This window comes from Oncorhynchus nerka, linkage group LG21 (assembly GCF_034236695.1).
Source record: "Oncorhynchus nerka isolate Pitt River linkage group LG21, Oner_Uvic_2.0, whole genome shotgun sequence".
In the NCBI taxonomy this organism is placed as follows: domain Eukaryota; kingdom Metazoa; phylum Chordata; class Actinopteri; order Salmoniformes; family Salmonidae; genus Oncorhynchus; species Oncorhynchus nerka.
In genome coordinates, this window is record NC_088416.1 from 32,993,715 (window position 1) to 33,065,355 (window position 71,641).

At 43.3% G+C, this 71,641-nt stretch overlaps 4 protein-coding genes across 8 annotated transcripts in view; 3 read left to right on the forward strand and 1 right to left on the reverse strand.

Annotated features, from left to right (window-relative positions):
- Nucleotides 1-2,665: 2,665 nt before the first annotated feature.
- On the reverse strand, nt 2,666-13,338 carry LOC115110668 (uncharacterized). The gene is made up of 5 exons (XM_029636496.2): nt 12,823-13,338; nt 11,263-11,354; nt 8,185-8,283; nt 6,591-6,761; nt 2,666-5,366 (listed from the first exon to the last, which is right to left on the reverse strand). Exons 1-5 carry the CDS (start codon nt 12,893-12,895, stop codon nt 5,172-5,174), a joined length of 630 nt encoding a protein of 209 aa, XP_029492356.1. The 5' UTR covers nt 12,896-13,338; the 3' UTR covers nt 2,666-5,171.
- A 3,443-nt stretch (nt 13,339-16,781) lies between these two features.
- On the forward strand, nt 16,782-33,066 carry LOC115110669 (xylosyltransferase 2-like). Its single transcript, XM_029636498.2, has 11 exons — nt 16,782-16,946; nt 21,304-21,835; nt 22,078-22,253; nt 23,577-23,779; nt 24,413-24,493; nt 25,227-25,443; nt 25,756-25,932; nt 26,066-26,322; nt 29,595-29,790; nt 30,063-30,396; nt 30,653-33,066. The coding sequence occupies exons 1-11, from the start codon at nt 16,794-16,796 to the stop codon at nt 30,979-30,981; spliced, it is 2,655 nt and encodes an 884-aa protein (XP_029492358.2). The 5' UTR covers nt 16,782-16,793; the 3' UTR covers nt 30,982-33,066.
- Nucleotides 33,067-35,350: 2,284 nt separating this feature from the next.
- Nucleotides 35,351-55,627, forward strand: LOC115110690 (ras-related protein Rab-37-like). 4 transcript variants are annotated; one of them, XM_065006633.1, is made up of 10 exons: nt 35,351-35,530; nt 42,453-42,563; nt 47,972-48,082; nt 51,627-51,668; nt 52,561-52,627; nt 52,724-52,776; nt 53,128-53,193; nt 53,806-53,862; nt 54,119-54,195; nt 54,446-55,627. In XM_065006633.1, exons 1-10 carry the CDS (start codon nt 35,366-35,368, stop codon nt 54,552-54,554), a joined length of 858 nt encoding a protein of 285 aa, XP_064862705.1. In that variant the 5' UTR covers nt 35,351-35,365; the 3' UTR covers nt 54,555-55,627. The 4 variants fall into 4 exon arrangements, with proteins under 4 accessions (XP_064862705.1, XP_064862703.1, XP_064862702.1 ...); XM_065006631.1 differs by lacking the exon at nt 47,972-48,082; XM_065006632.1 differs by lacking the exons at nt 35,351-35,530; nt 42,453-42,563 and adding an exon at nt 43,866-44,465.
- Nucleotides 55,628-61,311: 5,684 nt separating this feature from the next.
- Nucleotides 61,312-71,641, forward strand: part of LOC115110680 (Na(+)/H(+) exchange regulatory cofactor NHE-RF1-like) — a 32,274-nt gene continuing 21,944 nt past the window's right edge. For both annotated transcript variants that reach the window (XM_029636523.2, XM_065006641.1), the window contains exon 1: nt 61,312-62,185. In XM_029636523.2, the coding sequence (XP_029492383.1) occupies nt 61,679-62,185 (507 nt within the window). In that variant the 5' untranslated portion in view covers nt 61,312-61,678. The remainder of the gene's footprint in view (nt 62,186-71,641) is intronic.

Consider the following 71,641-nt stretch of genomic DNA (forward strand, 5'->3'; position numbering starts at 1 on the left):
TTTATTGGCATGGGAAACATGTGTTAACATTGCCAAAGCAAGTGAGGTAGACAACATACAAAGTGAATATATAAAGTGAAAAACAACAAAAATTAACAGTAAACATTACACATACAGAAGTTTCAAAACAGTAAAGACATTACAAATGTCATATTATATATATATATACAATGTACAAATAGTTAAAGGACACAAGATAAAATGAATAAGCATAAATATGGGTTGTATTTACAATGGTGTTTGTTCTTCACTGGTTGCCCTTTTCTCGTGGCAACAGGTCACAAATATTGCTGCTGTGATGGCACACTGTGGAATTTCACCCAAAAGATATGGGAGTTTTTCAAAATTGGATTTGTTTTCGAATTCTTTGTGGATCTGTGTAATCTGGGGGAAATATGTCTCTCTAATATGGTCATACATTGGGCAGGAGGTTAGGAAGTGCAGCTCAGTTTCCACCTCATTTTGTGGGCAGTGAGCACATAGCCTGTCTTCTCTTGAGAGCCATGTCTGCCTACGGCGGCCTTTCTCAATAGCAAGGCTATGCTCACTGAGTCTGTACATAGTCAAAGCTTTCCTTAATTTTGGGTCAGTCACAGTGGTCAGGTATTCTGCCGCTGTGTACTCTCTGTGTAGGGCCAAATAGCATTCTAGTTTGCTCTGTTTTTTTGTTAATTCTTTCCAATGTGTTAAGTAATTATCTTTTTGTTTTCTCATGATTTGGTTGGGTCTAATTGTGCTGTTGTCCTGGGGCTCTGTAGGGTGTGTTTGTGTTTGTGAACAGAGCCCCAGGACCAGCTTGCTTAGGGACTCTTCTCCAGGTTCATCTCTCTGTAGGTGATGGCTTTGTTATGGAAGGTTTGTGAATCGCTTCCTTTTAGGTGGTTGTAGAATTTAACGGCTCTTTTCTGGATTTTGATAATTAGTGGGTATCGGCCTAATTCTGCTCTGCATGCATTATTTGGTGTTTTACGTTGTACACGGAGGATATTTTTGCAGAATTCTGCGTGCAGAGTCTCAATTTGGTGTTTGTCCCATTTTGTGAAGTCTTGGTTGGTGAGCGGACCCCAGACCTCACAACCATAAAGGGCAATGGGCTCTATGACTGATTCAAGTATTTTTAGCCAAATCCTAATTGGTATGTTGAAATTTATGTTTCTTTTGATGGCATAGAATGCCCTTCTTGCCTTGTCTCTCAGATCGTTCACAGCTTTGTGGAAGTTACCTGTGGCGCTGATGTTTAGGCCAAGGTATGTATAGTTTTTTATGTGCTCTAGGGCAACAGTGTCTAGATGGAATTTGTATTTGTGGTCCTGGTGATTGGACCTTTTTTGGAACACCATTATTTTGGTCTTACTGAGATTTACTGTCAGGGCCCAGGTCTGACAGAATCTGTGCATAAGATCTAGGTGCTGCTGTAGGCCCTCCTTGGTTGGTGACAGAAGCACCAGATCATCAGCAAACAGCAGACATTTGACTTCGGATTCTAGCAGGGGGAGGCCGGGTGCTGCAGACTTTTCTAGTGCCCGTGCCAATTCGTTGATATATATGTTGAAGAGGGTGGGGCTTAAGCTGCATCCCTGTCTAACCCCACGACCCTGTGTGAAGAAATGTGTGTGTTTTTTGCCAATTTTAACCGCACACTTGTTGTTTGTGTACATGGATTTTATAATGTCGTATGTTTTACCCCCAACACCACTTTCCATCAGTTTGTATAGCAGACCCTCATGCCAGATTGAGTCGAAGGCTTTTTTGAAATCAACAAAGCATGAGAAGACTTTGCCTTTGTTTTGGTTTGTTTGGTTGTCAATTAGGGTGTGCAGGGTGAATACATGGTCTGTTGTACGGTAATTTGGTAAAAAGCCAATTTGACATTTGCTCAGTACATTGTTTTCATTGAGGAAATGTACGAGTCTGCTGTTAATAATAATGCAGAGGATTTTCCCAAGGTTACTGTTGACACATATTCCACGGTAGTTATTGGGTTCAAATTTGTCTCCACTTTTGTGGATTGGGGTGATCAGTCCTTGGTTCCAAATATTGGGGAAGATGCCAGAGCTAAGTATGATGTTAAAGAGTTTTAGTATAGCCAATTGGAATTTGTTGTCTGTCTCTCTCTCTCTCTCTCTCTCTCTCATTAGACACCCAACAGCAGGACAATGGAACCCTTGTGGACACTTCATCTAATGAGTTAAATATATTACTGACTGTGACATTTTGTTTATGTGAGAGTATTGTCTCAAAAGTATGGGGTGGGTTGGTTCAGTTTTCAGTTAAAATGGTGTAATCTTCAAGACTGCAATTCTATAGCTGGCCACCAGATGTCAGAGGTCAAGCTTTTGAGTGACAATGGATGGAGAAGTACTTTGACAAGGCACAGAGGTAACATATGTTCAGTAATACAGAAACAGATGCATCCATTTTCCTCCTTAGACTGTCATTATGACTTTTTTGCAAGTAACAATTTACATGATTAAGAAAATATAGATTACCCCCCTGTATATAGTCTCTCTATTGTTATTTTACTGTTGCTCTTGAATTACTTGTTACTTTTATTTCTTATCCGTAATCTTATCCATATATCCAACTGCATTGTTGGTTAGGGGCTCATAAGTAAGCATTTCACTGTAAGGTCTACTGTTGTATTCGGCGAATGTGGCTAATACAATTTGATTTAATAACAGTTTATTATTTACATACATATGTTCAATGTGTGTGTACAGGTCAGACATAACTTGGTGGTGGGCTCAAAGTAAACTTACAGGTCATTAATTCACTTGTATAAAAGTTAGGTTCCAGGGTCATTCAAAATGCACAAAAACACTGCTCCCGCCAATGTAAAGTGCAGTTTAGAGGGTTCGAAAAGTGAAAGTTAGACGTCCTCCAGTGATTTTACTTTTCCTGTTCAAATATCCCAAGTATAAATACATACACTAAAGGGTTCCAAAAAATATGTTTTGAGCAAAATAGTGTATTTGAGACAACCACAAACTTTAAGTTAACTTCAAGGATTTTGGAGTGGCAGGTTAAGGGCGGCAGGGAGCCTAGTAGTTAGAGCGTTGGGCCAGTAACCGAAAGGTTGCTAGAACGAATCCCCGAGCTGACAAGGTAAAAATCTGTCGTTCTGCCCCTGAACAAGGCAGTTAACCCACTGTTCCTAACTGCCTAGTTGAATAAAGGTTAAATAAATCAAATACAAGGAGATGGTCAGATGTGATGTCATCATCCTCCTCCTTGTTTGAGGAACAATAGAGAACAAAAGAGGAAAGTACCACCTGCCTCTCCCCCTGCTTGTTCCATGTCATGTCATACCTGGACCACCTATTGAGATGTGCCTTTTGTTAGTAAATCATGTGTTAAATGAGGTGAAAAGGAAACTAGTGGACATTAAGGCCAGACAGAGACAGCACACAGGCGCTATGTTAAACATGTCTTTATCTAGAAGCCACCACCATCTCAATTAGTTTACGTGACAGACAGGTCTATAAATGATCATCAACTCCAATTCTCACTCTTACACTTGTACAAGTATTTCCCAATTGCTGTCTTTTGAGTAGACTTTTCTCTACTTGCTAACGGCTGCTGACACCTCATACTTTTGTTTCAGACATGATGTGAGGGAAATATTACATACTTTTTCTTGTCATTCATACTGGTTTCTTCTCAAGCTTGTGCAGGGACTGTTAAGACAGGCAGCCCAGTTAACCAACAAAAAAAAGCTTTTTACACAGCTATTCTCATTCACTGTTCACAGAGCTCTTGAATAAACAAAGCTAGCTACTTAGTTAACGCTTCCCACAATCCCAATGCTGAATTGTATCTTAAAGGCCCTGTGCAGTCAAAATGAAGTTTTCTGTGTTTTGCATCATATTGTACAACAGCTGATGAAACTAACAAGATTTGATCAGTATTATTTCCTGGTTGAAAATACATTCTACATAGGACCTTCTAAACAGCAGGTTTTGCATGGTGAAGTTTCGGCATGCCTGGTGACATCACCAGGTGGTAAATTAGTTAATAGATTAATAACAAAGAGTTCCAAACCTCTCTAACAATAACAACTAGTTTTCCCTTTTCTCCTCCCCACTCGGACCACAAATCTTGCTTGTTAAAATGTTTAACGCTTAAAAAGCTTAAAAGCAACAAAAAACCATTTTGATCATTTGAATAGAAAACCATCACAGTAAGGTACATTATTGTTACCCATAAATGATTTGATATAAAAACAGCTGCATTGGGCATTTAAGACTCGTTACCAGAGCCAACACAGGTTTGGTGTTGTTGACTCACTCTTCACAGGTTCCAAGACTAACACACAGGTTGTAGCTGGCTCAGTTGTACAACCCAAGCTCAGCAGGGTAGGACATATGAGCATTTTACATCTCACGCTTATACGTTTTTGGCTCGTACATTGCACTAAAAGAGGAGAGTGATTTTACTCAGAAAAGGACTTGCTACAACACAGTTCCCCAAAAAACAATAATCCAGATTACTTTAATCCATAAAATGATCAAAAGGGGTTACCATGATCAAATGTAGAAAATATGAGAAACATTTTTTTTTTTTAATCTAAAGATCGTTCTTCCCTTTTTGGTGCTTTTTCTGTTCACAGCAAAATAGTCTTTGTTTTTCAGCAGCACATTTGTCATGGAGTGTCTTTCTACCTGGCCTGTCTCCTCTTACAGTTAACGTTGGCATTAGAACCTGCCACCTCAGACATATATAGTCATGGTATTGGTCATCTACAGGACGGTTTCCCTTTTCACTGAAGAATGGTAATCCAAGTCTTGCCAGTTCACCAATCTTATTTAGGCTCCAGTTTAAAATCACAACTGACAAGAGGTGTTTAGACATTCAAGTTTGTCAGTATGGAGTAACCCGCAATGTAGAATTTCACCATCTTTGGTCACTATCTTCCAGCATACTGTCACTGCAGGATGTTCCTACAGTACAGTCAACCCATTGGCTGCTGGATCAATTTCAACCTATTGAGAATGTGTGCATTTGTAAGTCGCTCTGGATAAGAGCGTCTGCTAAATGACTTAAATGTATGTAAATGTAAATGCATTTCCCCTGTCTGTTATCCTCTGGCCAGTTTGGCACATCAAGGTGGATAAAAAGCATCAATACTCCAGTTGTCCTTGTCATCATGTGTCAGTAGCGAGTCTGAGGATTCAGACTGGTAGGGTGGCACTGTTGGCATCCTGAGTGGATGGGCACTGAGTGGTTACCTCTGACTGAGTGGTAAGGTCTGTGCCAGGGTGCGGAGGGGAAATGTTCTGGGGATGAGAGGCGTCTATTACAGACCCCAGAATGTCAAAGGGCACTTCAATGGAGTGGTGGATGCTCTCCTCATACGTTGGAGGGGGCTGTGGGAGAGAAAGAGTAAGCTTTGGTTAACACTGCTTTAGAACCTAAGGTAGGTGGGTACGTGTCAAATGGGTGAGTGGATGGCTTGATTTGTGTGTGTCGCGGCTCATCATATCAAGCTATACTTTGTGGCAAAGTGAGCCACTTAGAATGAGTCACCCTCCTAAAATAAAGGTTAAATAAATAAATAAATGTTAACACTCATAATTGAGAGGCTATAAAACGTACTGAATATGTTAAACGCTATATATTCCACACACACAACAAAATAACCCATGACCTTCTAAAAATACATCCCATCTAAGGTTACATACTCCATTTCCCAGGTGTAGGTGTTTCCTAGCGTGTATTGGCTGATACATGATCTCTAACATCAAACCTAATGGCATCATGTTAGCGTTTACATGACAGATTAGGTTGGCAGCACTCCTCCAGTACAGAGCTTATCTCCGTCATCAGCCAGCTCCTCACTCCCTGACTAACCCCTTATCTTTTAATTGCTTGGGGCCCCCGCGGGCGGCAAGGACAGCCCTGCACGCCTATAAAAACACCACACACGTAAAACGCATCAAAGTTTCACTCCAGCCCCTACGGGCCACAGCACATACAGAGCAATTATGGGCCATCAGAACCCCTCTAAAGTCTGACAGGGGCCACTTTGAGCTACCGGTGACAGAATGGGGGACTGATGGGAGGGCACGTATTCACTGGGACGGTTACTAAAGAAAAAGAGGGGCAAAAAAGACGAGTAAAGGAGGAAAAAAAGCACAAAGCTGCATTCTCTGCCACTGTTTACACTGAGGACACAAGCTTTAATTATGTTTGATTTGCCTTTTTCTCATTACTTTGTTTGCTCGAGCATTACGCAAGTCAAAGCCCCGGCGAAAGATCAACACAGTAAAACCTGGGAATGCGCAGTCTGTGCATCACTACAGCAGAAGATGAGATGATAGGGCTCCTATTTACGGCGTTCTGAATAGTGTTTCATCTTAGAACAAGCTCCAGTTATCCTGTGACAGCACATTCATAATGAACAAAAATCTCTTTTATAGGTCACTGCACTTAGGAGTAAACAACAGATTATATATGTGAGGCTCTTTAATAATGGACTAAAGATTGACTTTGGTAACGTTCAATAACCTACACTTTCAGGCAGCGTTCAATACTTATGAGGAAACTTGCCACTTATCTCAGTGGTACCCGTCCACCCCCCGGTATCTTACCTCAGTCAGCATGGCGCCGTTGAGGCCGAAACGGTCAGCGATCATCATGTGTATCTGTCTCTGGCGGTCCTTCTTCCTGACACTCTCGTAGGAGGGCAGCCTGGGGAGGGGCGCCTCCAGGGAGGGCAGGCGGTAGCTGGAGGGCAGGCCGATAAGGAACAGCTGTCCTGACTGATGGAGAGAAGAAGCAGACAGCCAAGGAACACAATGGAACAGTTAGAGAGATGTCACAAACACTTTGATGGAAGATATTGCGGGTGTCTGTTTGGTCATGGAGAATCCTTGTCAGTGCATCACTGCTGACTATACACATCAGAGCAATAAACCTATCCACACACAGCAGAAGCGGGGACTCCTGTTCCTGGAGATGTTTTACAAGAAAAACATTGTACCAAAAAACAAATAAAATAAATATTATTTAACACTATAAAACATGACAAATGTATATATAATATGATATACTGTATAATATGATTTGATTCAATCTTGGAATTGGTCTGAGCTGGTATTGCTTATTTTATAAAGCAATGTACATGTGTGTCGCTATACCCACTTGAGGGGCCCCCTGGCCTGAGACTGGCGCTGCGCTGCTGGTTAACTGCTGGTGATTATGGATATATGAAATTGCATTGGCATAGCCTTGTTTGTTAAGTTAGTAGAAAATACACTTTTGTATTCCTGTGCCCTTATCACAGTTAAGACACCTCTATTTTATAAGTAAAATATTATGGAATATATAACAAAATAAATAGAAAATAATATTTTTGAAAAGCAAAGAATTGCAAGTGCGAAGTGAGATGCACATCTCATGACTGGAATGGTTACTATTTAAAAAGAGTGACAATTTGAGCAGGGTCTCATGAGCTCAATTTTAAGTTGAAAGAGAATTTATTCAGGGATATAAACCGTATCATTTCTTATTTTCGACAATATATATAGATGTTAGTTCAGATTAGGTTCTGCCTGTTCGTTGGACTTTTCAAAATGTATTTACAATTTGACATTGCATGATTACGCATGAATGATCTTTGATCCCATCACACGACACATCTGCTTGGTGAGTAGGTTTACTATAATGTTCTCCCCTGTAACTTGTTTTTAAATGGCATATGAAAGCAAAAGTAGTCTATTCTATATTACATCATTAGGTTGAACTATAGCACAGTAGTAGACACATGGGATTCAGTTCCTTGTGCTTGACTACAGAGAGCAATAGCCTATCAAATTGATGTGGATGTGTTTGCTGCTTATGTTGTAGACTGCAGTCTACCTGATCTTGCATGATTGATGTTATTTAGTTTACTGTCTGACTTATCTAAAGAGCAAGGTGTAGCCTAGGCCTAATTCTTTCTCCACGGTTCTGACTTGTCTGCTCGTTGCACATTGCCTTGGATCAATCTGTGCGCTTAATAATCCCGGTGCAGGTATAAGCTACTTAATGATGATTGACGACCATTCAAATATGAATTCATTTATGATTACAGCGACTTTGGATAGCCCCCCCCCACCACACACACACACACACAGGTATCACTGGGTCTGACAACGTATTGACTGAAAACGTATTGACCCACCCAGTGCTGGGCCTTCTTACCTGTGAGTGTGTGTTGTCGTGTATGATGTCATGAGTCTGTTCCAGACAGGGGTTTCCCACCAGTGTTTGTCTGCTGCTGTAGTACTGAGGAGGGGCATCCTGCAGGAGGACAGAGGGAACAGTGATTAATGTGAGTTAGACTATAGTATGATGAACCCTCCATTAGCACATTAACTACAGAGATGACTGAACAACTTCTAACAACCCTACATTTAAATTTGAGATTCAACGAGAATCTAATTAAAATAGAGACTGAATGTCGACAATCTGCCCAACGTTAACCTTGTACAACATCCCAAAAGTCTTGCGAGCTTACATTCTGTTTTGATAACGCAGTGGTAATCAGCCTGGTAATTACAAGGCTAGCCCAACGTCCCAATTAGGAAGGCATTCCCTAATTTCAGCCTCATTGACCAATTGTCATGCCTTGTTTCATTCATTTTGGTCCTGACTGTTTTAGCAATACCATAAATGATCTAGCCTATAAGATGACCACCCTATGATTTCCGTGCCTCCTCCCAGTCCCACCCATTTCAAACAAGATTAGGCAGGCTCACACTGTATGAGGTGCTGGAATCCTTCAAAAGCCCTGCCGGAAAACTAGGTGATTTGCCTGGGCTTAAATGAGTCTCTTTGTATTGGGGACAATACAGTGTCCTACTGTGTCACCAGGGTCCCTAGCAAGAAACCACACAGTGTGACCTTTTCAGCATCTCTCTTTTCCCTTGTAACTGTAGCAGGTTCCTCTCAACAAGCATGCTCAAATACACATTATGGCCCCCATAGTTACTTTGGACAACATTACACAGCATTACAACAAAGGATTTTTTTGCCTGACAGAGTTCAATCCAGCATCACAACCGGCCGTGCTTGGGAGTCCCAATTGGCCCAGCGTCGTCCGGGTTAGGGTTTGGTCGTCACTGTAAATAATAATTTGTTCTTAACTGACTTGCCTAGTTAAATTAAACAAATTAAAATGAGGATGCGTGATGAGTAGGAGAACGGTTGTAGCAATTTACATAGGAAAATTTCTCCACTGCGAATCACGCATAGGGAAGCAGCCTTGTTCATATTGACAAAATGGTCACCTTCAAAACATCAGGGCCAGTTTTGATGTCTGCCCGAACGGGGACATCACTCACGTTCCCAGTGATGCAGTTTGACCTTTGTCACCACCCCTCCAGCATGTGACAGAGAGAGACACCGCAGAAAAATTGATGTCAGAGGTCACTTTCCCTCGCTAGTTTTCACTTTCAAGGGGCGAAAAAAAGTCTTCAGGATAAAAAAGGGAGATGTCCTTTTGTTTACTGCCTCTGATTCACCCAGCGTGAAAAAGCACAACCGTGTAAAATCAGAGCTGAAGTGGGGGGAGGACCCCATCGGCAGTGTGCCTTTTTCAGTGCCGCGACCTGAAGGAGAGCCATTGTCCCCAACACCCACAGGAGGGTCTGGCCATTATTCATGGAGCAAACTGAAGCAGGGAAAGGTATGTGGCAACAACACATATAGAGGAACGTAAACATTCCATAGAAAACAATAATAGAGGCTTTTTTCCATGTGAGCCTCCCTCGAAATCTGGCTTGCCTTCAGGTTGGTGTCCTTGTAATGATCTTGTAACAAAACCACCCTCTTCTGCAACATGCCTCAGTTAACCAGTCACTATGACTATATGGGTGACTGGATAGGATTTCAGGGAATGTGTAAACGACATAACAGGGACACCAAAAACAACAAACTGATTTCAACAAATCTGTTTCTATATAAAAACAACTTAAATCGTCAGGAAACTTGATTTTTGACTTTGCTCACACCGCCAGCTAGCTGTGTATTCTTTCACCCAGTACAGATCCCAGAGGTCATATTTACACCCTGTCACACACTGTTTACTATATAGACTAGACTCCACTCCCCACACTGACAATATGGAAATAGTGACGAGCAATGTTGTCTGATGTGTCATGTGTGGGTTACTCTAGCTGACATGTACAAGAGGACAAGCCTGTCTATTCCTGACAAGAGACAGCAAAACTTTTCTCTAATCTGTTCAGGCCAGAGCCAAACATAGCAGAGACAAAGGAGATGTTGGTGTTTCCTGTCTGTCTGAGAAAGGGAACGAGTTGGAAGGTATGAGTAGTGTCCCTGTTCTACAGAGATAACATATTAACCCTACCCCAGGGACGCAGGTCAGGAAGAGGAAACATGGAGGATGGGCAGAAACTGAAAACTGACCTCCATGGAGAGTTTATACTTCCTGTTCCCTATTTCCTGTACCAGGTTAGGGACTTGAATATTGGTCATAGTTTGAAGTTGTTAAATAGTATTGATATGTATGAACCTCCATACTTTGGGCATCCATCATGGTACCGTTCATATAAGATACTGCCTTCATATAAGACACTGTCTACTAAGTTCTATTCTCTGGGAGGGAGAGGAAAGGAGGTCAACAATGATACTGAAGACTCCTCCTCTGTGCCAGTGTTTGTGTTCCTCACTCAGGGGAACACTGAATATTGTATCCAGTTTCTGGGTGAGATTTTCCAGTAGGCTGTGCAGGATATGCTTGTTTGCAGTCAAGATCAGATTTTCCTCCGCCCCGTGTTAGCCATTCATATGTTTTCATATGTTTTCATACAACATGTTTTGAGTCAAATTTTTAGCTAAACAATCTGTTGTAATATTCTCATTGTAGTGGTGTTGACACATCACAAGATTGGCGCAAGTATCAATAGCATTTGTCAATGCTGCCTCGCCACACACTATGACTCATGATTCCTTTGGCACTCAGGGATAGTTATGGAAGCCGAAGTTCATAGCCAGAGCACTTTTAATTCCATGAAATACAAATGCATGGTTTTACAGTGATCATATCAAGTTTATTCTGGGCCTGTTCCCATAGCCATGCAAATTAAACGTGCCAACTCTTAATGGCGCTACATTTACTTTGCATGGTACATTTGGCCTCAGTCACATCTAATCTGTATCTGTGCCTAACTTTAATTTATGGTTTGTTTACAAGTGACACTTTCTCACTAATTGTATCTTTCAATAAAATATAGTGAGTGAGCTCAAGGTCCTTACCATGTCTCCATGGGTGTCCTTGCAGCAGTGAGGTTCTTTCCGGTATATGGACAGGAGCACCACGATCACCACAAAGAACACCAGACCTGAAACTAGTAAAGGAGAGGAGAAGAGAAAACTCATCACCCGCTGTTAACAATGCATCAAAATGACAATGGACATGCACTTGTACAAAAGGTACATTACGTAATGCCCCAGTCTAATTAATGTAAAGTAATATTTACTATAGTGTTCAGAACACTGTAATATGCTGTTGCTAGGGGACAGAGCTTTTCCTGCTCAGGTCACAGGTAATTAAGTTGAAACGCTGTGTGGACATACTGTGTAGACTATTTAATGGAACGCTGTTCACAATATGTTTCTCAATCTGTGGACAGGGATAATTGGCAATCATAATGTTAGTCGCATTGGCAATCATAATGTTAGTCGCATTGGCAATCATAATGTTAGTCGCATTGGCAATCATAATGTTAGTCGCATTGGCAATCATAATGTTAGTCTCATTGGCAATCATAATGTTTCTCAATCTAATGTTACGCAGGGAATCATAATGTTAGTCTCATTGGCAATCATAATGTTAGTCTCATTGGCAATCATAATGTTAGTCGCATTGGCAATCATAATGTTAGTCGCATTGGCAATCATAATGTTAGTCTCATTGGCAATCATAATGTTAGTCGCATTGGCAATCATAATGTTAGTCTCATTGGCAATCATAATGTTAGTCTCATTGGCAATCATAATGTTAGTCGCATTGGCAATCATAATGTTAGTCGCATTGGCAATCATAATGTTAGTCTCATTGGCAATCATAATGTTAGTCTCATTGGCAATCATAATGTTAGTCTCATTGGCAATCATAATGTTAGTCGCATTGGCAATCATAATGTTAGTCGCATTGGCAATCATAATGTTAGTCGCAGTCGATTTTCCACACTTCAAATTAATGTACTATCAAATATAAATGTGAGGTCAACCATGTAATTCATCTTCGGATACAAAACAAGTCCAAGAGGAACACTAGTAGCTTCAAGATAATACAGATAGGTTCTAGAAATAGAAAGTAAGTCGCTCTGGATAAGAGCGTCTGCTAAATGACTTAAATGTAATGTAAATGAAAGCTTCATATCTAGTCGGCAAATAGGCTGCTATCTACAGTGATAGCAGCTGGCGAACAGTGTATTCAACATATTCCTTATCACACCACCACAGCAGTGATTTGATGAAGTTAAAGGATCCATCACTGGTGTGAACAACCTGCTGAGGCAACAGACTCCCCATCCAGATCTATAGCATAGGTCAGTGGTCCACATAGGCTACACTGTTGCAGTTTTCTACAACTTTACAATAGTTGTGTTTTGTCCAAAGAAAATGAATGAACACTTACAACTGTTATTAATGTAACAGGCAAAAGTGACATGCCAATACGCCTGTTTATCATAACAGATGGGTTAATTACAAAAATATGCCTAAGATTATATCTGATTCTGATCTATGCTCAAATGCCACCATCAGTTTCATGGAAAATTTGACATTTTGAGAGATTAAAATCTTACTTACATGCTGCCACAATGACCGTGATTTGATCCGATGTTAACTGAGAGGGGGTGGTTGGAGTTGCAGCGGTGGACATCTCTGGCGAATAGACTGTCTATACCCAATTGGATCATGAAGTCAGAGGGTAAAATGGGACTGTTTTCATCAAAGGGACCGAGATCATAGATTCTGATTATTTTACTTATCCCTTGTACTATTCCAATGCAAGAGAGACGAGCTCCAAACAAGAGTCGGATCAGGAAAACTCACGTCGGTAAACATGCCACAGTATTTGAGTCCTAGGGCGCACTGTCGCGCTCTCAAATTCCGTGACGTCGCCGGGCACCGGACAACAAACAGTCCTTGTACGATGTTGGTAGACACGCGCGCGCAGTCGCCAAGGAGGCAACTTGGCTGAAACTGGTTAATTAAGTAGCCACTGAACTCATAGCAGCACACCGAAGCCTTTTTTCATAATGTTGAGACAATGTAATAAAGGTTTTTCTGTTGCATTTTCTTGACAGATCATAGGCTAAATCCAACATTACTCGATCAATCATTCAGAAATGCACTAGTTTGTATTCTTCATGACAGACTAGATAGGTTTAACCATCAACCAGACTATAACACAATAAAGCAAATAGTTTATGTATTTGATTAAATGTAACTTATTGACTACGTTCACACAACATCACGCTTTACAATATCTTAAAGTTTACAAAGTAAGAAGCCTAAATAGTTCTCTTGGTTGGGAATCGCAATATTAGGGTCCAAATCAGCCAGGAGGACATCACATTCCAGCGTTGTAGTCACAGTTTACCTTGGAGATGCCTGTGATGGGATAGTGTGCAATGAGAGGGAACAGCCTGTTGGTGGAGTCCAAAACGCATCTCTGCTACATGTACAGTTCCTTCGGAAAGTATTCAGACCCCTTTGACTTTTTCCACAGCCTTATTCTAAAATATATTAAATAGTTTCCCCCCTCATCAATCTACACATAATACCCCAAAATGACAAAGCAAAAACAGGTTATTAGAAATGTTAGCTAATTTATAAAAAAAAAATTAAAAAAACGAAATATTACATTTACATACGTTGTCACGCCTGCTCACACTCCTCCTCTCTGGCTGCCTATCATTTTATTTCTAAAAATTGTAATATTAAAAAAAAATACTTTGACCCCTTTTTCGTGTTATCCAATTGGAAGTTACAGTCTTGTCTAATTGCGGCAACTCCCATACGGACTTGGGAGAGGCTCTTGACACAATACCCGCTTAACCCGGAAGCCAGCCATACCAATGTGTAGGAACAAACACTGTAGACTTGGCAACCGTGTATGCTCATGGCCCTCCACGCTAGAGCGCGATGGGACAGGGACATCCCTGCCGGCCAAGCCCTCCCCTAACCCGGACACTGCTACAGAGCCTGGACTCGAACCAGGATCTCTAGTGCCACAGCTAGCACATGTGATGCAGTGCCTTAGACCACTGTGCCACTCGGGAGGCCCAGGCTCCCCATCATTACCACACCTGTCACCATCATTATGCACATCAGCGCTCATTGGACTCCATTGCCTTGTTGATTGATCCTCCTATCTGTTTGTTCCTCGGTCAGATCCCCATGTCAGCATTGATGTCTTTATTTCTCCCTGTCCAGACGCTGTTCCTGTTCTGTTTCATGTCTGTTGTTTATTAAATGTTCACCCTCTGTACCTGCTGACACCAATATGTGAAGTATCAGGGAGTTCTTGTTTTTGTTGGCAACGTCGGGTCCGGGTGCCGTCGCCGATGAAACCGGGGGTGCCTCAGCTGGCTTGTCGGGCTCCCATGCCTCAGACGGCTCGTCGGGCTCCCACGCCTAAGCCGGCACCTCAGGCTCACCCAGATGGCACCCCTGGGGGGGTACTGTCACTCCTGCTCCTGCTCCTCCTCTCTGGAGCTAGAGGGCGCCAGGCTGTCCATCATTACGCACACCTGTCACCATCACGCGCATCAGCACTCATTGGACTCACCTGGACTCCATTAACTTGTTGATTGCCCCTCCCATATCGGTTTGTTCCTCGGTCAGATCCCCGTGTCAGCATTGATGTCGTTATATTTCCCCTGTCCAGACGCTGTTCCTGTTCTGTTTCATGTCTGTTGTTTATTCGTCTCCAGCGTCAATCCTCACATAAGTATTCAGACCCTTTACTTAGTACTTTGTTGAAGTACCTTTGGCAGCGATTACAGCCTCGAGTCGTCTTGGGTATGACGCTACAAGCTTTGCACACCTATATTTGGGGAATTTCTTCCATTCTTCTCTCAAGCTCTGTCAGGTTGGATGGGGAGTGTTGCTGCACAGCTATTTTCAGGTCTCTCCAGAGATGTTCAATCAGGTTCAAGTCCGGGCTCTGGCTGGGCCACTCAAGGACATTGAGAGACTTGTCCCGAAGCCACTCCTGTGTTGTCTTGGCTGTGTGCTTAGGGACGTTGTCCTGTTGGAAGGTGAACCCTTGCCCACAGTCTGAGGTCCTGAGCTGGAGTAGGTTTTCATTAAGGATATCTCTGTACTTTGCTCTGTTCATCTTTGCCTCGATCCTGTCTAGTCACCCTGCTGCTGAAAAACATGGTGCCAGGTTTCTTTCAGATGTGATGCTTGGCATTCAGGCCAAATAGTTCAATCTTTGATTGGGCTGTCATGTGCCTTTTTACTGTGAAGTGGCTTCCATCTGGCCACTCTACCATAAAGGCCTGATTGGTGGAGTGCTGCAGAGATGGTTGTACTTCTGGAAGGTTCTCCCATCTCCACAGAGGAACTCTGAACCTCTGTCAGAGTGACCATCGGGTTCTTGGTTACCTCCCTGACCAAGGCCCGTCTCCCCCGAATGTTCAGTTTGGCTGGGCGGCCAGCTCTAGGAAGAGTTTTAGTGGTTCCAAACTTCTTCCATTTAAGAATGATGGAGGCCACTGTGTTCTTGGGGACCTTCAATGCTGCAGAATGTTTTTGGTACCCTTCCCCAGATCTGTGCCTCGACACAATCCTGTCTCGGAGCTCTACGGACAATTCCTTCGACCTCATGGCTTGGTTTTTGCTCTGACATGCACTGTCAAATGTGGGACCTTGATATAGACAGGTGTGTGCCTTTCCAAATCACGTCCAATCAATTGAATTTACCACAAGTGGACTCCAATCGAGTTGTAGAAACATCTCAAGGATGATCAATATAAATAGGATGCACTGAGCTCAATTTCGAGTCTCATAGCAAAGGGTCTGAATACTTATGTAATAAGGCATTTCTGTTTTTTTATTTTTAATACATTTGCAAAAATGTCTAAACCTGTTTTCACTTCGTCATTATGGGGTATTGTGTGTAGTTTGCTGAGGAACATGTTTTATTTAATCAATTTTAGAATAAGGCTGTAATGTAACAAAATGTGGAAAAAGTCAAGGGTTCTGAATACTTTCCGAAGGCACTGTAGCTAAAGATATGGCACTGAGCTGCTACAAGCTATAACAAAATGATAGAATCTGATTATCATTATAATTTTAAAAGGATCCATAATGATCATGCTAGTTCATAATCTAATACACCATAAGAGGATTGACAAAGCGTTTGTAGAAAGGGCTGCACTTGTCACCCTTAAATGTAATTAGGAACACGCAAATAGCATTTTGTATTAACATTTAAATACATTCAATGCAATGTTATTACTAATTATGATATGCTTTAATTGCATTTGTTCTTTTTCACACAGGGTCTCTGATTATGTTCATCATATAAATGACACATTTTCTATAGATCTATCTAGCTGTAAACCTATAACATTATTGAAAACAAAAAAACAACAATGCTTTTAAACCATAATCAAACGTATTTTATAAGACTTCAACTCAGAATTAACCCCAAAATGTGCAATCAGTAGCCTGCCTACAACTTCTATACTGAGGAAATGTAAGTCTATGACGTTGCGTGCGCGTTGCTCAGATTTGCTTCTCTCCTCCCCTAGCAAACGCTCATGAACACTAGAATTGGAAAAATGGTGGCCAGCGTCAGAGTGCAGAAGCTCCTCCGACGATACAAACTAGCGATTGCCGCCGCGTTAACGATTCTTCTGATTCAAGGGCTAGTAGTATGGAGTCTGAGAAGTCTCGAAGAGGGCGAGGCGGAGGTAAGAAAGCTTAATTTGACTTTATTTAGCTGGTTAAAATACGATTTCGTCTCTGTAAAGCTGGTAGCGGTAGTTAGCAAGCTAGCGTACAGTACTATGCTAACGTAAACGTTAGCTAGCTGTTTCTAGTACTCTGTAGCTAACTACAGTACAGATACTGTAGTTAACCAAAGCTAGTTTATAGTAAGCTTGTTCCGCTTATTATAGTTAGAATTGCACATTTAAACCAACTTGCTAGATAAACCACACCAGACTAGTGAACCACTTCTTTGGCCAACCTGTCTCCAGAATTCAGGTTAGACGTTTCCTGAGTGTACTCATAAGAACTTGTGTATGAGGTCATTGTGTTGTAAACTGTAATCTGCCAACCAGCTAGCAAGCAAATATTTAAAAACAGGTCGCATTGTTTAGGCTCTCATTTCATTCTGTTGTGACTTCGCATGTCCTTGGATGAATGTTGATTGGTTCTGCGACTGTCGTGTAGTGATGAAGAGAACGGAAATACATGGCGAAGTTGATTATCGGGCTTGCCAACTGGGTTAATAGATTCGGTGATTATTCAAAGTAGGTGTCAAGACTAGCCAGTATAATGTAAATTTATGACATGAAACGAGTTGGAGCGAGCGTATGGAATGTGCGGTCGTGCTTCCATCTGGCTCGTCTTTTCCTTGGACCATGTTATTTGAGTTGGCTCATGGGTCCATTGCATACCATAGTCATCTTAGTAATTTACTCCATAGTTTGATTCACAATTTATTGGTCTTGATATAAGCATAGTAATTGACATTTAACCAATTTGGTCTATATTTTCTGAAGTACATTGAAGTAGAGCGTCTGAACCGACCTGTAACATACTTATCCATGGCAGTCTTTGCTCTCCAATCTTACATGCACACCTGGAACAGTACCCTAGAGGCCTGGAACCTCCCATTTATTCTTCAAATAAAGTCAATGTGAGATGTCAACAGATTTAGCCCCGGGAACTTGCATTTAGTTATCATTTGAGGCATTGATACAGATTCCGCTTCAGGAATGTGTGCTGAAAGAGTCGGAAGTCCCGCTCTGCCTTTCATGATGTTACTTGTGTGTGCGTAACCCTCCAGACTGATCAAATCAAATGTTATTGGTCACATAAACATATTTAGCAGATGTTATTGCGTGTGTAGTGAAATGCTTGTGTTCCTAGCTCCAACAGTGCAGTAGTATCTAACAATTCACAGCAATACACATCTAAAAGAATGGAATTAAGAAATATATAAATATTAGGATGAGCAATTTCTTAGTGGCATTGACTAAAATACAGTAGAATACAATATATACATATGAAATTAGTAAAACGGTATGTAAACATTATTAAAGTGACTAGTGTTCCATTATTAAAGTGACCAGTGATTCCATGTCTATGTATATAGGGCAGCAGCCTCTAAGGTGCAGGGTTGAATAACTAGGTGGTAACCGGCTAGTGATTGCTATTTAACAGTCTGATGGCCTTGAGATAGAAGCTGTTTTTCAGTCTCTCGGTCCCAGCTTTGATGCACCTGTACTGACATCGCGCTGGATGGTAGCGTGGTGAACAGCCCGTGGCTCGGGTGGTCACACAGAGCTGTCTCACTGAGCTGTGCATACCTGGAGGGAGAGGGAGCATCTAAGGAGGGCCCCAGAAGAGGTACTCTGCATAGGGTGGGTAGGTTTGATCTGGGACTGTCTGAACTCTGTGTTTCACTGGTGATGGTTTAAATCTATGTTATTTCATGGAGCAAACCCACTATTAGCTATTCTCTGCTTATTGTGTTTCTATGTTACGTCCTTTCTCGCAATCAAGAAGGTGTTATTACTTGGACCAGTAGGACATTACATAATCTGTCTGAATCAATAACAGCCAAGATGCAATGAATGCATTTCCCTTTGGATGGACACCGTGTAAACAGGAAATGTGACATGACATGAGATCCCTCTGAGAGCAGGATGTTCCCATTGTGACCTCTAGTAGATTGCTTTAAAACATGTTACTCTCCATGTTCACCCCATGAGGATGCATCCAGCTCTTGCTATCACTTCAGTCCTGAGTCAGCCAGCCTAAACAAAGGCACATGTATACGCCCCCACCGCCCAATGGTGAAACATCATTTTGAACCTTATACCTACTGCTGACATACTTTTTTGTTAGGTAAATCATGTGATAAATGAGGTAATTGGGAGGCTGGAGGAGGCATTTTTACAGTTCCCATGTGGCTGTTGGTAGAACATAGTGCTTGAAACGTCATGGTTGTGGGTTCGATTCCCATGGGGGAACAGTATGAAAAATGTATGCACTCACTACTGTAAGTCCCCCTGGATAAGAGTGTTTGCTAAATGACTGAAATGGGGAAAAAATTATTTAACACAATGGCAAAGGCCCTCCCTTTTTTGAGTTAGTGAGTATAGAGCTGGGGCCTATGTAGGGCTGAGTGATTGGACTGAATCGCTCTCTGCTCAGTGGCCTTGATGTAACTCACATCTGCTTTAATCAGAAGCTGGCTGCTTGCTGTGCATGTGTGAACACAACCACATGCATCCTATTATAGCCCCCACAGAAAAGGACTTGAGAAGAAGTGAAGAAAACCGCACACTCAGTTCAGTCGTCCCCAGTCAGTGACTTCATAAAGAGCTGCTGGGGCGTGCTGGTCCGCTCTCCTCACATGGTGGTGATGGCAGTGATATGGCTTCAACTAATTAGAACGAAAAAAAGAAAAGAAAAAAACCCGCCTTTGGGTTGAAGCATTTCTGTCGTGAGGGCGTTAATTAAAAAGTGTGAAAAATAGGGAAAAGTTGAATTGAAATCGCTGTGTTTTTCTTCAATATAACATAACGTTGCCCAGATAAGTCCACTTACAATTTGGTAGCAGTTTTGAACCAGTGAACCACCAGTAGAGTAACAGTCTTTTAAAATATGAACTTTTCTCTCCAAACGCAACTCTTTTTTTGGGGCCATGACGCAAAACACATTCAATGTGGCTGGGCTGTAATGTCATTGTCGACAAATGCTTTTTTAAACTGGAACACCATTTGTGGTGCACTGGGCGATCAGTAGCTGTGTTGTTTGGATTGGCTACCGGCTGGCTGACTGGCACTGGTCTGGCTGACTGGCACTGGTCTGGCTCCCTGTGCTGTCTGTCCCAGGCCATAGCCTCTGTTCCCACAGTCTGCTCTGGTCTGTGTCTGTGCCAGCGGCGTGTGGCGAGGGCCCACTCAGGGTCATGCCGTCTGACAGGGGCAGGAAACGCACGACCCACTCCCTGTTTTTCTATCCCCTCTTCGGGTGCATATTTTGGGGCCTTTCTGTACAATTCCAATAAGCTGTGATATTTTCCTGCCAGAAGTGAAAATAGCTGGGGGTTTGATGCTTTCGATGCATCCATTTGTGGAGGACCCATTTTTTTGCATTCCAATAAGAGTGTGGTGAGCAGTCCCCCCCCCCCCCTTTTTATCTCTACTAACCTCCAGAAACACCCTTAGAGAAGGAAGTCATAATGTTTTTTTGTGTTGTGATTTGCTGGAGTTGCTCCGAATGAATGTGTCCCTGCCCACCCCCCATAACACACACACATACATACATCCCCTCCTCCCCAGGGGGTCCTAGTGATGGTGGAGGGCCATTGCTGCGCACTGTACAGTTGAAGCGGCACGGGCTCAGGGCTCGGTGCCGAAGTGGGCAGCGCTGAGCGCTCCTGGGACTGCAGGGGTGGCTGCTGATAAGGCCACTTGGCCCCTGGCCGACAGTGATCTTATTGGGCAGCTCAGAGCGTGGTAACCCTCCAGCTCCCCCTGCCTGCCTGCTTGCCTGTCGTTGCCCATTTACAAGCCTCACTAATTACATGTCAGAGGACTTCTCTGTCTGTCACACACACACACATACACACACTCCCCTTAGTGGTCTAAGGACTCTCATTGTAGATGTCAGCATATGTCCAATTTCATGTGGTGTGACTGAATGTGTATGGTCCATGCATGCGCTGTGTGCTCTGTACTGTGCCCAGGGTCTGACTGAGGTTTATTGAGGTCACTGCGGTGAATCACTGCCTTCATTACCCATCTGTATGTTGTACCTTTTCTGAACTCTGTCTTTTCCTGATTACTTCAACAAAAGGCAGAGGCTAAAAATAACCCAGGGCAGAAACAACACTCACTGTAAACACATCTCGCCTCTGGTGCTCCTGCTCTGTTATCGACTTGTTGTTTTGTTCGTTCTTAGAGGGTGAATCATCTCCTCGTTTCAAACACTATTCCTAATAATTTGATTGGTCCCAGTATGTTGTGTAGTGTATTGACAGGAAAGAAGGATAATGAGAATCTTCTCTGTGCTAACCCCCCCCCCCAGAGGAAAACGCGGCGGTCTAAGCTACCTGACCACAACAGCCAGGACCCCAAAAGGGAGGCGGTGGCCTGGGAGAGACAGAACGTCTTGTCTGGGAGGAGCGGGGCCCGATGGAACAGCAGACTGGAGAGGACGGGGGCCACGGCTGCCAGCGCCCTCCGGAGGGGCACCAAGCGCCGGGGGAAGCACACCATCAGGGTGAAGGTGCCCCTGGGCCAAGGGGTAGCAGTTGATGGCGTTCCCCCCCATGACCCCTCCAGCAGCCGTAACTTCACTGATACCCGGGGTGGAGGGGAGGGGGTGGCCAGACTACCCCCTCCAGTCATGCCAGGGGAACCGGGCAGCGTGGAGGGGGCGCCCCAAGCCCCCAGCAGCGACTTTGTGCCCAAGTGTGACATCATGGGCAAGGACGCCCTGTCGGCCCTGCACCGCGCAGGCTCGCGGCAGTGCCGGCAGGAGATCGCCAACATTGTGTGCCAGCATCAGGCCGGGCAGCTCATGCCAAGGGCACTGCCTCAGTTCTGCCCGCTGCACGGTGAGACACACCCCTACCTAGCCACCATTCCTCTAGAGATCAGAGACTAACAGCACATCCAGACAGACCACACACTGCAGACTCTTAATGATCTATGGGATATTTTTCATTTGTGTCTTGAAGTGCCTCCCAAGACTAAATTTGTGCATGAGTATTACATTTGCAAAAAATAAGAATTTGTTCTTAACTGACTTGCCTAGGTAAATAAAGGTTACATTTAAAAAATGGTGTCGTCCTCCCAGGTTTTTCCAGCCCGGTCCAGACAGCTGATGAGCTGGACAATGACCTGGCCAAGGTGGAGAACCCGGTCAGGGTGGCCTTCGTCCTGGTGGTCCACGGCCGGGCCATCAGGCAGCTCAAACGCCTCATCAAAGCCATATACCACCGAGACCACTTCTACTACATCCACGTGGACAAGGTAACTACTGGCAGACGTACACACTACTGTGATGGCTTCAAGAAGGATTTCATCTTGAATAACAACATCCAATAAAAATAATTTCACAAAAAAGCATTACTTAGTTTGAACTTCTCTAGATGCACCATAAAGTCTCTTATGGCTGGAAATGGTATTTTGTCATTGGGATGATCTGGTTTGGCTGGCTCAGTTGAGGGTTGAATTCAAGCAACTTTCACACAAAGGAGATACAGAGGAGGTCAGATTAAGCTTATGCTTTATCGTACTCCGCACGTTCCTTGTTAGCTTATGAGGACGCCATGATATGTAGAATTGCTTCTCTGGTTCTCATATGCTGGCAGGGGCTCTAACCTGGAGGGTGTCGCTGACTCGTGCATGCTTGATAAGGTCACTGTTTTTCATGTGTAGTAGAGTCTAAAATAACCCTCAAGTAAGGAAGTGTTTGGAGGATTTGACAGGATAGAGGGGTTTGTCTGGTTATTGTGGGAGCTTTAAGAGGTGGCTGTCTACACAGCTGCAGAGCCATAGAGCTCAGAGCAACAGTTTAACACTGCAGAAGGGAAGGGAAAGCACTGATAAGTGAGGAGTCAATGGGCTCCCACTGTTGAGACTACGCTAAAGGCCCACCACCTTATCGCTCCTCTCACTGGGACGGGTAGGCAGGCGCCTTGAGGAATGGGACAGGATGGAAAGCAAGTCAGGCTGTTCTGGAGTCCTTCCACCAGGCAGCCCTCCTCTCGCTCTGTCTCTGTACCAGCACAGCAGGCCACTCTCTCCCTGTGTTAGCCTGGAGCTGTCACAATACTTTCTACCTGCTCCTCTTCTCAATGTAAGAATCTGATCTCTCAGGCCTGTTGTCACCAACCCTGCTGCAGTCCCCCCCCCATCCATCTTTCCCTCTGAGTGATTAATCCTCTTCTTTATGTTTTGGAAGTAGCCTCTAAGCTGAGTTCTTCTTATTCTTTCTTCATGTCCTTCTGCCAGAAGAACCTAAAGCTATTTCATACCAGGAGATTTCTATGCACGTGCATGTTTTTGATTGAATGAGTATGTTTACATGTACACTAATATTTCAATATGAAACTGATTATGGCAGTAGGCAGATTGTTACCTTAAGGTGTTTACATGTTCTAATAATTTGAAAGATTGATCAGAAAACCAGGTGTTTTAATTGGCGTACGCTTACTTTGATTTTGACCTTATGCCGATAAGTACGGTGTTTACGTGACTAATGCATAATCAGCCAACTTCCATAATCAGCTTAATATCAGATTATTACTGCGATTGTAAACGTTCTGTCTCCTAACCCCCCCCCCCCCCCAGCGTTCCAACTACCTGCATCGGGAGGTGCAGCAGATTGCCCAGCAGTACCCCAATGTGCGTGCCACGCCCTGGCGCATGGTGACCATCTGGGGCGGTGCCAGCCTGCTGAAGGCCTACCTGCACAGCATGCAGGACCTGCTCTCCATGCTGGACTGGAATTGGGACTTCTTCATCAACCTCAGTGCCACTGACTTCCCCACCAGGTCAGTGACCACAACACCACTGTCTTATGGCTTTGAAACTATTTTTAATGTTTATGATAGTTAATTGACATGTGTGTAATGAAGACTGTATTCCTCCTACCACACAACTGTCTGTTTTAGAAGAAACATGCTCTGGATTTGTAGTTTTTCATCTGTGCTGGAGCTTTTTGGTTTCACTCACTCTGCGATTTTTGATTCAATTATTCCGTTGACCTGCAGTGACTGACTCCTATAGCTACAAGATAAAGAAGAGCCACGGTTCCTTCTAGATGAAAGCCCATGCTGTCATGGACTGTTTTGGTCACTGATGCACAGAGACAGACTGCTAAATCGCCTCTTTCTTGTCAATCAGTTCTGGGGTGGATTTCTGAGGCCCTTCTGAGCTGCTTCCAGAGCAGTGACCAATCCTCCTGAACCATCCCAGGGTTTAAAGGGGGGAATAAATGCACACAGAGGAGCCGCCGCTGCCTCCCAAATCCTGCCGGCAGTGGCTAATTCCACCCATGGAAAGTCATCGTCCCCCCTTCTCTGCTCCTTGCGCCATGCTCCAGTCAGCGTTTTATTCCCAACCTAATCCTCTCTTCTTTCCTTCACTCCTTTCTGTCTTCTCCCCGGCCTATCGCCTTCCGGCAGGACCAACGATGAACTGGTGGCTTTTCTGTCACAGCACAGAGACCAGAACTTCCTCAAGTCACATGGGCGGGAGAACGCGAGGTAGGGAGCTTAGTTAGGAAACCTCTGACTCACAGCCTCGTCAGTCTGTCTGACACACTTGGCTCTCACTGTTAGTGTCTGACACGGCTCACATCGGATGAGATTTTCCTCCACTGCTCTTCTCATCGAGCTTAGTTTCACTCAGTATGATGTAATGGTTAAGCTTTCATATTGGAGGACAGGACTAAGATGTTGGAAGGGAAAATGAAAGGAATGATGATTATGATGTAAAGCTTCTGTTTGATGTTTATTTCCCATATAGTCAAGGACAGCTCTCTGACAAACTATTTAAGATCAGTTATTATTGCGGAAGTTGGGCAACAAGGCAACTGGTTGTCAATGAACTTGCCTTGTAAACTAGAGGTTAGATAAATAACTCTTAATCACTGTCCTTCCCTGTGCTATGTTAATTTTGGCAGCTATTTTAGATTGTCTTTTGACTAAAATAGCTTTAACTATTACTAAAATGACCAATTTGAGTAATTTCATCCTTCCTAGTTTTAGTTATGAAATAAAACTCTAGACTGACGTGGCCGCCTGGTAGCTGTGTGTGTGGGAGAGCCAAGCAGATCAGCTCAATCAGAATGCGCAACTGAAAGACCAATGAGAATATTGCACTATATTGTGCAAAGGCATGCATATTTATGATTGGACAAAACCGATAAGAATGAAAAATAGTATATCTGCTGTCATAGTTATTGTTGATGAAACAAACACTGCCTACGACCTCCAGGTTCATAAAGAAGCAGGGTCTGGACCGGCTGTTCCATGAGTGTGACAACCACATGTGGCGGCTGGGTGAGCGGACCATCCCAGAGGGCCTGGAGGTGTCTGGGGGCTCTGACTGGTTCTCCCTCACCAGGCGCTTCGTAGAGTATGTCATCAACTCCCAGGATGAGCTGGTGGCGGGCCTGAAACAGTTCTACACCTACGCCCTGCTCCCCGCTGAGGTAATGGACAGGGAAAATGACAATGGTGAAGATGACACTGTGACTGCTTAAGTCACAGCCTCTCTGGGCAGTAGAGGTGCTAGACTGAAGAGGGGGTCACAGAGAGTTTAGCTGCCAGTTAAAGTGGGTTGGTTGAGGTCATATCTTAATATTGAATGTTGTACACTAGAGTCAAAAGTATTGATTTTATGTTTTGAAACATGTCTTCATTGTTCAGGAATCCCTGTGGAGATGGTGAAATGTTGCAATTCTATTTCCAGTAATGTCACATCCCGGTGTTTGAAATATGAATATAATCCCTCTTTGTTCCAGTCCTTCTTCCACACAGTGCTGGGAAACAGTCCCATGTGTGACTCTCTGGTGGACAACAACCTGCGTGTTACCAACTGGAACAGGAAGCTGGGCTGTAAGTGCCAGTACAAACACATAGTGGACTGGTGCGGCTGCTCTCCCAACGACTTCAAACCACAGGACCTTGTCAGGATACAGGTCAGCCAGCCAGCAGAGGGCACTGTTGTACCTATCATGAGAGTTCAAATTGAGTGTCCTTAACTGCTGCACCCCTCCTTAGCCAACAAGTGTAGTATTTAACCTTGATTCTCATGTGTTCATTCCCCCACAGCAACTGACCCGGCCCACGTTCTTTGCCCGAAAGTTTGAGTCCACGGTGAACCAAGAGGCTATACACATCCTGGACACCCACCTGTATGGACACTACGCCCCAGGGACAGTGGCCATCAAGGCCTACTGGGAGAGCCTGTTTGAGCTGGTGGACGGGGTGGGCTCCCTCAGTGACGTGGCCCTCACGGCCTACTCTTCCTTCTTCCGCCTGGGCCTCAGGAGCCTGGAGAGCAGCCAGACCAGCCTGGAGACCTGCAGGTGAGGCCCTGCCCTGAATACTACAATTCTTCCAAATGGTAGATTCAGACTGGAAGATTTCACTATTACTTAGACTAGTTGAGACTCAATAGATTGATTTCTTCAAAAGAAGGACAACTTAAGTCTGGGTTTAATTACCGTAATTTCTGGACTATTAAGCGCACCTGAATATAAGCCGCACCCACTGCATTTTTTTTTTTTTATGTATTTTGTACATAACTAAACCACACATGTCTATAAGCCGCAGGTGCCTACCGGTACATTGAAACAAATTAACTTTACACAGCCTTTAAACGAAACACGGCTTGTAACAAAAATAAATAGGCTTTTAAACTAAACATGGCTTGTAACAAAAATAAATAGGCTTTTAAACGAAACATGGCTTGTAAACAAAAATAAATAGGCTTTTAAACGAAACACGGCTCGTTACAAAAATAAATAGGCTTTTAAACGAAACACGGCTCGTTACAAAAATAAATGGGCTTTTAAACGAAACACGGCTTGTTACAAAAATAAATAGGCTTTTAAACGAAACACGGCTTGTTACAAAAATAAATAGGCTTTTAAACTAAACACGGCTTGTTACAAAAATAAATAGGCTTTTAAACAACACGGCTTGTTACAAAAATAAATGGGCTTTTAAACGAAACACGGCTTGTTACAAAAATAAATAGGCTTTTAAACGAAACACGGCTTGTTACAAAAATAAATGGGCTTTTAAACGAAACACGGCTTGTTAAAAAAATAAATGGGCTTTTAAACGAAACACTGCTTGTTAAAAAAATAAATGGGCTTTTAAACGAAACACGGCTTGTTACAAAAATAAATGGGCTTTTAAACGAAACACGGCTTGTTACAAAAATAAATGGGCTTTTAAACAACACGGCTTGTTACAAAAATAAATAGGCTTTTAAAACCTCTTAGGGCCAGGCCTGAATACTGCCCCTTCTGGAGGAATTCGGCACCCATATAAACCATGATAAATTTTTGTCAAAAGTTGCTAATATATGCATATAAAAATTATTATCGAATAGGAAACACTCTAAAGCTTATAAAACCGTTTAAATTTTGTCTCTAGCTAAAGCAGAAGTCTCAGGGCATGCATTCTCCCAAAGTCTCTCTTGTAATGGGAAAAGTTGCCATCACTTTGACGTCATCGTATACACACTTCCCAAACAGCTATAACCATGGAAACAGTTTCTACGTCTTCAGCGTGAAGCCTGCTTTCGATGAGGCGTGTAACTGTGAGAATCGCGCGCTCACGAGACGTTCAGCGTGCCCAAACGTCCCGGTGACGCAAAAAAAAAGTTTCACCAATGGGAGCTGGGAAATTTCTCTCTCTTTCTCTCAGGACGGACTGAACAACGTGTGCTTATCTGTTCGCCCTCACGATTGCTGTAGACCTTTATAACATGCTAAGGCTTAATTATAAACATAGTTTGACAAGTTTACTCGAAATATAATGTATACTTTCGACGTTTTGGTGCGCATCCACTTGAAATTTGCATACATTTCGACCGAAAAGTGTCTAGTTTGAGAACGGAAAGACACAGACTTGAAAACTGAACGCTAACTTGGTGAGTATTAACCCTTCCACGTCTTCTGAAGCAAGAACAGCCATGGTAAGGGAATATTTACGTCTTCATTTTGGGTTTCTGTCGACTCCATGATAGAGGAGTCAGTATGCTAAATGAGAGCGCCGACTCTCTATTATAGCCTAGTAAACGCCAAATGTAACGTTAAAAATAATTGTAACATAGCAATTGCATTTAGAAGAAGTTTATCTTGCCATACATATGTAAAACATGCATATTTAGTCAAAGTTTATGATGTGTATTCCTTGTTAGCTGACGTTATCTGCCGGAGCTATTTATTTCTCCTGACATTGCAGTAGCATTTTTTGAACGATGCATAATTGTAAACAGAGATTTATGGATATATATTGCATATTATTGAAAAAAAAAATGAATGTACTGTGTAACATGTTATATTACTGTCATCTGATGAAGATTTCAAAAGGTTAGTGAAATTATTTTTCTTTTAATCCTGCGTTTGTTGATTGCATATTTTTTCCTACTTGGCTAAGCTAATGAGGTATGTATGCAGTGGTGGTTGGACATAAATATGTGCTATGTTTTCGCCGTAAAACATTTTAGAAATCTGACTTGCTGGGTAGATAAATAACTTCTTTATCTTTCATTTGAGCCATTTTTCAAGCGATTCTGTGGAGGTTAAATATTTTTAGGATTATTTCTTGCGTTCCCTGCGCCACATTACAGCTCAGGGGGGGTGGGGTGAGTTCCCAAAGGGGAACTAGTAGCTCTAAACACGGCTTGTAACAAAAAAAAAAAAAAAAAAAAAAATAGCAGTAAACAGTAGCCTACCAAGAAAGTCATTGGTCACTATCTTCCTCCTCCTGTGCACTGAAACCACTGAAGTCATCTCCTTCGGTGTCGGAGTTGAATAGCCTCAGAATGTCAGAGGAACCTCATCCATATTTATGATGTCGTGCGGGCCGATGGAATGCTCCGCTATCTTGCTCAGCTATTTTTCCTCGTAGTCGGGATTGAGCTGCTGACACAGACTCGTCCGTACCCTGATGGACAGGCCTTTACGTCTCATAAATCTTAGACACCACGATGGTCCACCTCTAAAATCCTCTAACTTCATTGCGGTGGCGATTGTTTTGGCTTTCAGTCGGATCTGCACAGTTGAAACACCTCGGCCGTCTGCTCTCTGTGTGTTGACCCAGTCTTCAAGCTCATTTTCTAGTTCGGGCCATCTGCGCTTCTTCCCTCTGAAAGATTTAGTTGTCTTTTTGCACTGAGTCAGTTCCTCACGCTGCTGTTTCCAACGTCTTATCATCGACTCATTAAGGCCAAGCTCCCGTGCAGCAGCTCTATTTCCTTTTCCAACAGCCAGATCGATCGCCTCCAACTTGAAAGCTGCATCATATGCATTTCTCTGTGTCTTTGCCATGATGAGGGTGACAAAATGACTACCGTAATCAGAATGATGGGAGGTTTGAGCACGCTCAATTTACATCACATAATGTGACGGTGCTCAGTTTTTTGGCGGCATGAATCTTGTGAAAGCGGGAAAAATCCATAAATTAGCCCCGTCATAGTATAAACCGGGAGGTTCAAACCTTGGGAAAAAAGTAGTGGCTTATAGTCTAGAAATTACGGTATTGATGAACACACAAAAAATATATCTCAATTTATTTGACCATCTCATATTGTCTATTCAAATCTCTTCCTCCTTTTGTGCAGGTATGAGCCAATAGGCTACCCGGTGTCGGTGCACCTGTATTTCTACGACGAGCGTTTCCAGGGCTACTTGGTCCGTCAGGAGGTGCAGAAGGTGGGGTCAAGGGTCAGGGAAACGGTGGAGGTGTGGGCCGTGCCTCAGGCCACCATGCAGCTGGAGAACAACCTCCGGGAGTTTGAGAGGCTCAAGAACCTGGAGGTGGGTGGGACCTGAGATGCATATATCTATCTGTATTTCTATGGGTATTGTGTACAGTCAGGGCTGTTGCAGTTTAGATAGTGGTGTATGACAAGGGCTGAGACTACGGGTGAACAAGTTTGTGGAGCTAGTTTGATGATGAAATACCAGTACATACTGTAGACTAGATGTTGGATACAAAGCAGCAAGTTAGAATACCAATAGGACAACCAGGATACATGACTGCCCTGCTACATTGATGTGAAATGTCTGTGCTTATGTTTCCCCCTCAGGTGGGCACAGAGTGGGACCCCAAGGAGAGAATATTCCGGAACTTCGGTGGTGTGATCGGGCCGCTGGACGAGCCGGTGGCGGTACAGAAGTGGGTTCGGGGGCCCAACCTCACTGCCACCATTGTGTGGATCGACCCCGCCCAGACGGTGGCGGCGTCTTATGACATCAGTGTGGATGTGGACGCAGAGTACACACAGTACAAGCCCCCGCTGCAGCGGCCGCTCCGCCCCGGGGCCTGGACAGTCAGGGTGCTGAGGCTGTGGGAGCGTGTGGCTGAGGCTCGCTTCCTCGTCATGCCCCTGGCCTTCAAAGGACGAGAGCCACTACGCCAAGGTGAGCCTGGTGGTTTGAAGGTCTGGTAGTTCATTACTTTTTACCAGGAAGTGGAGTGGTTCCAAGGGGAGTGTAGTTCAGGGTAGTTTGCCCCTTTTGGTGTTCTGTTTGATTCAGTGTGGCCATTCAGCCTCTGTATTCAAGTCACTGGAAGACTATCAGTATGTATTTATGTATCAGATGAGGATGTTGCGAACTGATCCCTAGTCCTCTCTCCTTCCCTTTCCTCCTCTCTCTGCCACTCTACCTGATCCAGAGGAGGACAGCTGGCTGCACGCGGGGCCACCAGGCAACCTGTACCTGGAGCAGGGCTTCCAGCAGCTGAGATCTGTTCTGAAGCTGCCCCCACAGGAGCCCGCCCTGCAGGAGGCCCAGCAGAGGGCCCAGCTGGTGGGCAAGCCCCTGGAAGCCTGGGTGGACCGCACAGTGGGGGCCTTCTGGGTGACCGGGGACCTGTGCTCCACCCTGCCCTCCCCGGGCCCCTGCCCTTCCCTTGGCCCCTGTACCAAGTCCACCTGGAGCTCCCTCGCCCCAGACCCTAAGTCAGAACTTGGCCCTGTCAAAGGTGACGGCCGGATCAGGTAGCCCCCCGGACAGGAGGCATGCTGGACTACAGTAGAGGGAGAGGGGATTATATGTGAGCCCTGAGTAGAGAGAGAAGGATGTGTGAGCCCTGAGAAGAGGGGAGGATATGTGAGTCCTGAGGGGAGAGTGGGGTCTGGTCTCTAAGGCTAACTCATAAGGCACATAAATAGACACGGCTTCTCCCTACATACGCTGAGGAGTGGCTATGCTCTCAGTTTAGAGGCTACATGCCCTTTTCAGAGGAGATGCGTGCTGGAAATTTGCACACGAAGACTGCAAGACAAAGTTTTTTTTGTGTTCGAACTTCATTGCTCGTTACATGGACAATTTGTGTTATGTTATCTGTCTGCATAAGTCTTCATTCAGGGTCTGTCTGGATAGAACTTGGAAAGAGCAGAACCCCACCCGCATATGTTTGAACTCTGTTCAATGCACAGTTTTCTTCTGCTTTAAGGAATTTAAAGCAGTGGCCAACATTTTGACAGTGGCTAAATGCTGTGTTGTTGTCAGAGGGCAGTGGGTCCTCTGGACTAATATCTTTGCTTATTTTCAAGCATTATTATCAGAACAGCAGCAGCAGATTGGGGAAGTGCACTTTACTGTTAGACTAAGGTTGCACAGGACAGGGTCGATCAGTAGTTGGAGAATGACAACGAGGAGGATTAGGAGCTTAAAAGGTCAAGGTGGAGGTCGTCACAATGGTGACATGGCATCCTCTTCAATTACTTACATGTCTTTTGTATAAAAGTGCTGCTAGAACGTTGCGGCGTCACTCACATATCTGACTCAGCTAGCTCACCTGGAGAAGGAACAATAATAATGTTCTGAGTTACCAGCTGGGAGACAAGTTAAAGTTGGGAGAGAGTCCTCTTCCCCATGAGTTCTGTTTACTGTGACATATGTTTTTAAATGTTTGTTTTGTTTGTTTCTTGAACATTGAGATGTGAAATGTCTTTGTTGTCCATGATCACTGCAAAGCAAAGCCACCGGGGGGGTTTTGTGTGTCAGAGGAAGTGCCTAACTGATGTAGGTAATATTCTAGGCTACAGTGGCCTGGCTCTCCAGTGTGGCATCATCATTTTCACAGTGGACTACATCGCTTCTCAATGGGTCTAGTCATAGTTATGGTATATAGGCCTAGCTAGAGCCATATATTTAGAGTTAGGCAAACTTTTAGAATATTGAATATTGTTCTAATACTAGACAGTCATGCAAATACATCATAATGCAGAAACTTCATTGGCCCAACTCTCTAAGTACATGGTTCTGGGCTAGCTGCCTCTTCTGTATCAGTGTATATGCAGTGCAGTACTGTCCATGTGGTCTATGCTCTGTATGCCAACAAAGTGAAGACTCTTCTGTCATCTACCTACCACTTTAATGTTACTGGTTGTCCATAAGCATTTCTACAACAATGAAACTCCCATCCAAGAGGGGTCAACATGACTATTTCATGGTCTGGTTAAAAAATCGAAGCTGCCTTTACTTTGTTAATATGAAATGTTTATAATGGGAGAATAGCTTCAAGACGTGCACTTATTTCACTTTTAGACAATTCTGAAACCCTACCCTATACCTTTGTTTTTAATTGTAATGTTTTAAAACTAGACTGGCTGAAACTCCTACTTTTCTTCTTCTTTTTTTTCAGTCTCTGCCACTGAGTTTACAAGTGACCTTGTTTCCCTTGCACACTTGCTTCAGTGATGCTTCCATTTAACAGAAAGAATAGCAGAGCACCGTTTAGTGTAAATGGAATAGGTTATTCATATTTTAGTCTTTGAGAAATATATATTTGTCCATCCATTCAATATCAACTCCTCTGTCAAACTATTGAGAACCACTTCTTGTATTATTTGTTTTGGACACATTACATTCAATGTCACTTCTGTCCACGCTTCCGTCCACAGCCCACTCATGACTCACTCTGATGATGACAGTGGCACTGGCTGCCTGACTGAGGCATGACAGTGCTGGACTGAAGAGGGGACTGCTGGCCAATCACAGAACGCCTCTGGTAAAACATGGCAACAGGTTGACTGGTGGCACAATAACAAAAAACAAACAAATAAAAAAAATCCAATCTTGTCCAGTCTTGCTTTTTTGGGGTATTTTGTTTTTGACTAGTTGATTGTTTTCAAATAGCAGAATGTATTCTGCTAGTGAGTAATATCAGTGCTTTATGTGATTATTTTAACATGTTTCCAAGGCTCTGAGAGGCTGGATAGTATCAATAATCATTAAAGGGGTTGTGTGTGTTCACGTGTGAAATTAGTTATTGACATACAATATATTATTTTGGTCACAATTACTAGTTTAAAAGCAGGTTTAGGATATGACTCAATATGCCTCATCCATCTCTCAAAAGTACACTGCTCAAAAAAATAAAGGGAACACTAAAATAACACATCCTAGATCTGAATGAATGAAATATTCTTATTAAAAACTTTTTTCTTTACATAGTTGAATGTGCTGACAACAAAATCACACAAATTATCAATGGAAATCAAATTTATCAACCCATGGAGGTCTGGATTTGGAGTCACACTCAAAATTAAAGTGGAAAACCACACTACAGGCTGATCCAACTTTGATGTAATGTCCTTAAAACAAGTCAAAATGAGGCTCAGTAGTGTGTGTGGCCTCCACGTGCCTGTATGACCTCCCTACAATGTCTGGGCATGCTCCTGATGAGGTGGCGGATGGTCTCCTGAGGGATCTCCTCCCAGACCTGGACTAAAGCATCCGCCAACTCCTGGACAGTCTGTGGTGCAACGTGGCGTTGGTGGATGGAGCGAGACATGATGTCCCAGATGTGCTCAATTGGATTCAGGTCTGGGGAACGGGCGGGCCAGTCCATAGCATCAATGCCTTTTGCAGGAACTGCTGACACACTCCACCACATGAGGTCTAGCATTGTCTTGCATTAGGAGGAACCCAGGGCCAACCGCACCAGCATATGGTCTCCCAAGGGGTCTGAGGATCTCATCTCAGTACCTAATGGCAGTCAGGCTAACTCTGGCGAGCAAATGGAGGGCTGTGCGGCCCCCCCAAAAAATGCCACCCCACACCATGACTGACCCACCGCCAAACCGGTCATGCTGGAGGATGTTGCAGTCAGCAGAACGTTCTCCACGGCGTCTCCAGACTTTGTCACGTCTGTCACATGTGCTCAGTGTGAACCTGCTTTCATATGTGAAGAGCACAGGGCGCCAGTGGCGAATTTGCCAATCTTAGTGTTCTCTGGCAAATGCCAAACGTCCTGCACGGTGTTGGGCTGTAAGCACAACCCCCACCTGTGGACGTCGGGCCCTCATACCACCCTCATGGAGTCTGTTTCTGACCGATTGAGCAGATACATGCACATTTGTGGCCTGCTGGAGGTCATTTTTCAGGGCTCTGGCAGTGCTCCTCCTGCTCCTCCTTGCACAAAGGCGGAGGTAGCGGTCCTGCTGCTGGGTTGTTGCCCTCCTACGGCCTCCTCCACTTCTGATGTACTGGCCTGTCTCCTGGTAGCGCCTCCATGCTCTGGACACTACGCTGACAGACACAGCAAACCTTCTTGCCACAGCTCGCATTGATGTGCCATCCTGGATGAGCTGCACTACCTGAGCCACTTGTGTGGGTTGTAGACTCTGTCTCATGCTACCACTAGAGTGAAAGCACCGCCAGCATTCAAAAGTGACCAAAACATCAGCCAGGAAGCATAGGAACTGAGAAGTGGTCTGTGGTCACCACCTGCAGAACCACTCCTTTATTGGGGGTGTCTTGCTAATTGCCTATAATTTCCACCTGTTGTCTATTCCATTTGCACAGCAGCATGTGAAATTTATTGTCAATCAGTGTTGCTTCCTAAGTGGACAGTTTGATTTCACAGAAGTGTGATTGACTTGGCGTTACATTGTGTTGTTTAAGTGTTCCCTTTATTTTTTTGAGCAGTGTATATAGCTAATTCGCAGTAATCCCAAAGAGAAGACACGTGATGATTTGCGTTTGAAGAAAGGCGCTCACCATGGTGCTGAACACGATGCACGTCCTCCACTTCAACGCACACGGTTGACATGGTTTCATAAATACTATAGTACACCTCCGTGTCCGCTTCCAGTAGGAGCGCTTTGCTTAACATTTTTATTCGACTCTGCGGAAATGATCCCCCTAGGTGGCTATAGTTCTTGCCAGGAGCATCAGTATCAAACCTGCAAGTGCAAGGGATTTAGACAAGGAGGGGGCGGTGAGTGTAGAGAAGAGAGACAGCAAACGAGAGAGAGCGGGGAAGGGAGATTAAGTTATTGCGGCGGCGACGTGTCTAAAAGCTCTGCTTATTAAAAAAATAAAGCTCCTCAACTCGTGCCTTGACAAAAGGATTCTATAGGAACAAATAAAGAAGATGTATATCATTATGGAGAATACCCCTGAAATGGAATGTGTTGACCAGGGCGAGGGGCTTCACTCGGACAGTGCCTATGGGTCATCTGCGGTGGACACGGATACAGAGGACTGCCTGACTCCCCTCGAGATCACTTTCCCCTATAACGAGGACCTAATGCACAAGGTGATTAGGCTATTGTTTCATAACTTCACTTAACTTAGGCTAATTTAAAATCACCAAAGCGGCTGAAATCACATAAGATGTGCTAAATTGTCCAATTCTACTGGGGTAGCCTATTTCTATATACAGAATCTACCTTTTAAATTGCACTCTTTTATAAATATATATTTTAACATTTAAAATGTGTCTCTGTAATAGTATAAAAGTAAACTTTTCTGTCTGCGTGAACAATGCCTTCATTATGTGACATGGGAGGTCCTACAAGCGTCAGCATTCTAGTTGAGTGTATATTTCAGTTGTATGTGTAATATAGAGGTAATAATATCAAAGTTGGACTATGTAGGTAAGCAATTTGGAATGGTTGCGCATTGCAGGGACATCTCAGTGTGGGTTGACTGCTTGTGGAGAACCCATTCCCTTTGCCAGCTTCCATGACTTCATTCATCTCTCTCACCTGAATCAGCACCTGTCAGGTTTCAGGGGCCCTGGACAGCCAGGCTGACAGCTGTACATGTCCAATGGGACAAAAAAGATAGAACTTTGTCCTCCAGGTTACATCATGAAAATGTAACCTGACTATCACTTTCTATAGTGGAATGTATGGTTGAACTGCTCCCCCTTTGTTTTTGTGAGCCACAGCAACACGCATACACCAGCAAGTGCCTACTCATAGGATGTATACTTTGTCATTATTGACTGCATTTTTATTTGTACTTCATGTTAGGACACTTGGAAATTGAAGGGATATGTATCAGGGTTGGGGTCAATCCCATTTACATTCCAGTCAATTCAGGAAGTACACATAAATACAAATTCCAATTCTCTTCAATGCTTTTCCATTAGAAAAATGTGGTATTAGAATTGGAATTTGGTTTACTTTCTGAATTGACTGGAATTAAAATGAAATTGACCCCAACCCTGATATGTATGCTTCCTGTACGTTCTCTGTTCCTTCCTATGTGTAATCGCATAGCCTTGATAGAATATCTTCCTGTTAAAGACTGAGAGGAATTTTAGATTCCTCTATGCTTTAATTGCCAAAACCAATTAGCACTCATTTCTAATTCATTTAATGAGTTGTAAGTTCATTAATTATGCATGAAGTAGATCGAGACCAGTCTTAAAAGCCAGGTTAAAGAGCGTTTAATTCCAGAGAGTACTGACCCAAAATACAAAGAACATTACATTTTAAAGAAAGAAGACATAAAATGACGTCATCAGTTTCACACCCTCTCCCAGCCTTACAATGGCTTAGTATTCAGTCCTGGAGATAGTTTCACTCCCCTCATAAATCTACATTCCAACCTGTCTAAAGGATATACTTCTCTCCCCTAATGGAATCCAATCAAAACATTCTTATCTGTTTGAAAAACGATCTTATCCCTTTTTCTCAAACTTTCCCAGGAGACACAGACACAATTCATTTCTGCTTACATTTTCAGTAACAGTACAATTAAGAACCCATACTTTTCAAATCATAACATAAGTATTAGCATAGAAGGGTTCTAATCATTAATGTATACATAATTGATCATCTAAACTATATTTTCCTCTATCAAAGACCAAGGCTGCTTTTTAGGACATTAGCACTGATGCCAACGTTAAGTTATTCTAGAGAAATTTGCATCTTTAATGACTTTTTTTACCTCGGGAAATATGTGGGTGTGTGGAGGAAGTAGATGGGCGGAAATGTCATGAAAGAAAGATGAGACTTGGGGCATGTTATTCCTTTACAGTTGGAGACCAAATTCCAAATTTTTAGGGCAAGTATTTAAATTCATATAAAGTATATATTATTTATCCATAGGCATCGAGTGTTATGCCAATCATTTGATCATTCTATAACAACTCCATTCCCCAAAGCAGTTAGATAAATCCAGCCCACACGCCAACTGACTGAGAATACTCCAGTGTAGGAACAGAAAGTGCTTATGTTGAATGTTTCCATTTACCCTCTGTGTTACTTTTACAAACGATGCAGCGTAATGACTCAGTGGGGGTATGAGGACATCCCCAGAGGTAGATTCTCATTAACTGAAGGAAAACAACAAGCTTTTGCTATATTAGAAAGAGAGATATGTGCAGGGAGATGGGTGTTTCCTCTAGGTTGACAGAATCACATAGCCTTATAGTTTGATTTTGACTTAGTTAATTGTGAGACATCTGTGGGGGTTATTAGTCTGGGTACCAGTCTGTTTAGTTATCATTCCACTCCTTGCCACTCCTGTCAGTTAAATAAAGGTTAAATAAAAAATAAAGTTTTGCCACAGAGACTGGCCTGTCAGCAATCTCAAGGTTCAATATGCAGCTGGAATTACGGCTGAGTTGCTCATTGGTTGTTGGAAGAAACGGAGTACACGGACAGGTACCCGGGTTAGGGGGTCATGCCTGATTAACTAAAACAACTCAGGGGGGAGTTGGTACTCTCTTACTACGAGAGCTTGTGTGTTGCTATGGTAAAAGCATCTCTCCCTTGCCCCCTGTGGTAGGCTACACCCCCACTTCCTCTCCATTTTCCCCAAACTCTCCCCACCCCCTGTTGCCCCGCCACATACAGACATTAAAGTTGGATGAGGATGACAAGAAATTGTAATGTTGACAGTGGCTTCTGGTTGCTCAGGCCTTCACACAGGGTACACCCACTGTGTGTGTTTGTGCTCCATGCGTCATCAGACGAAGCCGCAAGTCTGCGTCAGACTGTTGTTGGTGTTGTGACCATGTATTCATGAATGCTATCCTGTCCTAAGCATCCACCCCCACAATTAACCTTAATAAAATATAAATAAAACAGGTAAATACAAAGAAATGTTATGGCACGTTATGTATTCCAAAGCTTTCTATAAGTGAATGTTAAAGTCGTTTCAAAAGGTCAGTGTCTATTGGTTGATTTGAGATTTTAAATTGATCTGAGATTTTCAATCCCAGATTTGAAAAGGTCAACACTAATGTCAGCACTTATATCTAGTCCAGTCCCCAGACACTCACCACTTTGTATTCTGTAGGAAGAGAAAGAGTTAATCTGGGTGAAGACTAGAAATAATCTATTTTAGCTAAATCTACCATATCTGGTGAGACAGTAATGAAGTAATGAACATTTTCTTTCTGAGGCCTAAAAAATGAGAAAGTTGAGAAAGGAGTGTGTTGGGGAACATTAGAGTGTTGGGGAGCTGAGTGGGCTGTGAGGCTCTATGAGCCAGCAGATAAGAGGCAGTGGGGCCGCCTGCTGGGAGGTGATAAATGTCAACAAAAGAGGCGAAGAGCGTCTGCTGACTGCTGCCACGGAGCCCCAGGCTAGCCACACAACGCCAGCCACCAACCTGATAACCATGGCAACAGGGCCTTATTGATGCCCACGTGCAACGCTCCCTTCTCAAATCAACAGCAGATCCCCGTTGGGATGATGCATGACCCACAGCAATAGGAAATCATTCCTATTGTATAAGAGGACCCTTGACTAAGTGTTCTCTCTCTCTCTCTCTCTCTCTCTCTCTCTCTCTCTCTCTCTCTCTTTTGAGAATCAAAATTGTCAACGGTACAACAATAACCAAGTCTCAAAATAACCATACATTCAACAATAACAGTAAGCATACAGTAGAGTACATGTGCAGGTTGATTGGTCTGTCAGACACTGTCCCTCAACTTATGGCAGGCAGCAATGTAGTGTGTTGCCAACCCACAGCTCTCTGCGTCCTCCCCCAACAGGAAGGGTAGCCTACTCTCATCAGAGAGGTCTTTAAAACCTTGAATAAGGGTTTCAAATTTGGGGAAATGACACTCTAATTGTTTTATATTTTTGACATTTTGTCAGGAAATGCAGCTCCGTCTCAGGTTCTGCTGTTGTGCAGTGGTTGCACAGCCTTTCCTCTACAGGGAGCCAGGTTTTCCTGTGTCTACCCTTCTCAATGGCAAGGCTGTGCTCACTGAGCCTGTACTTTGTCAAGGTTTTGCTCAGTAATCATGGTCAAATATTTAGCCACAGTGTACTGTCGATTTAGGGCCAGATAGCACCTGCATTTTGCTTTGTGTTTGTGCTTGTGTTTCCCAATAAGCAATATAGTTTTGTTTTGACTGTGTTGTAATTTGGTTTATCCTGATTAATTGGATGTTCTGGTCCTGAGACTTCAGTGTGTTAGTAGAACAGGTTTGTGAACTCAGCCCCAGGACCAGCTGGATGAGGGGACTATTTTCTTTGCTCAGCTCTTGGCATTGCAGGGCTTGGTAATGATATGAGAGGGGGTCACTGTATTTGAGACGTTTCCAAAACTTAATTGCTCTTTTTTGAGTTTTTATTATTAGTGAATATTGGCCTAATTCTGCCCTGCATGCATTGTTTGTAGTTTTCCTCTGGACATGTAGATAATCTTACAGAACTCTGCATGCAGGGTTTCAATTGGGTGTTTGTCACATTTGATGAAATCTTGTTTTGCAAGTGGACCCCACACCTCGCTGCCATAAAGTGCAATTGGTTCAATGACATATTCAATTAGTTTCAGCCAAATTTTAATAGGTGCTTTCTCTCTCAGTTCATTCACGGCCTCATTAAGGTGTCCAGTTGAGCTTGTTTTTAAACCTAAGTAATTGTAGTGTGTGCAGTACTCTATATATTTTGTACCAATTGAGAAATTTGGTTTTATTTCCCTGAGATCTGGATCTTCTCTGGAAAATCATCATTTTAGTATTTTTGGGGTTTACTGCCAGGGCCCAGGTCTGGCAGTACTGCTCTAGCAGGTCCAGGCGCTGCTGTAGGCCATGTGCTCTGGGGGACAGCAGGCATAGGTCATCTGCGAAGAGTAGGCATTTAACTTCTGAATTGTGGAGACTAACACAAGGGGCTGAGGCTTTTTCTAGAATAGTGGCCAATTCGTTGATGTAAATATTGAAGAGTGCAGGGCTCAGATTGCAACCCTGACGAAGGCCCCGCCCCTGGTTCAAGAATTCTGTTCTTTTCTTGCCAATTTTAATGCTGCACGTATTGCCAGTATACATTGATTTAATTATGTCATACGTTTTACCCCCTACACCACATTCAATAACTTTGTAGAACTGTATGCCAAATAGAATCAAATGCTTTTTGGAAGTCGATAAAGCAAGCGTATATTTTGGTTTTATTTTGGTGGACATGTTAATCTATCAGGGTGTGTAGGGTGTAAATATGATTAGTTGTGCAATGTTTTGGTATAAATCCAATTTGGCTTCTCTCTCTGTCTCTGTCTCTGTCTCTGTGTGTGTGTGTGTGCAGAGGTGCCTGGAGAAGTGGGTATACTCACTCTAATTTTGCCAAAAATTTCCCAAACGGCCCGGCCGGCAAAGGAAAGGCACCCTGTGTGAAGAATTCTATGAGAAACAGTGACATACACTCTGACTGACATAAAATGATCAATCCCATATTGGTGTTTCACAGTCAGGTACCCAATCTGTACTGTGCAAGTAGGCTAAATATAGGCCTACCGCTGTGTGCACATTGCTGGGCCTAAAATGTGTAGGAATAATAGTTTATCAACATTGTAAGTGAAACATTCTGATCTGTTCCATCAGACTTATTTATTGATAAAGCATATACCTCCACTACACTACTTTGATATGCATCATGGGGATTAAGAAGGGAGTATACACAAGGCCCACTGAAAAATAAGTGGGTATACACCGTATACCTGCGTATACTCTCTACTACACCACTGTGTGTGTGTGTGTGTGTGTGTGTGTGTGTGTGTGTGTGTGTGTGTGTGTGTGTGTGTGTGTGTGTGTGTGTGTGTGTAGCCTGCTGATGCGTGTTTGTCTGTGCTGTGTGTCATTGTGCAAGAGGTTTTTCAGTTGAGTGAGCAAGGAGAGATCTCTTAATGCTCCCTTTGGGGCACAGAGAGCATCGTCTTGAATCCAAGTAGCCATGGCTGACATGATGCTCAGGCTGCAGCTGCCTTATATCCCTGGTACATTCAGACTCATCCACTGCCATTTCCCTCCTCCCACCGGGTATATACCCAACTGACCTTCATAGCATCACATTATATTACACACATTATATGGCATCAGGCAAGAGCATGTTCCGCACTGTAAGCAACAGATGCACATATATAGTAGGGTACGCTACACCCACTCATTGTACAGGCCTATAGATGAGCAGTGTGCTGTGCTGTTCTGTACTGTACACTCTTAGAAAAAAAGGTGCTATCTATAAAGTAAAATTGTTTTTCGGCTGTCCCCATAGGAGAACCATTTGAAGAACCCTTTTTGGTTCCACGTAGAACCCTTTTGGGGTCCATGTAGGACCCTTTCCATGGAGAGTTCTACATGGAACCCAAAATGGTTCTTCGTGGAACCAAAAAGGATTCTCCCTGGAACCAAAAAGGGTTATGCTATGGGGGCAGCCAAAGAACCCTTTTCTTTATAAGAGTGCACTATGCTGTTCTGTGTAGTGCTGTGCTGTTCTGTGTAGTGCTGTGCTGTGTAGTGCTGTGGTGTGTAATGCTGTGTAGTGCTGTGCTGTTCTGTGTAGTGCTGTGCTGTTCTGTGTAGTGCTGTGCTGTGCAGTGCTGTGGTGTGTAATGCTGTGTAGTGCTGTGCTGTTCTGTGTAGTGCTGTGCTGTGTAGTGCTGTGCTGTGTAGTGCTGTGCTGTTCTGTGTAGTGCTGTGTAGTGCTGTGCTGTTCTGTGTAGTGCTGTGCTGTTCTGTGTAGTGCTGTGCTGTGCTGTGTAGTGCTGTGTAGTGCTGTGCTGTGCTGTGGTGTGTAATGCTGTGTAGTGCTGTGCTGTTCTGTGTAGTGCTGTGCTGTGTAGTGCTGTGCTGTGTAGTGCTGTGCTGTTCTGTGTAGTGCTGTGCTGTGTAGTGCTGTGCTGTGCTGTTCTGTGTAGTGCTGTGCTGTGGTGTGTAATGCTGTGTAGTGCTGTGATGTGGCTAACCTGCTCTCTGTTCTTCCTGCTATCCACAGACCATCATGGTGGGAGACAGCGGCGTGGGGAAGACCTCTCTGCTGGTCCAGTATGACCAAGGCAAGTTCATACCCGGCTCCTTCTCTGCCACTGTGGGCATCGGCTTCACGGTAAGTCTCTGCGTTATTGTCTGCCATGAGACATAGGGGACAAGTGACCATGAAGGACCAGATCACTTTGTTACTGGGATTGATGGGACAACAAGTGTCTTCCCTTCCAGGGTCCCTAAATGCTGTTTTCTGAGGTGCCAATCATCTTCCTCTTTCTGCAATCATAATGATCTTTAGCACACAGTTGGGTGTTGCTAGAAAGCGGGTGTATGATTACAGTTAATGTTGCACCAGTTGGTCTGTTCCCTGATGGATAGCTGTGTTTCACAGATGTATCACTCACTGTTGTGAATGTGAACTGGAGTGATTGATTGTCTGCATATATAGTCTACATTATCACTGTGGTGGTGTATGGTGGGATTCCATTCACAGAGAAAATGAAAGAAAGAAAGAAAGAAAGAAAGAAAGAAAGAAAGAAAGAAAGAAAGAAAGAAAGAAAGAAAGAAAGAAAGAAAGAAAGAAAGAAAGAAAGAAAGAAAGAAAGAACAGGACTGTAAAAGATATAAAACTCAGGGTGATGCTATTTTCAGAAATAGACCTGACTGTTTTGTGCTGTGACAGACAGTGATGACGAAGGCTTTGTTTGTCTGAAGACATATAAGCCACACAAAAGCAATGCAGAAAACGGAAACACAAAGATGCTTACCTTGGAGACACGAAAAATGCTTTGTCATACAGTAAGAGGTTGTGACGAAAATGCAGTGGGTATAAAAAGGTTTGGTGGCACTTGCAGAAACCTTTGTTGTACTAGGTGGATAGAACATTAACCAAGGTTCTCCAGTCTTTCTGTCTGCCTGTTTGTCTGTCTGTCCGTCTGAGCCCACAACTGCCTGCAATGGAGCTAGAGAGAGATACACCCACAAACATCTCTTTTTCTCGTCTCTCTCTTTTGAACACTGGGGGGAGACAAACTCTTAGTCCAAGATTTAGCTGGTATCCATCCACATGATCATACATGGCTTGGCAATTAGGAGAACATTTTTGACATTATGTCATGTCAATTAAGTAAAAGAAAATGAGATTCTCATATGAAAACTGTCTGTTTATAGTGTATTTCCTCAAGGCTACATACATCCTATGAAAATTAGACATTGGTGAGGAAAGCCCACCTACCTGACATGTTGTGGATTCAATTGTAGGAATTTGTAGGGAATTCTGAAATCACTGGAATAGCATTAATTTAGGATTGAAACTGAAAAGTGTATTTTTCATTGGCAACACGTTGACAGCCGTTTAAATTGTTTTTATTTTATTTTATTTCGTTCGCTGAACTCCTCCTCTTTCATGATCAACGAGTTCAGTGCCACCTGTGACTAATAACTCGTGCCATCACTGCCTGTTGCGTCCGTGGCTCGGTTGAAGACCTAGTTGTTTTCATTTATGAAAATAACAAAACACTGCCTCATTTCATAGGCCTAAATAGCATTATCTTCATTGGACAAATGACAACGTCGTTTCATCTGCCAACGCGTAAAGAATGATGCGGATCGGTTCTAACGTTCTGCATAACTGAGAAATGTTTCCGCATATTGATCTTTTTTTCTCCGCGAATGTAGCCAGGTTCTCAAGAGAATCCCCCTTTAAGTTTTAACCACGACTCTATGATTGGCATTAGTTGATTCAGCGTCAAGAAATTGTTCTTAGAAAGCGCTGGGTGGTTTTGGACAACGCTAAGTGACTGCCGATGGACTCATTGCTCGTGTTAACTGGTTTTGAATCACTGGCATCTCGGGAGGAACATCGCGCGGTGCGCTGACAGATCTCGGTGATACTGTGGTCATAGTCATTGCGATGTCCACAAAGAAGGCATCGTTGAAGGATAAAGAGACTAAAAACGGAACATCAAAATATGTGTTGGAGAGATGCGCCTCGGTTTGCGAGTATTTTGATATTGCCTTCAAGGTCTGTATTAGGCTATTCTTATTATTGGGATGTATATTATTAGGCTATGTTTATTATGTGCTTATAACAGTATTATGCTTATGATCATGTTATGGCGCTGCCTGCTGGTATTAATATTGACTAGCCTAATTGAGAAGCTTCACTGGTGGTACAGGTGTCCATCTCTCAAACAAATGAAGGAAAATCTATTAAAATACAGTAGCCTGCCTACTCTGCACACCAGTACACTCTTATAAAAAAGGGCTGTCGCCAAAGAATAACCCCTTTGGTTCCAGGTGAAAACCTTTTTTTAAACTCAGCAAAAAAAGAAATGTCCTCTCACTGTCAACTGCATTTATTTTCACCAAACTTAACATGTGTAAATATTTGTATGAACATAACAAGATTCAACAACTGAGACATAAACTGAACAAGTTACACAGACCTGTGACTAACATAAATTAAATGATGTGTCCCTGAACAAAGTGGGGGTCAAAAGTAACAGTCAGTATCTGGTGTGGCCACCAGCTGCATTAAGTACTGCAGTGCATGTCCTCCTCATGGACTGAGCCAGATTTGCCAGTTATTACTGTGAGATGTTACCCCACTCTTCCACCAAAGCACCTGGAAGTTCCCGGACATTTCTGGGGGGAATGGCCTTAGCCCTCACCCTCTGATCCAACAGGTTCCAGATGTGCTCAATGGGATTGAGATCCGGGCTCTTCGCTGGCCATGGCAGAACACTGACATTCCTGTCTTGCAGGAAATCACGCACAGAACAAGCAGTATGGCTGGTGGCATTGTCATGCTGGGGGGTCATGTCAGGATGAGCCTGCAGGAGGGGTACCACATGAGGGAGGAGGATGTCTTCCTGAAACACACAGCATTGAGATTGCCTGCAATGAAAACAAGCTCAGTCTGAAGATGCTGTGACACACCGCCCCAGACCATGATGGACCCTCCACCTCCAAATCGATCCCGCTCCAGAGTACAGGCCTCGGTGTAACGGTCATTCCTTCAACGTTAAACGTGAATCCGACCATCACCCCTGGTGAGACAAAACTGCAACTCGTCAGTGAAGAGCATTTTTTTGCCAGTCCTGTCTGGTCCAGCGATGGTGGGTTTGTGCCCATAGGAGACGTTGTTGCCAGTGATGTCTGGTGAGGACCTGCCTTACAACAGGCCTACAAGCCCTCAGTCCAGCCTCTCTAAGCCTATTGCGGACAGTCTGTGCACTGATGGAGGGATTTTGCGTTCCTGGTGTAACTCGGGCAGTTGTTGTTGCCATCCTGTACTTGTCCAGCAGGTGTGATGTTCGGATGTACCGATCCTGTGCAGGTGTTGTTACATGTGGTCTGCCACTGCGAGGACAATCAGCTGTCCAACCTGTCTCCCTGTAGTGCTGTCTTAGGCGTCTCACAGTACGGACATTGCAATTTATTGCCCTGGCCTCATCTGCAGTCCTCATGCCTCCTTGTAGCATGCCTAAGGCACGTTCACGCAAATAAGCAGGGACCCTGAGCATCTTTCTTTTGTTTTTTTTCAGAGTCAGTAGGAAGGCCTCTTTAGTGTCCTACGTTTTCATAACTGTGACCTTAATTGCTTGCCGTCTGTAAGCTGTTAGTGTCTTAACGACCGTTCCACAGGTGCATGTTCATTAATTGTTTATGGTTCATTGAACAAGCATGGGAAACAGTGTTTAAACTCTTTACAATGTAGATCTGTGAAGTTAATTGGATTTTTACTAATTATTTTTGAAAGACAGGGTCCTGAGAAAGGGGCGTTTCTTTTTTTGCTGAGTGTACATGGAACCCAAAACGGGTCTACTTGGAACCAACATGGGTTCATCATAGGGTTCTCCAATCGGGACAGCCAAAGAACCCTTTTAGGTTCTAGATAGCACCTTTTTTTCCTAAGAGGATGGCCCTGGCTTTTGTGAAGTTTCCCCTTAATGCAACACAATATACCACTATGGAATAAGAACAGCTGTTATCATTGTGGCAAGCTTCTATTCTGTTTACATTACTCTTAATTACCACACCACTATCAATTATGTGCCTTACCACACACCAGTGCCCCCCTATTTCACCCCTCCCTTATGGATAATGTCAGTGGTGGAAAAAGTACTCAACAGTCATACTTGAGTAAAAGTAAAGATACCTTAATAGAAAAAGACTCAAGTAGAAGTGAAAGTCACCCAGTAAAATACTTCTTAAGTATAAGTCTAAAAGTATTTGGTTTTAAATATACTTAAGTACATTTGAGCAATTCCATTTACTTTTGATTCTTAAGTATCACAAGTATAAACCAGAGGACACAATTAAATGTTGTTATTTTTTATTGACTGATAGCCAGGGGCAAACCAACACTCAGACATAATTTACAAACGAAGCGTTTGTGTTTAGTGAGTCCTACAGATTAGAGGCAGTAGGGATGACCAGGGATGTTCTCTTGATAAGTGTGTGAATTGGACCATTTACTTGTCAAAATGTAACGAGTACTTTTGGGTGTCGGAAAATGTATGGACATGATTATCTTTAGGAATGTAGTGAAGTAAAAATTGGCAAAAATATAAATAGTAAAGTACAGATTCCCCCAAAAACTACTTAAGTAGTACTTTACACCACTGGATAATGTATCCAATGTGACAGAGGTTTATTTGATATGAATCACAGTATTCAGTCCTCCCATTCTTAGTGAAATCTAAATATTGGCTCAAGGAAGAATGTAGCACTTGGTAATACAGGTTAACTGCATACCACGTAATAGTACATTTCTCTACAAATTTAGGGGGAAAAGTCCATGTTATTGTATTTAAAATGTAATTACATTAAAGGTGCATATTGTTATATTGTACTTTTAATCATGAGCGTTTGGGGATTGATCAGAATCAGGAGTGGTTAATGGACTAGACCAAGCAGAAGTACAACAGGTCATTCACATAGTCAAGTAGTTTCACATCAGTCCCATGATGGTTTGTGCAAATATGATCTCTCATACATATCCACTCAGCTGTTTTACTGCAGAACATTACTCATGTTGAAATATGAATGATCAAATTAATAAGGTTAAGACCCACACACATCAACCACATCATTTAGTCTACAACCTTATAAAGATGAAATCGACGGATGGATAAAATATCCAAACTAAACCAGGCGCCCAATAAATAACCAGGAAATTCAGATGAGGCTAAAACAACAAGAACATTTTGCAGTAGGATCATGAGTCAGTGCTTTGACACTTAACACTAGTCATCATGATGTCGTGAAATTCTAGTTTTATAATTTTCACTTCTCATGGATGCACAGCATCATGAAATAATCAACAGATGACTTTCAGAAAGTCATTTGCATATGAACCAGTTGAACTCTACGATTCATCTCTTAACACCAAACATTGTTCAGTGAAAGCTTGTTTGGAGTTATTACCATTCTTCTGGTCATGTGAGGGTTGATGTCAGTGTGTTGGGCCCAGGTATGACCCCTAATCCCTCTCTCTGACCTCTGGCTGTGACGCCTCTCTAGGTGATGCTGCTGGGAGACTCTGCGGTGGGGAAGACGTGTGTGCTGGTGCGCTTTAAAGACGGGGCCTTTTTGGGAGGCAACTTCATAGCCACCGTGGGAATAGACTTTAGGGTGAGAGAGATGTCAGTAGACTCAGAGTGGGGTCAACTCAGGATGGAATGTATACATTATGTCTGCTGTTTTTCTGTTCTTTCTCATTTCTAAATGATCTATTTACAAGATAAACGCTAGAATGTTGTTGAAGAATCCATACATAAAATATTTTCCCATCCTATTTCAGTTAAATCTGTAAATCCAATAACCACTTTAAAGTGTTGTCATGCAGTGATGATGGCTCAAAATGTACAAACCCTTTCACAAATCAGTCAAGTCCATAGAGTACTTCTGCTACTGTGCTGCATATGGCTCCAGAAGGATTGTTTCCAGCCTGGAGGAAATGTACGTTACGTTACCCCCACAAACGATTCTCTGCCCTGGCTGGGGTCAAATAAACAAGCAGCTCTCATGTGGAGGACAGATTGGTGGGGGACAGATTTCCATAGCTACCAACCAGCTGCTGGAGAGACAGAGAGAAAAAGATTAGAGAAAATGAGTGAGAGATGGAAAAAGAGCGAGAATATGGGCAGAAAGAAAGACTCTTGCACCAGTGGATTTGGTCCCGCTCCCCCTCCAAAGAAAACACTATCTAATGGCTGGTAAAATGGTGGTTTTGGAGGCAATGATGTTGCATTAAGGCAGAGTACTGTATTACCACTCAGTGTTGATGGTGTAGACATTAGGACTGCCTGGGATGGGAGTACAACATGGATAGGGATGTGTGGACCGTTTGTTTTCCAAATGGAGATTATTTTCTCCATGCTTGTGCAACAGGTAATAACTATTCATGAGATTCATAAATAAGTGCATTATAACCATGAGTTGTGTGTAGTGACCACCCACGGCTACTTGCATTGCATCTGTATTGAACAGAAGATTATAAAGCGAGATGATTTTGAGACTGATACAGGATCAGTCAATTTGTTCCTTGCTGAGCCTCCAGCTATACCAGTCAATACCCTGTGTGGATGGGAAGACTGCTCTGACTAGCTCTAACGTGGCAGGGCTATTTTGGCCCTGCTTTCTTGTAGCAGTTGCTCAGCATGCAGGCTTGTCAACGCGAAGCCGTGTGTGGCCAATCTGCGTAATAATTGGAGGGAAAAACGGAAACCCATGGCAACTAATGCAGGGGTTGGACCATGTCTGTTCTGCCAAGGTGGAAGTCTCAATGGGTGGTGACTCCCATTAAGAGGGGCCATTTTAGAAGATTGGACTCACTTCAGAGAGATTGTATGTCTGTCACAGTGTGCTCACAGGAAAGGCAGGGGCTGACTGTACCCGGGTACTGATAGTGGAGTAATGAGGTTAGCTTAGAGGAAGTGATATGTACCAGTTGAATGTTCACTTCCTTCATTTCAACATTGTTGCTTGTGTCATGTTTTCACTTAGTGACTTTCCTCCTGTTTTCCCCTGAAATACAAACAGGAAGTTTAAAAGGCCAGGTTGAGGTTAACTGGTTCAGTTACCTGCATAATAATGACACCTACACAGCGGACTGACCTTACAACAAGCTGTTATCTGTTGACCTCTACAATGTGTGCCATTGGATTTGTTCGTGAGTGTGGGTGGGTGGGTGTATGTAAGTATGTATTTGGGACTTAGATTTGAAGGGACACATCATTTCACATGACTTGGGGATCTTATTCCTTCTCAATTTTCCATATTCTTTCTTTACTCTCTCGAAGAGCATTTTTCACAAGATATGTTTTTCACTAATCCATATCTGTAGCTAATATTCTTTTTTTCACTCATGACTATTTTAGAATCCTGCCTATACAGGAAATCACATGGCGTCCCTGACAGCCACAGGAAATTAGCGGGGGAGTGGGTTGTTATTTTGCCAGTCTTCTTTTTCACTATTGTGCAATTAAGTCTAATTCCAGAACCTCTGTAGTGTGGGTGTAGCAATTGGCTTTCTTTGCCGGCCTCTGAAGCTCCTCTTAGTTTTCATGTTGTCTATATGAGTCTATATAGCAGTGGCGAATTTTAGCATAGAAATCTTGGTGCCTCCCCCCCCAAAAAAGTGGGATGCATGCCATCAAAGCCACAACACAACACTAAACAATACATGAATTGCACTATAACAGTGACAAACGGTGCCCACAAACTGTTAGGTCCTACGTAAAGCTGTCCCAACACCTTACCACTGCTAAACCTGGCTTTCAGCGGAGCCTTGTCTGGCAGCGAAACAGTTCATTCAGCCTCATTTACTGCCTTTTAAAAAACATAGCTGACATGGCAGACTTGCCTAAAACAAATGTGGTTTCTACTGATAAATGAGATGTATAAACTATGGCATAAGGGGACGACAAGCGGATAAGAGGCAATCCGTAATTCCGACTAAGATGTTAATGGGCAAGCCACGACGGACGCAGTCAATATAACTATGTTCAGCACTTTTGAAATGTATAGCGACAGAATTCAGAACATGGGCCGTTCTTACAGTGTACTCCCTGTACAAATCAGAACCTGTCACGACTTCTACCGAAGGTAGCTCCTCTCCCTGTTCGGGTGGTGGTCGGCGTCGCCGGTCTACTAGCCATCACCGATCCCTTTTTCCTTTTCTGTTTGTTTTGTCTTTGGTCTTTTTCACACCTGGTTTCATTTGCGTTCATTTCTGTGTGTATAATTGTAACCTGTTGCCTGCACAAGTTTGTGCGGGATTAATCGTTTATTGTGAGGTGCTCGGTTAGGTATTACCGTTATTTGTTTTCACGGGTTCTGAATTAAATGAGTGTCGGAACTTTGTTTGTTCCTCCGTGCGCTTTGTACGGGTTTTCTGTTGTCGAGGGCGTTGTACCTTTTGATTGTGCCATTCCTGTGTTGGTGGACTTTCTTATTAAAACACGCTTCTCAGACATCCCTGCTCTCCTGCGCCTGACTCCTACACCTACCACCTAGACGCACGTTGTCATAGAACCGTAGGATTAAAAAAAGGGGACATATAAACAGACAATGAAAGCTTTTACAATATTCGATGATTACAATTCTCCAAAACAGGTTATAGTCTATATGTGCACCACCAAGTTAGAACAGTAGGTGAAATTAAGAGGTGAAGTAGACCAAATTATTAGGGTGAGGCACATTGAACGCCGTTTGGGTGAAAGCTGTACAAAACAGTAGTCAAACAAGCACTGAGCCAAATAAAGCACTGAGCTATAGGCTGAAACGACTTTCTGTTTATTTGCAGCTTTATTAACTCAATGATATATATATATTTTTTACATTTTTGCAAACTGATATGTGACACATATTAATGTCAAAATAACATGTAAAACAGGCAAGCCCACCCAAAAACAAAATATATATATTTATTTATATTATTTTTCTTAAAAAAGGTTGGGGCTCACAGGCCCACCTGCCCTGAATGACGGGTTGCCACTGCTATACAGCATGCTGTGCCATTTCCGCTCTGTTTGTTTGTTCTTTAGAATATTCTTGCTTTCTGAAGCTTCTTAATATTTAAATACCTGTGATGTGTTTTGTCTGAGTCTGTCTCTATTATGCAAACAGACCCCCATAGACAGTCCTGTGGTTAACTGTTTCCTCTCCTCATCAGAATAAAGTTGTGACGGTGGACAACGCGAAGGTCAAACTCCAGGTGAGAGCAGGGACCTCTACACCCAACATTGATGGCACTATTCCTGTGATCTTATCCCTACCAGTCTAATTCATTAAACCACAGTCAGTATCATAATATTACACAGTGGGCAGTGGCGTATGTGGTCAACACGCAAGTGTCCCTATGTAACCACAGCGTATCTATTGCAAATATGTTATCATATCCTGTTCTATTGACAATTCTGGCTGAGAGGTGCCAAACATTTAAATGCCTTTGGTGGGTTTTGTCTGAGCAGCACACCACACTGCATCCCATTGCTGGCTTGCCTCTGAAGCTAAGCAGGGTTGGTCCTGGTTGGTACCTGGATGGGAGACCAGATGCTGCTGGAAGTGGTGTTGGAGGGCCAGTAGGAGGCACTCTTTCCTATGGTCTAAAATAATATATCCAATTGCCCCAGGGTAGTGATTGGGGACATTGCCCTGTGTAGGGTGCCGTCTTTCGGATGGGATGTTGAACAGGTGTCCTGACTCTGTGGTCACTAAATATCACATGCCACTTATCGTAAGATTAGGGATATTAACCTCGGTATCCTGGTTAAATTCTCAATCTGGCTGTCATACCATCATGGCTACCTAATCATCCCCAGCTTCCAATTGGTTCATTCATCCCCCTCCTCTTCCCTGTAACTATTCCCCAGGTCATTTCTGTAAATGAGAATGTGTTCTCAATCAACTTACCTGGTAAAAAATAAATAAGCCACGTGACTATTCTAATGTATTACACTGTAAAATATATTGATCATTAATGTCACGCATTTCCCATTATGACGTGCATACCATTGCATGCTCATTGGTTGCTGCTGTTTGGGATATTGTCCTGTTTTCCAGGTTTATTACATTGTTATAATTAATTTTTCACCTCTTTCTCCCAGATCTGGGATACTGCAGGACAGGAGAGATTCCGCAGTGTCACGCACGCCTACTACAGAGACGCACAGGGTAATCTCTGCTATATTGAAACACTTCCTGGTTGTGTGTGTGGTAGAATGCTAAGAACACGTGGCGGTGTGAGACTCTCTGCCTTTCTCTTCTCAGCCCTCCTCCTGCTCTATGACATCACCAGCAAGTCATCCTTTGACAACATCAGGGTGAGAAACATATCATGTCACTCTTCACTCCTCCTTATCTCCTCACGTCTTCTCATAAGCCCCCTTTTAGAGGAAGAACCCAGAATTCATTTTACATGCCAAGTAATATATGGTCTCCACATTACATTACTGAAGTGACCTCCACAATGACATTTCATGACATTTCCAAGAAGCCATTTTTTAAAAGTTTTTGAAGGTTTTGGGATAAGGGGAAGTGCAGTGCAGAATGGAGAATAGTAACCAAAGCAGCAGAGCAGAGAAATTGATTCTGTTTTTGTTGAGAGGGTCTCCTTTAGCGCTGGCATTTTTACTGACTAATCTCCTTTTTAATCTCTCCCCCCTCCCATATAGGCCTGGCTGACTGAAATTCATGAGTATGCTCAGAAGGATGTGGTCATCATGTTGCTTGGCAACAAGGTGTGAGCTATACATCCTTTTGGTTTTGTAGAGTGTATCAAGAGAAGTCGTCATACCAAAAGTAACAATAAGAACACAACACACACAGAAACATATTTGTCTCTGCTATTGACTTTGTAGCCTAATTACAAACACCCACACACACAGTGTCTCAGCCTCAGTTTATATTGAAGCTGAATTTTGTATTTTTTTATTTCACCTTTATTTAACCAGGTAGGCAAGTTGAGAACAAGTTGTCATTTACAATTGCGACCTGGCCAAAGTAAAGCAAAGCAGGTTGACACGTGAATACATGTGTTGTGATGATTGATTGTGGCATCTCCAGTTCAGCAGCACCCATAGATTATGTGCCCCCTCTGGTGGTGCTACTACAGAGACACTGGGTCATTGCTGTCACGTTCCCCCAGACATAATTTATTCCCAGAGCTGGGGAGAACAGCAGGACAGGGAACATTTCTCTCTCTGAGCAATGTTTGGCCTGTGGTCAGATACTCAGAGGCAGCCTGGAGACTGCCCTGGGAACTGCTGTGGCTTGTGTGGGCTGATGTAGTGGTGCCTCTGGATCTAATGGACTAGTTGTGTCCATGACTCGCCTCTGCTCTGTCCAAACAGACGGACATGGCCGGAGAGAGGGTCATCAAGCGTGAGGAGGGAGAGAAGCTGGCCAAGGTAAGAGACAAGGCCCACTTAAGGGTTTGCTCCACTCTCCTACCACAAAACACCAAGTAGCCTCTTCAAAAGCAACTGCACAGCACTGTGAAATGAAAACAGGCTTGAAATGTTGGTTTATATACTGTACTTGTGAACTGATGTTCCCTCAAGTGTTGGAAAGCTGTATCACTCTGAGTGTTTGGTAGTGAGTTCATTCATATGATGAATGTGGTGTACTTGAGTAGTGCCATTAAAAGCCCTGGATGCTTCTCAGGAATATGGAGTCCCTTTCATGGAGACCAGTGCCAAGACTGGAGTCAACGTAGAGCTGGCCTTCCTGGCTGTAGCAAAGTAAGTCACGACTCATGTTATTTCTAAATGAAAGTTGCACTGTATGTGAAAGGGCAAAGACATATTGCCCAATTATGTTCCTCATCTCTCCTTCTATTTCCCTTATGTTTTCAATTTCTCTGCTCTGCACTGCTCCATCCCACACACTCTCCTTTCTCTCTCTCTCTCTCTCTCTCTCTCTCTCTCTCTCTCTCTCTCTCTCTCTCTCTCTCTCTCTCTCTCGTTCTCTCTCTCGCTTTCGCTCTGCCAGGGAGTTGAAGCACAGAGCTGCCCAGCAGCCCAACGAGCCCAAGTTCCAGATCCATGAATACATTGCGTCTGAGAAGCAGAAGTCTGGCTGCTGTGGTGGCTACATGTAGCTGAACCTCTCACCAACTGTTACACCACACCAGGCCACAGTGAGAGAGGAGCGAGAGAGATACAAACATCTACGGAGGGAGGGAGGGAGATAAAGAGAGAGAGACAGAGCAGTAGAGAGACAGTCCCCCTAAAATAGCATCATCCGATAGTGAGTAGTCAAAAAGAGCAGAGCAACCACATTGTGAAAAAAAGAGCACCTGGTCTGCTCACCACCTACTTGGAAAGCCTATGGCAACTAGACAATCCTCATTCTGTCCCTATTAGGAGAAAAACCATGTCAGTGTTTTCAGTTGGATAGAAATCCTTTAGCAGTGTATTTAAAATGTGAATTTATCTTTGAAACATGCTCAGATCATTGAGTTCATGTGTATCACATGCTGCAGCCTGTCAGCCTTACTCATTATTGCCATAAGGAAGGATTGGAATTTCTTGCCCCAATATTGCCATATTTACAAAGAAATGAAGAAATGATCTGATCACTTTATGTAAAGATGTTAGCTGGAATAAAATACAGATTTTTTGGGGGCTCATGGCTTCATATGTTTCACCACATTCTATTCAGGACTAAATGCCATTATACGTGTTGTATGAGGAGTACCCTCTACTACTGTGGTGTCATACACAGCGTGTTCCAGATGCGGCCTCTACCGGCTAAAAATATGTCTAATGACAGTAATTTTGTAATTATACTCCAAATTAAAAGTATTTTCTGAAATGTTGTGGTCAAATGTTAATTGAGGTGGTGGTCAGAAGTTCCAGCATGAGTTTTGATTTGCTTTTAAACGTGCCATCCACCAATGAGAGAGCTCCCTCAGACACTGTTGTTGTGGAGCCTCTATCAGTCATCATTAATGGATGTTATTGTTGTGTCTCTACTGTACATGGGTTGTTCATGGGTTGCATTGTGTAAAATGTTCCTTTGTATTTGGTTCATTATGAATGTTTGCTTATTGAATTTGCTTGATGTCACAATTATTGTCACTCTCTATGGAGGTGTCACAGTGATCACAAAGTGCCATGGAAAAGTGCTTTGTTATCGTACAGTATATAAAAACTATTTTTTTGTAATGAAGATGGTGGTTTTTTATTGCAGTGTGTGTTTGTATATCTGTTCTTTGAGTCTGGGGAGGAGGAAATAGGTCTGGGTTTCCCCACTGGTGGCCACTGGTGGTTTTATTTTATTCTGAGCAACAAAAATAATACATACAGTACCAGTCAAATGTTTGGACACAACTACTCAAGGGGTTTTCTATATTTTTACTATTTTCTACATTGCAGAATAATAGTGAAGACATCAAAACTTGAAATAACACATGGAATCATGTAGAAACCAAAATGTTCTTAAACAAATTGAAATATATTTTATTCAAAGTAGCCACCGTTTGCCTTGATGACAGCTTTACACACTCTTGGCATTCTCTCAACCAGCTTCACCTGGAAGGCTTCTCCAAAAGTGTTGAAGGAGTTCCCACATATGCTGAGCACTTATTGGCTGCTTTTTCTTCACTCTGATTCCAACGCACACCAAACCATCTCAATTGGGTTGAGGTTGGGAGATTGTGGAGGCCAGGTCATCTGATGCAGCACTCCATCATTCTCCTTCCTGGTCAAATAGCCCTTGCACAGCCGGGAGGTGTGTTGTGTCATTGTTCTGTTGAAAAACCTATGATTGTCCCACTAAGTGCAAACCAGATGGGATGGCGTATTGCTGCAGAACGCTGTGGTAGCCATGTTGGTTAAGTGTGCCTTTAATTCAAAGTAAATCACTGACAGTGTCACCAGCAAAGCACCCCCACATCATCACACCTCCATGCTTCACGGTGGGCACCACACATGTGGAGATCATCTGTTCACCTAATCTGCGTTCACAAAGATACAGCGGTTGGAAACAAAAATCTCAAAGGACAGATTTCCACCAGTCTAATGTCCATTGCTTGTGTTTCTTGGCCCAAGCAAGTCTCTTATTATTGGTGTCCTTTAGTAGTGGTTTCTTTGCTGCAATTTGACCATGAAGGCCTGATTCACGCAGTCTCCTCTGAACAGTTTATGTTGAGATGTGTCTGTTACTTGAACCCTGTGAAGCATTTATTTGGGCTGCAATTTCTGAGGCTGGTAAATCTAATGAACTTATACTCTGCAGCAGAGGTAACTCTGAGTCTTCCTTTCGTGTGGCGGTCCTCATGAGAGCCAGTTTCCTTACAGCGCTTGATGGGTTTAGCGACTGCACTTGAAGAAACTTTCAAAGTTCTTGGAATTTTCCGCATTGACTGAGCTTCATGTCTTAAAATAATGATGCACTGTCATTTCTCCATGCTTATTTGAGTTGTTCTTGCCATAATATAACCTTGGTCTTTTACCAAATAGGGCTATCTTCTGTATACTACACCTACCTTGTCACAACACAACTGATTGGCTCAAACGCATTAAGAAGGAAAGGAATTCAACAAATTAACTTTTAACAAGGCACACCTGTTAATTGAAATGCATTCCAGGAGACTACCTCATGAAGGTGGTTGAGATTCTTCCGTTGGCATTGAGGAGTACACCACATCACTCACTGGATTCATCAATATTTGTAAGTCGCTCTGGATAAGAGTGTCTGCTAAATGACTTAAATGTAAATAAGTGCATCGATGACGTCGTCCCCACAGTGACCATACGTACATTCCCCAACCAGAAGTAATTGATTACAGGCAACATCCACACTGAACTAAAGGGTAGAGCTGCCACTTTCAAGGAGTAGGACTCTAACCCAGACGCTTATAATAAACCCTCCTATGCCCTCCGATGAACCATCAAACAGGCAAGGTGTCAATACAGGACTAAGATTGAATCATACTACACCGGCTCCGATGCTCGTCGGATGTGGTAGGGCTTGCAAATTATTACAGACTACAAAGGGAAGCACAGCCGCGAGCTGCCCAGTGACATGAGCCTACCAGATGAGCTAAATTATTTATATGCTCGCTTCAAGGCTAGCAACACTGAAACATGCATGAGAGCATCAGCTGTTCTGGACAACAGTGATCACACTCTACGTAGCTAATGTGAGTAAGACCTTTAAACCGCTCTACATTCACAATGCCGCAGGGCCAAACGGATTACCAGAATGTGTACTCCGAGCATGTGCTGACCAACTGGCAAGTGTCTTCACTGATATTTTCAACCTCTACCTGTCTGAGTCTGTAATACCAACATGTTTCAAGCAGACCACCATAGTGCCTGTGCCCAAAAACACTAAGGTAACCTGCCGCCTAAATGACTACCGACCTGTTGCACTCACGTCTGTAACCATGAAGTGCTTTGAAAGGCTGGTCATGGCTTACATCAACACCATTCTCCGAGAAACCCTAGACCCACTCCAATTGACATACCGCCCCAAAGGATCCACAGATGACGCAATCTCTATTGCACTCCTCTCAGCCCTTTCCCACCTGGACAAAAGGAACACCTATATGAGAATGGTATTCATTGACTACAGCTCAGCGTTCAACACCATAGTGCCCCCAAAGCTCATCACTAAGCTAAGGACCCTGGGACCAAACACATCCGTCTGCAACTGGATCCTGGACTTCCTGACGGGCTGACCCCAGGTGGTAAGGGTAGGTAACTACACATCTGCCACTTTGATCCTCAACACAGAGGCCCCTCAGGGGTGCATGCTCAGTCCCCTCCTGTACTCCCTGTTCATCCTTGACTGCATGGCCAGGCACGACTCCAACACCATCATTAAGTTTGCAGACGACACAACAGTGGTAGGCCTGATCATTGACAATGATAAGACAGCCTATAGGGAGGAGGTCAGAGACCTGGACGTGTGGTGCCAGGACAACAACCTCTCCCTCAACGTGATCAAGACAAAGGAGATGATTGTGGACTATGTACATATTACCTCAATTACATTGACTAACCTGTGCCCCCGCACATTGACTCTGTACCGGTACCCCCTGTATATGGGGTGGCATGTATATGGGGTGGCAGGGTAGCCTAGTGGTTAGAGCGTTGGACTAGTAACCAGAAGGTGACAATGAGCTGAGCTGACAATGTACAAATCTGTCGTACTGCCCCTGAACAGGCAGTTAACCCACTGTTCCTAGGCCGTCATAGAAAATAAGAATTTGTTCTTAGCTGACTTGCCTAGAAAAATAAAATAAATGTAGCCTCGCTACTGTTATTTTACTGCTGCTCTTAAATTTTTTTACTTATATATTTTTTACTTAACACTTGTTTTTCATAAAACTGCATTGTTGGTTATGCAAACATTTCACAAACTTTTGACTGGTACTGTATATATATATTTCTTGGGTGGAATTTCCAGTGTTGGACATAGAAGACTAAAAATACCAGGAAACCAGCTTCAAGTGATTTTAATATAAGAAATATGTACCTAAGTATTATCACGCATAATAGAGACACATGATCGTATACAAATGAAAGTAAGGTTTGAAAGTATTATGTTTTAGTCAAACATGTGTATGTTTGGGCTTTTTGCAGTCTACAAATGATTTGTAATCATGTGCCAGCCCCAAACCAACCGCTCCAGAGAAAATCGGCCAGCGGCTGAATCTAGTTGATGATCCCTGCTGTAGGTGGATGGGATGTGATGTACTGAAGTTGCCTCCCACCAGGTGACAGCATTTCTTTTCAAATAATAATAGGGCGTTACGCTATTTACCACTGCTGGCTCAGTTTTCCTTTTTAAAGAGCCACTGAACACGCTGATTGGCAGGTGTGTTTTTCTGTATTATTAATTATTTTTGACGTTTTCAGTTAGATGTAAAATCACGCAACTAAAACATCCTAGGTAGAAACGTCAAAAATAATTACAGATTTCTTGAGTAATATTAGATTTATTATGGGGATTTTGAGGAAGTGAAATAGGCTTCTCATGGCGGACAAACATCATTAACCAAACGCGGAATCCGTGTCAGGAAACACCCCAAGACTGAAATCTTGTTTTTCTACAGAAAAACACACCTGCCAATCAGCGTGTTCAGTGGCTCTTTAAAAAGGAAAACTGAGCCAGCAGTGGTAAATAGCGTAACGCCCTATTATTATTTGAAAAGAAATGCTGTGGTACAGTATTTCTCAAGTAAAGAAATGCAACACACGTTGTCTTATGTAAACAAAGTCGGAGCTGCTGGGCAGGTCTGTCTCACTGTCTATGCTATTGGATGGAGAGCAATCACTGCAGGTGTTCACCCCATGTTAGTAGGAAAATGAAACTCGTCAAATCAAAACCCAACCTTCATTACCAGTTGTGACGCACGGATGTTCCACACTCAGTTTTAGACAAGACTGACTTTATGACCAAAATTATCCTATTTACACTTTGTAGTCAATTTTGACACTGTTTCTGACTCATATCAATGCCACATAGGCCGTTTTCAAAGGGATTCATTGATTTTTAAAGGCAGTGAAACCTCCATGGAACTTGTCCTCCTCCACACAGTTGTACAGCTGTACCAACGATTAAATCAAACACAAACAAGAATCATTAATTCCTCAGAAACATCACATAGCACCTGACCATCAGCCTTTCTGTATACATAGTTTGAGATGATAGGCTTATGAGTGAGTCATCAATAAATTATAGTGAGTCATCAATATATTATATTAAGGACATTACCATGCATTGATAAGTGTACCTGGCAAATGTCCCAGTATAGAGAAGTAACAACTCTGCTGTGGTTTTGGTTCAGTGAGGTCCTTGCCGTTTTAGTGATGATGTAATATAGCATTTCTCAAGGAGGGTCTAGGTCCCTTCCTTCCACATAAAGGTTTGCATTTCTTCAGAATTGCAGGGTGGGGAGGTAGGCCTATTCAGAAGAGGTTCTGTCTATCAGTGAGTGTGTGTTCTCACAGAGACAGACAGACATAGAGTGAGGGGGAGTGAGAGAGAAGGAGCACATGTGGCAAATGCAGATGTCTTCTCCTGAGCATAATATGTGTAATCTATAAGTAGAAAACATATTTCAACATCAGGAATATGCAGTACAGTGAAGGCTGCTGAGGGGAGGACGGCTCATAATTATGTCTGGAACTGAGCGAATAGAATGGCAGCAAACACCTGGAAACCATATGTTTGATGTTGTTGATACCGTACCACCAACCTTCTGTGATACAGTACCATATGTTTGATGTTGTTGATACCGTACCACCAACCTCCTGTGATACAGTACCATATGTTTGATGTTGTTGATACTGTACCACCAACCCCTGTGATACAGTACCATATGTTTGATGTTGTTGATACCGTACCACCAACCTCCTGTGATACAGTACCATATGTTTGATGTTGTTGATACCGTACCACCAACCTCCTGTGATACAGTACCATATGTTTGATGTTGTTGATACCGTACCACCAACCTCCTGTGATACAGTACCATATGTTTGATGTTGTTGATACCGTACCACCAACCTCCTGTGATACAGTACCATATGTTTGATGTTGTTGATACCGTACCACCAACCTCCTGTGATACAGTACCATATGTTTGATGTTGTTGATACCGTACCACCAACCTCCTGTGATACAGTACCATATGTTTGCAGAAGGACCACATGCATTTGTCACAACATGGCAGCAGCAGCAATCATTTTTGTGCATGCACTTGTCGATCATTAGGGCCAATAGCATGCATGCACCATTCATTTATGCGCCTCCCTCCTCCTGGGGTATTTGAGTAGTGATTGGTGTTACCATCTGTCTTCTCCACCTACGTCACTGACCTTTATAAAGTAGTCTGCTGAGTTTAATTTAGTGTCAGATTAGAGAATAGAGTTTTGGAGAAAAGTCAAAGCATACATATAGTTAGTAGAACTTCAGGTTTGGGCGACACATCTCGGGTTGGCATACATCCCCTGTATGCACACCGTTTAGGAGTTGCCTTTGAAAGTGAGTTGCGACTGCGGGTGACATCCAGTCACCACGGACGGCACCTTATAAACAGACCGATTGGATGCCAGACGCTCTTCCTTGAGAACGGTAGAGCGATTTCTGTTGACGGGTACCACTCGTGTTCAGCATCCCAAACTGAGTTTTCTTGGCAACTTCCAGCTAGTGAACGATCATTCTCACAAGCAACGGGTTGAATTGGTGAAATAAATAGCAGAAACTATGCCCAGCAAAAGTGAAGATAATCGGCCAAGACTCTGCCTGCTGGAGAAAGGGGACAATGGTTATGGGTTCCATCTCCACGGTGAGAAGGGTAAGACCGGGCAGTTCATACGGCTTGTGGAGCCCGATAGTCCGTCGGAAACTTCTGGGATTCGCGCGGGGGACCGACTAGTGTTCGTGAACGGGGAGAACGTGGAGAGCGAGAGCCATCAACAGGTTGTGTCCCGGATAAAAGCCACGGTGGGCCAGCTCGAGCTCATTGTTGTCGACCAGGACACTGAGCAACTGTTGAAAAAACACAAGATGAAGTGTCTCAAAGAATATGTCACGGAGCCCATTCCTTTACCCAGCGACGACGAGTCAGAAAGCGAAGACGGCAAGGAGAACGGGACACCATGCGGGACACGGAGAGAATCCACACCCATCCCGGGAAATAACGGAGATCACCATGGCCACGTAGAGCTCCATAGCCATGTTGAGAAAAAGCTAAGCATCAACTCTGAGAAGGTGAGTGTGCCAAAGTGCAAAACCTGAATAATCAATTAAATTCTTATTTTGGTTCATTGATATAGCCTGGTGGTCACAGTAAGCTATATTCTGCAAATATACACTACAGATTCAGTTACAGTTTGCGTAATAGTACCACTGACACTGTCCTAGGGATGTTTTTTTTATTCATCCATTTATTCACCAGCAATGTAATTAGATTATTTAAAATGTTCAGTCTCCTGTTGTATAAGTGCACTGTGAAAATAACAATGAATATGGTCAGCTGCAAAGCCCAATATTCCCACTCTCTTCATTGTAGCAGTTTTGGCAGAGATAGCAGGTTGTAGGTGAGTCAGTTGGCTGCACATTTGTTGTGGGTGGTGGTGGGGGTGTAAGAGAGGAAGGACAAACAACCTGCTTCAGCCTTGAGTTCAAGTTAATTTGACAGTGATGCTGCACACCACACACATTTGGGGGGAAAGGGCAACAACATTTTTTGTGTTGGTGTTCTGAGGTCTGAAAAATAACGGACACTTGACATTGGGGTTGAAGAGAAAGAATTTGAGGTTTACTGAAGCAGATATCTTTGAACACACCACATCCAACATATTTCTGGCAGATTTATGCTTTCATGACTCACAATGTAATGCACCCACAGTGGAACACAAGAAACAAATCAAAATACAGTTCTTAGTCCTTGATTATGACCTCCTGCTGTCTATGAAAACAAATGAAGAGTTTCATTCCAAAATGCTCTATATCCATTTTCAGAAATGTTGGTAAAGTAGCTTTTATTGTTTAAATAACTTATGAAAGAGATTGGTGTGTTTTTTCACTCATCTCACTCATCTCATCATGTCATGAGGTTGTTCATTGACAGACATGTATTTAAAAAAAATCTATAACTTAATGGTTTCATTTCAGAGGGATAAATAATATATATATATATATATTTTTTAGCAAAACGCTATATATCCGCCTCACTCTCAGAGAAATAAGTAGTACTGCTAGGTTTTACACAGTCACATTTAACAAATAACATTTAGTTTATTAAAGAACTGAACAAATGATACATTTGTGATATGAATATTTAATTGAGTTATTTTTATTATATGAGATCTGTATGTAAAACATTTAGATTTGACATTATATTCATCTTATCCAGATCAACATACAGCGCCTTACAGCCACATACAGCGCCTTACAGCCACATACAGCGCCTTACAGCCACATACAGCGCCTTACAGCCACATACAGCGCCTTACAGCCACATACAGCGCCTTACAGCCACATACAACGCCTTACAGCCACATACAGCGCCTTACAGCCACATACAGCGCCTTACAGCCACATACAGCGCCTTACAGCCACATACAGCGCCTTACAGCCAAATACAGCGCCTTACAGCCACATACAGCGCCTTACAGCCACATACAGCGCCTTACAGCCACATACAGCGCCTTACAGCCACATACAGCGCCTTACAGCCAAATACAGCGCCTTACAGCCACATACAGCGCCTTACAGCCACATACAACGCCTTACAGCCACATACAGCGCCTTACAGCCACATACAGCGCCTTACAGCCAAATACAGCACCTTACAGCCACATACAGCGCCTTACAGCCACATACAGCGCCTTACAGCCACATACAGCACCTTACAGCGCCTTACAGCCACATACAGCGCCTTACAGCCACATACAGCGCCTTACAGCCACATACAGCGCCTTACAGCCACATACAGCGCTTTACAGCCACATACAGCGCCTTCACAAAGTATTCACACCCCTTGACTTATTCCACATTTGGTTGTTTTACAGCCTGAATTTAAAATGGATTTAGTTTAGATTTGTTGTCACTGGCTTATACACTTTACCCCATAATGTCAAAGTGGAATTATGTTTTTATTTATTTTTTACAAATGAATCAAAAATGAAAGCTGGCATTTCTCGAGTCAGTAATTATTCTACACCTTTGTTATGGCAAGCCTAAATAAGTTCAGGAGTAAACATTTGCTTAACAAGTCACATAATAAGTTGCATGGACTCACTCTGTGTGCAATAACAGTGTTAAACATTATTTTAGAATTACTACCTCATCTCTGAACCCCACACATACAAGTACTGTAAGTTTCCTCGGTCGAGCAGTGAATTTCAAACACAGATTCAACCACAAAGACCAGGGAGGAATTCCAATGCCTCACAAAGAAGGGCACCTATTGGTAAAAGCAGACATTGAATATCCCTTTGAGCATTGTGAAGTTACAATGTTAAAGTTACATGTTGGATGGTGTATCAATACACCCAGTCACTACAACGATACAGGTGTCCTTCCTAACTCAGTCACCGGAAAGGAAGGAAACCACTCAGGGATTTCACCAGGACGGCAATGGTGACTTTAAACAGTTACAGAGTTGAATGTCTGTGATAGGAGAAAACGGTGGATGGATCAGAAACATTGTAATTATTCCACAATACTAACCTAATGGACAGAGTGAAAAGAAGAAACCCTGTACTGAATAACATTTTTCCAAAACATACATCCGGTTTGCAGTAATACTGCAAAAAATGTGGCAAAGCAACTTTTTGTCCTGAATACAAACTGTTATATTTGGAGCAAATCCAATACAACACATTACTGAGTGCCAGTTTCCATATTTTCAAGCACAGTGGTGGCTGCATCATGTTATGGGTATGCTTGTAATCGTTAAAGACGGGGTAGTTTTTCAGGATAAAAAAAGAAAGGGAATGGAGGTAAACACAGATCGTTGACAAAAAACAGACAATTTAATCCATTTTAATACCATTTTGTAACACAACAAAATGTGGAAAAAGTCAAGGGGTGTGAATTATTTCAGAAGGCACTATATCACGGTCAAATACACAGTTTACAAACATTGCAACTAAACAATGGATATATAGCGTTTTCTAAATAACACGTTTGAATATGATATATATTTTTTAAAGCTGAGAACAGTAATGTTTTACACACACATGAAGGTACCAATAACCAATCATTTGTAGTGACACTTGTCATCTCCCGTCTGGATTACTGCAACTCGCTGTTGGCTGGGCTCCCTGCCTGTGCCATTAAACCCCTACAACTCATCCAGAACGCCGCAGCCCGTCTGGTGTTCAACCTTCCCAAGTTCTCTCACGTCACCCCGCTCCTCCGCTCTCTCCACTGGCTTCCAGTTGAAGCTCGCATCCGCTACAAGACCATGGTGCTTGCCTACGGAGCTGTGAGGGGAACGGCACCTCAGTACCTCCAGGCTCTGATCAGGCCCTACACCCAAACAAGGGCACTGCGTTCATCCACCTCTGGCCTGCTCGCCTCCCTACCACTGAGGAAGTACAGTTCCCGCTCAGCCCAGTCAAAACTGTTCGCTGCTCTGGCCCCCCAATGGTGGAACAAACTCCCTCACGACGCCAGGACAGCGGAGTCAATCACCACCTTCCGGAGACACCTGAAACCCCACCTCTTTAAGGAATACCTAGGATAGGATAAAGTAATCCTTCTCTCCCCCCTTAAAAGACCTAGATGCACTATTGTAAAGTGGCTGTTCCACTGGATGTCATAAGGTGAAAGCACCAATTTGTAAGTCGCTCTGGATAAGAGCGTCTGCTAAATGACTTAAATGTAAATGTAAATGTAGTGAAAAAAACACACAAAAAATGGGGATAAATAAACTCTTCAAATGCTCCTCACATTGTTCAATAGCCGTTTCTAACTTTATTTATTCTTTAAGGGACTACATTTAGTCTTCACGTCCTCTTAATACCCTCTAGCTAACAGCATGCACGACGTGGGTTCATTCAAACATTGAAGAAAAGAGGGGCACTCCAGAACATCTGTGCCCCCCGCCGTGTCCCGGATGTTTACCCCTGGTCCTCTCCCAGCCCCTCCCAGCCCCTCTCTCTGGTTCCTCTATTGCTGTGACATAATAACCCAGACTTCTTCACTGACACTGCACTGTCTGTTTGGGTCTTTGTGTTCCAATGTGGCGTTCCGAGCGAATCTCACAGCTGAGTGATTTGCTACCATAACAGTCTAAACAACAGTCTCACTACCATACCCTGCAGTGCCCAGCCATGACCAGCCCACTCATGTGTTGGACAGGTTGCCGCCAGCCAGACACATGTGCAGCATCTTATGGGCTGCTCGAGGGGCTCCTATACATCCTGCATATCCTGTGTATACTATGTGTACCGGATACTGTTGACATGTTTGTGACTTAAACTCCTCCACCATTACACTTCCAATAAAGCAGTACAATAAACTGTGCTCTCATTACATTAATCATTATTAAGAGCAGGATTTCTAACACGGTTGAATCTCTGAACTTGCAGGGAAGGTAATGGGGGTCATCTAAGAAACCTTATGAGAGAACCCTGTTTCCCTCACCCTTAACTTCCATGTTTCGTCCCAATATCCGAAAACACAGCAAAGCCACCCCACCTATAGGCCCTGCTGTGTCCTGGCTGTGACTCTGTGTCTGCAGGGTAGTTAAATGCTGAGTCAGCCTCATCTCTTATCAGTGCTGTGTGTTAACACTACAAGGCAGAGGCCCAGTCAAGGGCCCGGTGACAGACATGACTGTGGAAGGTAGAGGACATGTGCCACATAAAGGCACAGAAATACGTTGAACAATCTATCAGATCCCCTCAACAGCTGAACATGTTACAGTACATCAGACCACAATATCACATTAGTTAACTCTATAGACTGGAGCAATTGAAGCTCATGGAAACAATGTACTGTGTATTAATGTGCATGTAAATGTATTACTGTAAATGGCCCTCACTTGTAGAGCATCTACATGTCCTGGAAAAGTACTCAAGCACCATAGAAAAACAGCCGCAGTTGTGTTGTTGAACACACCGATTGTTCCTCTGTTTACTTTCTAACTCACCCAGATGGCCTAATGGAGTTGTGGTATTATAGTTAACACTGGTACGCACATCAGAAGGAAGTGTTCCATGAACAAACAAGCCCACTTCTGTACCGCTCATATTTCATTGGTTGAATTATAGTTTTTATATTGGACATTTCATGTTTCCCTGGTTTCTAGTGTGTTTGCTTGCTTTCTAAATGAAATAGTTAGAGAGAATACATTACTTGACAGTTTAAAGGCCCAGTGCAGGCAAACATGTGATTTTACTCTGTTTTATATTTATTTCCACACTATGAGGTTGGAATAATACTGTGTATTTGTGAAAATGATGATAATGGCCTTTAAGTGTAAGAGCTGTTTAAAAAGATCATCCTGAAATGTCAGCCTGTTTTGGTGGGATGGAGTTTTGGCCCGCCTGGTGACATCAGGTGGTAAATGAGTTAATAGACCAATAAGAAAGAGAGGTCTAATCCTCTCTGTCAATAACAGATACATTTCAGATTTCAGCTGTTATTGACAGCATTTCGAGCAAAATTATTGCCTGTGAAATTGCTCTTTGCTAAGAAGCTATTTTAGTTTTGTATTCAATTAAAAGGGCTAAAAATAATCACAGTATGTTACTTCATTGTTACACAGAAATAATTTCATATTGAGATATAAACCATTGCATTGGACCTTTAAAGAAACTCAACCTACTGCTTTAATGCTTGAAGGTTGAGAAGATCATAAGTGGTAAGCCTATATATAAGAACACGGGCAGTTTTACAACTCAGGCTTAGACGATATTACTATGTTCTGCCTGCATCCTGTCCGGCATTCCTCTACCCTGGCCCATGCAGTCAGTGTGACATTACACACACACACACACACACACACACACACACACACACACGGCCTGGGTGGTGAATACACAACATGTTGGTTTAACAGTCTCACTGATGTCTTTAGCAACTGCCTGTCCCTGTCTTTGAAGAAAAACAGAAGAGGGGACCAAGAGGAACGCCCTCTTCGGAAACCAAGGAGGAGTTGCCTTGGTAACACTGATGTGGTGTGTGCTATCCATGTTGAGAGGCAAAGTGAGAAACGGGTGTGAAGCAATGGAGAGGAGGAAAGTAGAGATGGAACGTTTTGAATGCAATCAGGAATTGCAGTCTTCTCTGTTGTTAGAAACCAAGGACAGAGATAATCTTTCCAGAACTCTGAGTTTGATTGTCTATTCCTTCTCTGATAGCCATTTACGTGGCCACTGCACACACAACAAGCCATTGGATTCAAAGGGCTTTCTCTGTTTTCCCTGCAGTAAAATGTAACCCCCGTTGTAAAATGCAGTGGAGTGGGGAGGGATGCAGTAAACCAGCACACAAGTCACAACAGGTTATATTTTGGCTGCCCTTATTACAGCGTTAATAGATTTAGGTGCGTCTTGTCATACTGGCTGGATCCTATGGGATCTGTCACTCTAAACATCTGATAAAATATGAAAATAAGGGTGTGATGCATGCCTTGAGTTGAGCCTTTAAGTTCATTTTCTATCCACAGTATCTATCTTATCTGTTTGTGTTGTTTTTGTTTTGTGTGCGTGAGGCGCCTCATTCCCTCCATTTGCTTTTGAGGAAAGCCCACATCAACCGAGAGGCTTTGATCTATTGAGATTCCACTGGGAGACTGAGGGGGATGCCTTCCAGCCAGTCAGCTTGGTGCTTCTGGAGTCCTCATGAATGACTGCCTGGTTACATAAGCCTGTTTTTAATGCCAAATTACAGGAGAGAAAGAGTCCTCCGTGTGTCAGATGAAATCAACTGTGACTAGTAGGCTGAGAGTTGTGCTGTTCAGGGAGGGGCCGTTGTGTGTGTTCCATGCCTTGGAGGAAGTCTGTAGAGAACAGTAGCATAGAGACTTTGCCTGGAGAGCAGCAACATGCAGACAGGCCTATAGGCATATGCCAGTTGGCTGTCTGTTTCCACCAGGTTTCTACCAGATACCAAGCCTGTAATCTACTCATTCATATAAAAACTGCTTATTAAAGAGCATGGATCAACCACTGACACACCCACTGCCTCTAGGCTTTTTGGCCCTTGTGGTGTGCCATAGTGGGGAGAGGCTTTTGTGATAGCAAAACATGGTTCCTCAGGCATAGGAATATCCCACGTTAGTGACTGTTTAGGAGGATTCTCTCTATATTGTTTTATCTCCCACAGAATGGAGTGTGTGGGTTGACAATGGCTTTAATTCAATGGTTTCATCTGGTGACGAGGAGCAACTCGTAAAGATATTTGAAACCAGGGCTTTTCTTTAAGCATTCCTGGTGGATTATTTAGTGGGTTTGACCTATAGTGGGTAATAGTTTATTTACTGGGTTATAGTTATGTATTCCAGACCAAGTCTCTGGGTGTACCTCACCATGTTCAAGTTACGACACAAAGCCTGACATTATTTATGTTAGCTTTACCAACTATTCAACCAGACGCTGATGCCATACAATCAACAATGGCTGTTCAATAACATTGTCCTATTCCATTTAAAGAAAATATGTCAACTCTTCATGAACTTCTCTTATGACGGTAGGCCGTCATTGTAAAATAAGAATTCGTTCTTAACTGACTTGCCTGATTTGCTTAGGCTACTGTAGCCTAGTGGTTAGAGCGTTGGGCCAGTAACCGAAAGGTTGCAAGATCGAATCCCTGAGTTGACAAGGTAAAAATCTGTCGTTCTGCCCATGAACAAGGCAGTTAACCCACTGTTCCTAGGCCGTCATTGAAAATAAGAATTTGTTCTTAACTGACTTGCCTAGTTATATGAAAGGTAAAATAAAAATACATATTTTAGAAAACGGGCAGCCACACCTTAGTTTGTGACTGGCTCTTTAAATCTCATTAGCATAGCTTGCTTCTGTGGGAATCTTTTCCTGGGGCCTTGGCCAGCACATAGACTCCAGAAAGCTTAGGCTGGTTTCCTGTCATTGTTGTTGGGCTTAGAGAGAGTCAGACAGACCCCCCCTCATCCCCTTTCCCCCTCATCCCCCTCCTCTGCTAATCTCCACAATGGGTTGCCTCTCCTGGTCACAATGAAAACTCCTAGTCTTTATTACTTTCATTTCTCTACTTTCATTACTACAGTCTACAGCCCTCAAACTCAACTCTGGACCTCGAGCATGTTCCACTATTTTTTTCTCAATAGTTCTAATCAGAGACTGATTTAGACCTGGGACACCAGGTGTGTGCAAATAATGATCAGGTAGAACAGAAAAGCAGCAGGTTCCGGACCTCATAGGGTCAGAGTTCAGTACCCCTGGTCTACAGTATACACACAGTAAAGTGTTGTTCATGGTAGTGGATAACATGCTAACTAACGTGGGCTGTTTAAGTCAAAGTCAAACCTCTTACTGTAGTTGATGGCATTCCTTGTAACTTTGGTCAAATCTGGTAGACTAGAGCAGTGTTTTCCATCTCCAGGCCTCCATTATCTCTAACAGTACACTTAAAAAAAAATTGTAGCCCAGACAAGCACACCTGATTCAACTTGTCAACTAATCATCACGCCCTCAATCAGTTGAATCAGGTGAGTTTGTCTGGTGCTACAGCAAAAATGTGTGCTGTTGGGGGTACTGGAGGACTACCCCATTGTTTATGATGTGTGGTCGCGTGTAGGGTGTCTGTCTTCATGTGTATTTGCTCAATCACGTGTGTGTGTGTGTGTGTGTGTGTGTGTGTGTGTGAGAGAATGTTTGGGAGTCACCCTTTCCTTCCCTCCTCTTTGTTGAGCAGTGTGTTCCAGAGGAAACGGTCAACATGACAAGAGAGACAGGGTGGAGGTCTAAACACAGGGTCACAGGATTCATTGTGTTTCAATAGACGGATCCATTTATTTGTATACTGTGCAGTCAGTGTGTGTGTGTGTGTGTGAAAGAGTAGGTTGTGCCAACTTGTGTGTGTGGTGTCAACTTGTGTAAATGCGTGTGTATTTGTTTGTAGAGGGTAAGAGTTCAGGAGCTTGTGAGTGTATTATGTAACTAACTCTGTCTTACACACCCCCTCTAGGCTCTACGGTCAGTCCTGTACATCTGCTTCTCTAATAAGGGTTTAGATGTATTATACAGACTGTGATTTTGGCCTTAGATCTACTGCACACAATAGTAGCCTATAATTGTAGGCATCACATGGACAGAGAGGTGTATTGGAAGTCCCTCACTGCAGGTCTCTGGGCTTCCTGCTCTGCTCAGTGTGTTCTGTCTCCAGTCTTGTCTGGGGCCCAGGGTGGAGCTCTGGCCATACATGCACACCCACCATGGCCCTCTTCCTGAGACCCAGTGGCTTTGTCTGAGGAGCAGTTTGTGTGTGTGTGTGTGTGAGAGAGAGTGGATGGTAGTGGGTTTGTAGTGAAGTGAACAGGTGACTCTGGCCCAAAACAGCAGCCCCACCGTCTCTCCTACAGTTAGGGCCATGGGCCAGGGTGGGGTGGAAGTGGACCCCACGAGGGGGAGGGGAGCTCCCTGGGATGCAAGAAGGGAGAATGCTACAATGCCACATTCCATTTCTCATTCCATACCCCTCAGGGTTCATAACCCCTCCATGACAATG

Coding starts and splice junctions, on each gene's coding strand:
- LOC115110668 (XM_029636496.2), bottom strand. CDS start 12,895: ATGTCCACCGCTGCAACTCCAACCACCCCCTCTCAGTTAACATCGGAT. Junction 11,355..12,822: donor CACGGTCATTGTGGCAGCAT/GTAAGTAAGATT, acceptor CTCCTTTACTAG/TTTCAGGTCTGGTGTTCTTT. Junction 5,367..6,590: donor ACGGCGCCATGCTGACTGAG/GTAAGATACCGG, acceptor TCTCTCCCACAG/CCCCCTCCAACGTATGAGGA.
- LOC115110669 (XM_029636498.2), top strand. CDS start 16,794: ATGAACACTAGAATTGGAAAAATGGTGGCCAGCGTCAGAGTGCAGAAG. Junction 26,323..29,594: donor ACCAGCCTGGAGACCTGCAG/GTGAGGCCCTGC, acceptor CCTTTTGTGCAG/GTATGAGCCAATAGGCTACC. Junction 29,791..30,062: donor AGAGGCTCAAGAACCTGGAG/GTGGGTGGGACC, acceptor TTTCCCCCTCAG/GTGGGCACAGAGTGGGACCC.
- LOC115110690 (XM_065006633.1), top strand. CDS start 35,366: ATGTATATCATTATGGAGAATACCCCTGAAATGGAATGTGTTGACCAG. Junction 52,628..52,723: donor CTACTACAGAGACGCACAGG/GTAATCTCTGCT, acceptor TTCTCTTCTCAG/CCCTCCTCCTGCTCTATGAC. Junction 53,194..53,805: donor TCATGTTGCTTGGCAACAAG/GTGTGAGCTATA, acceptor CTGTCCAAACAG/ACGGACATGGCCGGAGAGAG.